Source organism: Microtus oregoni, unplaced genomic scaffold (genome assembly GCF_018167655.1).
Source record: "Microtus oregoni isolate MIOR12 unplaced genomic scaffold, Mior012 000006F_ref0000085, whole genome shotgun sequence".
In the NCBI taxonomy this organism is placed as follows: domain Eukaryota; kingdom Metazoa; phylum Chordata; class Mammalia; order Rodentia; family Cricetidae; genus Microtus; species Microtus oregoni.
The window spans coordinates 45,793,556-45,865,644 of NW_024543065.1; the positions used below are offsets into that span (position 1 = coordinate 45,793,556).

Below are 72,089 nucleotides of genomic sequence, written 5' to 3' on the forward strand. Positions count from 1 at the left end.
CCCAACCAAGAAAGAGAATTACAGACCGATCTCACTCATGAACATCGACGCAAAAATTTTCAATAAAATACTGGCAAACCGAATCCAAGAACACATAAGAAAAATTATCCATTATGATCAAGTAGGCTTCATCCCAGAGATGCAGGGCTGGTTCAACATACGCAAATCTATCAATGTAATCCACCATATAAATAAACTGAAAGAAAAAAACCATATGATCATTTCACTAGATGCTGAAAAAGCATTCGACAAAATTCAACACCCCTTTATGATAAAGGTCTTGGAGAGAATAGGGATACAAGGGTCCTACCTAAATATAATAAAAGCTATTTACAGCAAGCCAACAGCTAACATTAAATTAAACGGAGAAAAACTCAAAGCCATCCCACTAAAATCAGGAACACGACAAGGATGTCCACTCTCTCCATACCTCTTCAATATAGTGCTTGAAATTCTAGCAATAGCAATAAGACAACATAAGGAGATCAAGGGGATTCGTATTGGAAAGGAAGAAGTTAAGCTTTCATTATTTGCAGATGATATGATAGTGTACATAAGCGACCCCAAAAATTCTACCAAAGAACTCCTACAGCTGATAAACAGCTTTAGTAATGTGGCAGGATACAAGATCAACTCCAAAAAATCAGTTGCGTTCCTATACACTAAGGATAAGGAAGCAGAGAGGGAAATCAGAGAAGCATCACCTTTCACGATAGCCACAAATAGCATAAAATACCTTGGGGTAACCCTGACCAAGGAAGTGAAAGATCTACTTGACAAAAACTATAAGTCTTTGAAGAAAGAAATTGAAGAAGACACCAGAAAATGGAAAGACCTCCCTTGCTCTTGGATTGGGAGGATCAACATAGTAAAAATGGCAATTCTACCAAAAGCAATCTATAGATTCAATGCAATCCCCATCAAAATCCCATCAAAATTTTTCACAGATCTGGAGAAGACAATAATTAACTTTATATGGAAAAACAAAAAACCCAGGATAGCCAAAACAATCTTATACAATAAAGGATTGTCTGGAGGCATTACCATCCCTGACTTCAAACTCTATTACAGAGCTACAGTATTGAAAACAGCTTGGTATTGGCATAAAAACAGAGAAGTCGACCAATGGAATCGAATAGAAGACCCTGACATTAACCCACAAACCTATGAACACCTGATCTTCGATAAAGGAGCTAAAAGTATACAATGGAAAAAAGAGAGCATCTTCAACAAATGGTGCTGGCAAAACTGGATGTCAATCTGTAGAAGAATGAAAATAGATCCATATCTATCACCATGCACAAAACTCAAATCCAAATGGATTAAAGACCTCAATATCAGTCCGAACACACTGAACCTGATAGAAGAGAAAGTGGGAAGTACTCTACAGCAAATGGGCACAGGAGACCACTTCCTATGTATAACCCCAGCAGCACAGACACTAAGGGCATCATTGAATAAATGGGACTTCCTGAGGCTGAGAAGCTTCTGTAAAGCAAAGGACACTGTCACTAAGACAAAAAGACAACCCACTGACTGGGAGAAGATCTTCACCAACCCTGCAACTGACAAAGGTTTGGTCTCCAAAATATATAGAGAACTCAAGAAACTAGACCGTAAAAGGCTAATCAACCCAATTATAAAATGGGGCACTGAGCTGAACAGAGAATTCTCAACAGAAGAAGTTCAAATGGCCAAAAGATACTTAAGGTCATGCTCAACTTCCTTAGCGATCAGGGAAATGCAAATCAAGACAACTTTAAGATACCACCTTACACCTGTCAGAATGGCTAAAATAAAAAACACCAATGATAGCCTTTGCTGGAGAGGTTGTGGAGAAAGGGGTACAATCACCCATTGCTGGTGGGAATGCAAACTTGTGCAACCACTCTGGAAAGCAGTGTTTCGGTTTCTCAGGAAATTCGGGATCAACCTACCCCTGGACCCAGCAATACCACTCTTGGGAATATACCCAAGAGAGGCCCTATCATACAACAAAAGTATATGCTCAACTATGTTCATGGCAGCATTGTTTGTAATAGCCAGAACCTGGAAGCAACCTAGATGCCCTTCAACGGAAGAATGGATGAAGAAAGTATGGAATATATACATATTAGAGTATTACTCAGCAGTAAAAAACAAGGACTTCTTGAATTTTGCATACAAATGGATGGAAATAGAAAACACTATCCTGAGTGAGGTAAGCCAGACCCAAAAAGAGGAACATGGGATGTACTCACTCATATTTGGTTTCTAGCCATAAATAAAGGACATTGAGCTTATAATTCATGTTCCTAGAGAAGCTAAATAAGGCGAATCCAAAGACAAACACATAGGCATCGTCAGGAATATTAACCTTCATCAGGCGATGAAAGGAGACTGAGACAGAGACCCACACGGGAGCACCGGACAGAAATCTCAAGGTCCAAATCAGGAGCAGAAGGAGACGGAGCACGAGCAAGGAACTCAGGACCACAAGGGGTGCACCCACACACTAAGACAATGGGGATGTTCTATTGGGATCTCACCAAGGCCAGCTGGCCTAGGTCTGAAAAAGCATGGGATAAATCCGGACTAGCTGAACATAAGCGGACAATGAGGAATACTGAGAATTCAAGAACAATTGCAGTGGGTTTTTGATCCTACTGCACGTACTGGCTTTGTGGGAGCCTAGGCAGTTTGAATGCTCACCGTACAAGACCTGGATAGAGGTGGGCAGTCCTTGGGCTTCCCACAGGTCAGGGAACCCTGATTGCTCTTCGAGCAGATGAGGGAGGGGGACTTGATCAGGGGGAGGGGGAGGGAAATGGGAAGCGGTTGTGGGGACGAGGCAGAAATCCTTAATAAATAAATAAATTAAAAAAAAAAAAAAGAAAAATCAGAGGTTATCTGAACAAGTGGATACTATGATAGGCAAAATTGACTCTTTATCCAAGGGTAATAGGAAGTTACCTGAAAGTGTTCATACTGTTTTTTTTTTTAAGTCAATACACCTTTATGATATATTGGTCTATCTTAGTAGCCTGTACAATAAAATGTTTCTCTGTACTAAGCTCTTTCACATTCAAAAAATTCAAAGAAAACACAATTATATATATATAGACCAGACTATCTGTGTATGTTCCATCTTTAGTGACTTATTTTTCTTTATTTCTTTAATCTGATGTTTCTACTCTGTCTTATTAAACTCTTAGTTTTATTTTTTAATTATTTACTTCTTTTATAACTGTCTGCATGCTTTTTTAAATTTATTTATTTATTTATTAAGGATTTCTGCCTCTTCCCCGCTGCCGCCTCCCATTTCCCTCCCCTTCCCCCATCAAGTCCCCCTCCCTCATCAGCTCGAAGAGCAATCAGGGTTCCCTGACGTGTGGGAAGTCCAAGGACCACCCACCTCCATCCAGATCTAGTAAGGTGAGCATCCAAACTGCCTAGGCTCAAGGGTTCATACTGTTGAATTTGACGTTCAGAAGTTATCACAAAATTTTGATAAGGTTACAGAATGTACCTCCAGGATGACGATCTACATGATATCCGAGAAAAGTTCAAGGAGGAAATGTTTTCTTTGAAGGGAAACATTAAAACCTAGGAATCACAGGTGTAGAATGGGGCCCAAAAAATTGATACCTTTGTGAAATCACTAGAAATATATGCAGGTCTGGAGATTCTGGCTTTATGAGAGACAATGACAAAAGATTTGAAATGATTGAAAAATGCAGGTAAGCAACAGATAGACAAGGCAACCCGATACGATTGAGAAACCCCTTGAGGGGCCTCTAGCAGGCCCCCAAGCCAAAAGTGGCCCAGTCATTCCCAGTTACAGTGGAGAACATGTCTCACAAAGAAAATTAAAAACTCTAATGCCTGCTGTAAAAAACAATACTGGTCTAAATGATGGGTTAAATGTGGAGGATGAGTAAAAAAAAAAATCCAGTAGGAAGAGTAAATGTATATTCTGGAAGACTTCTATTAATGATCAAAGACCAAAGCTTAGAGTTTGTATAAATGGCATTCTTATTGAAGGCTTAATAGACACGGGTACAGATGTAAGTATCATTACTCCAGAATCTTGGCATCTGAATTGGCCTCTTCAAGAGGTAGATGTTCAGTTCCTGGGAACTGGAACACTATCTCATGTAAAACAAAGCACGAGATGGGTTAAATGCATAGGGTCTGAAGGGCAAATATATAGCCAATATTTCAATAAATTTATGGGGCCATGACCTGCTACAGCAATGGGATACCCAGATTAACATTCCTGCAGTTCCAGGAACTCATAATTAAGGGAAGGATATAATGAGGTATTATGGGAAAAGGTCACCAGACATTCAGGCTGTACAAGAACATGCAACAAATAGCAAACCTTTGGAGGTACCAGCAGCCCTATCTTTAAAATGGCTAACTGAGAAGCCAATATGGATCAAGCAGTGGCTGCTAGCTGAAGATAAATTGCAGGCTTTGAAAGAGCTGGTATGAAAGCAACTAGATGCTCACCATATTGAAGAATCAACCAGCTCTTGGAATTCTCCTATTTTTGTTTTTTTTTTTTTTAAAGAAAGAAATCTGGTAAATGGAGAATGGTGACATATCTAAGAGCTGTCTACAAGGAAATTTAACCTATGGGTCCTCTACAATCTGGAATTCCATTGCCTTATCTATTGCCAAAAGGATGGCCTCTTATAGTTATTGATTTGAAAGATTGTTTTTCACTATACCTTTACAAGAAAAAGAGAAAAAAATTGCCTTCACAGTGCCTACTTATAATAATTCTCAATTACCAAGAGATATCAATGGACTATCCTCCCACATGGGATGCTCAACAGTCCCACATGGTGCCAATATTTTATAAGTCACCCATTGGAAATAATTCATAAGCAGTTTCCAAAGTCTATAATTTACCATTACATGGATGACACTTTGTTAACTGATTCAAATAGAGATACTTTAGAAAGGATGTTTGAAAAAGTAAAGAAACTCTTGCCTAAATGGAGATTACAAATTGCTCCTGAAAAGATCCAAAGAGGAGATTCTGTTAATTACCTAGGTTAGAGAATAGATTTACAGAAAATTAGGACATAAAAGGCACAACTTAGGAGAGACTGGTTACGGACTCTTAATGACTTTCAAAGATTGTTAGGAGACATTTCCAATCTATGACCAGCTGTTGGGCTAACACCTGATCTAATAGTTCATTTAAACTAACCTTAGATGGTGACAAAGACTTGAATAGTCCCAGAGAATTAACAGCTAAAGCAGAAAATGAACTGACAATAGCTGAGGAAAAATTACAGGAGGCAAATGTGGATAAGGTAAACCCAAATATTAGTTGTATCCTAGTCATATTGCCTTCCAGAATTTCTCCTACAAGAATTTTAATGCAGAGGGAAGATATTATTTTAGAATGGATATTTATTCCACATAAACCAAGTAAAAGGGGCTGGAGAGATGGCTCAGCGGTTAAGAGCATTGCCTGCTCTTCCAAAGGTCCTGAGTTCAATTCCCAGCAACCACTTGGTGGCTCACAACCATCTGTAATGAGGTCTGGTGCCCTCGTCTGGCCTTCAGGCATACACGCCAACAGAATATTGTATACATAATAAATAAATATTTTAAAAAAACAGGTAAAAAATTAAAAACTATGTAGAAAAAGTCTCTGAATTAATTATAAAAGGTAAACTGAGACTTGGTCAACTAGCAGGTATAGATCCAGCAGAAATTATAGTGCCTTTTACTTCTGATGAAATAAAAAAGTTATGGGAAGACAGTGAAGCATGGCAAAGAGCTCGTGCTAATTTTTTGGGAGAAATTAATAGCAACTCTCCTAAAAGTGATAGACTTAACCTCATAATGAGAACTTCTTGGATTCTTCCTCGAATTGTACATGATGTACCAATAACTGGAGTTCATACATTTTATACTGATACAAATAAATCAGGGAAAGTAGGTTACAAATCAGAAGAATTGAATAAGGTGGAACAAAGCCCTTATAATTCTGTCCAGAAAGGAGAATTATATGCCGTTCTTATAGTGCTAAGGGATTAAAAAAAAACTCTTAATATAGTTATGGATTCACAATATGCAGAAAGAGTTATCTTGCATATTGAAACTGCTGAGTTTATACCACATGATACAGAATTAACTTCATTGTTTATCCAGGTGCTAGATGTGATCAGGAGTAGGCATTGTCCCATGTACATAACACACATCCGATCCCATACGAGTCTACCTGATCCTCTAGCATAAGGTAATGCTGAAATTAATCAATTATTGATTGAAAGCACGTTGCAGGCCTCAGAATATGATTAAAAAAACATCATGTCAATAGTAAAGGTTTAAAGGAAGAGTTTTCTATTAAATGGCAACAAGCTAAGGAGATTATAGAGAGGTGTCATACTTGCTTTTTCTATAATCAAACACCGTTGCCTGCAGGGAGTAACCCAAAGGGTACTAAGAGAAATGAAATCTGGCAGATGGATGTGTTCCACTTTATGGAATTTGGTAAATTAAAATATGTACACCACACCATAGACATGTATTCAGGTTTTCAATGAGCAATTGCCCTGAGCTCAGAAAGGCTGATTCAGTAATCACACATTTTTTGGAAGTTATGGCCATAATGGGTATACCTACAAAAATAATGACAGACAATGGTCAAGCATATGTGCCTAAGAAAATGAAATGCCTATGCAAAGTTATTTTTGTCAGATTGTATATATGCATGTTTCTACCTCGGTCTAGGACATTTTGTATATTGATACAACTTTTAGGATATATTTTAATATTGCATTATATATTACTCCTACCTCTGATCATAATACCTATAGATTGTTTACATTTTGAGGTCACTGTCCTCATTTGTTGCACATTTATTTTCAGATTATTTAATATTCTAAGATGAAGTTTTAGTCTTTAAGTTGTACAGGTATTAATTATTATAAGTCAATAGTTGTTCATGTTTGTTGTACATACAGTCAGACCAATTAGGTTTTTTAGATGTATAGAGATTGCATTCTGTCATGTAAGGAGTCTTCAACCACTTCAAGGATCTGTAAAACATGGCATTTAAACAACTTAGCATTCTGTTGACATGAGACACAACTGCTCCTGACAGCACCAATCTATTCTCAAGAGAATGTTGAGCACCGAAGGCACTCCACTTGGAGCGTGTTTCCTTCTTGGCAAAACTGGCCTTTGGGCAAGGAACTGACAATGCCTCAACCACTGACAAGTTACATGATATCCAGAAATGGGTAAGCAGAACTGTCAAATCTTGCCAAGACAGGATAAGACAGTTTTGAAAAATTTCCTGCCTCTGAAAATGGTCTGTCAATTATGCTAGGCCATAGCCAAAGTTGTTGCTTCAACATTGCAAAATGAGATTTTGGGTGATTGCTCAGGTAGTTAATTGTCTCTGGCATATATTGCTTGCTTTGGAAGCTACTTGATTGTACTTCCTGATTGTTCAAGTAATATTATCTCCCTTCTCAGGCCTTTAATAGGGTTGAAGATTAGGTAGTCATAGTTACTGTCCTCTTATGGTCTAGCCAAGCATTCTCCAATACAAGACTTAGACTCTTTAGGATAGAATGTTTATTAAAACATTTAGCATAGGTTCCTTGATTAATATTGTTTATGCTAAATGTAATTCTAATCTTACACTAGATATCTGTTCCTAGTGTATATTGTTTTATATTGGGTTTGGAACTCTCTTACTTATACAAAAGAGGGAGGTGCTGCAGGAGCTACTTCTAATCCATCAGCCAATAGCCTTTAAGATACCAGCCCACTTGGGCATGGTCTCTTTTATTTTAAAAAGCAGTGGTAGCCATGTGCTCACTCTCTTGCTTCTAGCTTCTGGTTGTTAGACTTTGTTTCTGATCACGCAGAGGGCTGTTGTCTGGGATGGTGATCTGTAAGATTTTTCCCTTTAAATAAAGAACCATTTCATTAATCATAATTCCAAACTGGTGTGGATTGTTTTGTGACTTACACCATCACTGTAGTACACAATACATGAAACTCATTTGCAGATCCAGTGACTGATTCTTCTCCATCCATGGTACTTCCTGACAGGAGAGCACAAAAGATTTTACTGCTGACAGAAAGAAGTGGGGTATATTTCTTTATGGTCTGCATGAAGTCCTTAGACTCACAGCACCACAGATTTATCATATTAGTCAGTGTTTTTCTTTCAACACTGGGGTATTTCTGGACTATGCATAGTCTAGAGTGTTGGGCCTCATGAGACCCAGGAATGAGGCCCAGTGTAACTTTGTAAGCCTAAAGTGAGTTTGCTAAGGTCTAGTATAACTTCATGAGCCTAACTCAAGTTTGCATGAGGCCTAGTGTAACTTCCTGAGCCTAGCTCAAGTTTGGAGATCTTTCTCTGGCTATAGCTTCCACACAGGAGGTGGCTCAGCACAAACACACCTAGGCCCACCTCTCCACAGCCACTGCTAACATGGTAGAATATTATTGGCTCTGTTCCTTGCTCCACCTCAGCTCATCCCAGGCTTCCAACCCCATCTCAGCCTATTTAAGTACCTGCCAGATACAATTAAATGAGATTCTTCTTTGACTGACTCCTGACTCAGTATGTTGTTTCTCCCCTGTGACCAGGGTGGAGGTCTGAGTAGTCTACACTCACCATTCTGCTCAGCCCAGGGAAAGTGCAGATCAAACTCTGCCCCCATCCTTTCTGCCAGAGAACCATTTACTAGGGTACTGTAGTGCCCATGTTGAGACCAATTTCTCCTTTGCACAGAATAAGAAATTATCTTAGAAAAAGTTATTATATAAAGTTTGTTAGTAACACAATTCCTATGAGAAAGGAAGAGCAGAGATATATATTCTTGAAGAAATGAATAAACACAAAGAATATAATTGTACATGAGCTTAAGTATTTTGATTAAACTTCTAGAAAGTTGATATCAAAAAAACATGACATGTACAAGCTGGATCTATGGAGAAAGTAAGATGAGTGAATGAAGAAATGGGTCATAGGGCTGTGGAGATTGGTTTTAGTTACTTTTTTATTTCAAAGTATATATCAATAGTACATAGTAAGTTATTGTATTATGATAAATTCATTCAAGTATATTACATGTTACTATATTATTGATGCCTTATTTTCTCATCTGTTTCCCCTCTTCTGCTTTCTTGCACTTTTCCTTAATTATGTAGTTCATGATTTACTCTGGTTGCATTTGCTTCGTTATTTCATTTGAAAGAACTGTTAATATTTGCCTTTGTGAGACTGACTAATTTCTCTATGTGACCTGTGTTGGCAGTCACATTTCTACATTTTCAGATCAATGATTTCACTTGAAGAATTGCAGTGTCTACATAAGAGAAGCAACAAACAAGAGGTTGGAGCAGAAAACACCGATTGCTCCATGACATACCATGGAATTTGATCACATAATTGATACTTCATGTCTCTGGGAATCAATGTTTTCTCACAGAACGTAGGATTAAGAACTGCTTCTGCATCTCAGACCATAAAAGCAGCACAGTTTTTCTGAGATGGTACATGTTTCAAAGAAGTTCTCATGTGATATGCCCACAAGAAAATTTACATGAGATTCCCTTTAAATGACCCTATCCTATAGCCATAATGATGAATATCTTGCATATCACCTTAGAACCTTCATCTGGCGATGGATCGAGATAGAGACAGAGACCCTAATTGGAGTACCGGACTGAGCTCTTGAGATCCAAATGAGGAGTAGAAGGAGGGAGAACATGAGCAAGTAAGTCAGGATCACGAGGGGTGCACCCACCCACTGTGACAGTAGAACTGATCTATTGGGAGCTCACCAAGGCCAGCGGGACTGGGACTGAATAAGCATGGGATGAAACCGGACTTTCTGAACATGGCGACAATGAAGGCTGATGAGAAGCCAAGGACAATGGCACTAGGTTTCGATCCTAATACATGAACTGGCTTTGTGGGAGCTTAGCCTGTTTGGATGCTCATCTTCCTGGACCTGGATAGAAGTGGGAGGACCTTGGACTTCCTGCAGGGCAGGGAATCTGGACTGCTCTTACTTATGGAGAGGGAGGGGGAATGGAGGGGGGGGAGGGGGAGAGGGGTAGGGGAGTGCGGGGAGGGGACGATGTGTAGGAGGAGGGGAAGGGAAATGGGAAATGGGGAGGAGGCCAAATTTTTTTTTCTTTTTCAACAACTAAAAAAAAATTAAACAAAAAAATAATAATATATAATGATAGGATAATGTTCCTAATTATTAAGCTGGTGCATGCCAAATATTCCTTGTTAGTCAAACCCAAATTAGACCAGGTTAGGAAATATCTGTAAAATCAGACCTAGTGTGAAGAGACAAGTTCCCATTTTAAGAAGGTCCATGGGCACTATCCATTGTGTCTGTGATAAGGAAAAGCTTTGCAGTTGAGGATCACCGTGGGCTTCACACTTTTCTCTGAGAGATTATCAACAGTCTAGTCCACTGTGACAAACAGCTGTGCTAGTACCGATAGGCTTATGCAGATGGCTTAAGCTTTACACGCGGGAAGCACTGGAAGGCATCACTCACCTCGCTCAAGTGGTTGACTTTTAGTTGAAGTAGTTTTCATCTTGAGTGCCTCCCTAACAGACATGTCACAGCAGGAGCCTTTGTTAGTGTCTTGGTCACTGTCAGCCTGATCACTGTCCCCGTGCCCACTCTCTCTCAGGCTGGCTCTTTCTGGGCCCTTAAACGTGGAGCTACTGAAATACATATAAAGAAAAAGAGAATAGAGTGTTGTCTCAACCAGTTTAAACCTGCAGTGTAGTCTCTTGCAAAGCAATTTTGACACAAATGCAAATGGAGAAGCCGAGAAAGTTATTTAATAGGCCTTACCTTTGAACAAACTGCTGCCTGCTGCCCATGTAATTGGACTCTGCGGGAAAATTGTCTGTCTGTGAACGAGAAGGAAAAAAAAAATACGTATAGTTGTACACTGGACAAATCTCCTGCAGAGCAACAAGATTTCCTAGTGGAAAAATGATTAATAATTCAAAAATTCCCTTATCTTCAGATTCGTACATTTTAATTAAATTGGAAATTGCTGACATGTAATTATGTACTCAGAACAATTAAATGATTCCGGCCCACAAATTACCTGTTAAAGTAAACAATGAACCTGTCATAACTGGCAATATCCATTAGCACCAGGATGGATAACACTATCTATGTTATTTCATTACACAGATATTAAGATTGAATATTTGTGGGAGAAGTGGGAAAATGACCTAATTTCTCCATATTAAAAGTGGGCATTATTTAATAACACTCATTTTTATACATAATTGCATCATCTGCTGGGATTCTATGCCCTTCCTGGTACAATATCATATAAAGTCATCTGCTCCATTAAAAGATAGATGGCCTTTCCTCAAAATTTTACTCAAAACAGATACAGCATGTCATGAATGTCTGAACTCATTTTTAATTCATTCTTAAACCACATTCCAACTACAAAACTTAGATGCAAACAATCCATTGGGGATGACTAGCACTTTCTCGGTCTTTAAGACAGGATGAAATAAAAAATGTTTAAAGTTACTTAAGTGTTAAGAGTAAAGATATTGAAAAGCTGAAAAAAAATTTATGTGGAAGATTCAATTATTTTTTTATATCTTGGCTAATCTTTCTTCAGGATTTGAATTTTTCAGTGTTATATTATTTGTTTTTGAATAAATAAATCTCATCTGAGGAACCAAGGCTAATCTAAAACGAATAGAGGTAAGGTAATGGTGACACACACCTTTAATCCCAGGATCTGAGAGAGAGGCAGATTGATCTCTGTGAGTTCAATCCCATCCTGATCTACAGAAGATCAATGTAGAAACAAATCCTGGTGTTGGTCGCCTAAATCTTTAATCCCAATACTATGGAGTCATATGCCTTTAATACCAGCCCTAGACAAAAGAAAAAAATGGGAGGAGAAAATGCTTCGGTATGCTTAGTATATGGTAGCCCAGTCTTGGTAAATGTAAGACATCTTAGTGCCTTGACTGCTTTGTTTTTCTGGTGTTCAGTTTGAATCCATAGTTTTTTCCCTGACTTTTTTTACCCATGCTATAAAAATTCTTTCCCTATTATTTGAAATTTTTTATTATCCCACGTAATGACTGTGTTTAGGAGTACCTCAGATTTCAGAAATTTTAGTCCCTGTGCTTCCAGCTTCTTTGGGATGATGGCATTTACGGTACTGTGTTTAGTGTTGGAAATGAGCACACTTTGATAACAGAGCACAGTCTCTGTCAGTAAGTTCTCAACATGTGATTTTCAGGGGACACAATTGAGCCGAAAAATCACCATGCTTGAAGATTGACATTTACAAAGGCACAGGCCTTTAATCCCGTTCCTTTAATCCCCAGAGTCAGTGTTTGAGAGTTTGAGATCCAACTGGTCTACGCAGTAGTTCCAGTGCATAAAAGTTAGGGCTTGGCAAATTATTAGCATTGTACTTCGGAACCATCTGCTTCAACCTCTTGAATTCTCTACCTTCATAATGCTACGACTATTTACTATAAGACTTCATGTTGTGGTGACCCTGACCCAACTATAAAATTATTTTTATTGCTTCTTCAGAATTGTAACTTTTCTACTTTTATGCACAGGGACATACATAACTGATATGCAAGATATCTCATACGCCTACACTTATTAAAGAGTCATCCAAACCCTAAAAGTGTTGAAAAACACAGATTTAACATGTTCAGTAAACAAAATATATTGTATCTATTTTCTTCTGTAGTGTCTTCAATGCCTAAGATTCTCTCTTCCATTTCTTGTTTTCAGTTGGCAATGCTTGCATCTGTGGTTCCTCTTTGCTTACCTATAATTTCCATTTCCTGAATTCTCTTAGTTTGTATTATTTTTATTACTTCTCTTTCTTGAACAGTCTTATTGGTCTCCTTCAAACATTTGTTTCTTCTTGGATTTATTAACGTTCTTTAAATGATTTGTTGATCTCCCCTGATTTTTTTATTGTCAATTCCTGGTGAGGAAGGACACAGTTCAGTCTGATTTGTGGCAATTCAACTGTCCTATCAAATCCTACAGACCCAAGAAGACCAAGTTAGGAAAGACACTTTTATGAATGATTGAATCACATAAGCATTTCTAATCTCTAATGCAATTCTTGATGTTTCCCTGGAATAGAATACATCATATTCAAGCATTCTAAGTCACTGTGATGATAGTTACAGTGATGACACATTAAAAGGGATATGAAGACAGGCATTTTTGTCCTATGTCTCTTGATCCTGTGTTCTTACATATGGCTCTTCCAATCAGTTAAAATTACCTGATTTCCAGAAACTTTTGATTCTCAAATGCTGCTATCAGGAAACAATCTCACACCAAGGGCAGAGGAATGAGACAGAGGATAGGAGGCACCCAGGAGCTGTCTGGTACACAACTCACAAAACACCGAGATTTAAGCAGACTCATCTCTCCAAGCAGAGAGAGTCGCATGTATTTTATTTTGGAATAAACCATCATGCTTGATACACACGATGTGAATTCTGTAGTGTATGGAGGAATTATAAAATGTGTCTCTAGAATAAGGCAGTCTTTATTCTCTCTTTTTCTTTCCTTTTCTATCTTGTTTCGGCAAATGGGTAACTTGTAGGTTAGTCTGCTAACATACAAATACATTATGATCGCATTGCATGTCGATTCTGGTTTCTTTTTTTTAACTATATTGTTTTTATATTTGGTTTGTTTCTTTTCTTTTAGATTTTGTTTGTGTGCGTGGGTGCAGGCATGCCAGTGTGTGTGTTTGTGTGTGTGTTTTGGTTGGTTGGTTGCTAAGAGGGTTGTTGGTTTGGTTTCTTGTTCTTTTTCTTTTTTCTTTCCTTTTTTTTTTTTTTTTTTTTTTTTTTTGTCTGAGAAATTGTCTCCCTATGCTCCTCAGGCTCTACTGAAACTCCTATGTAGATCAGGTTTACCTGAAAATCAAAGAAACTTGCTCTGACTCCTCAGTCCTGAGATTAAAGGCATGTTCCTTAAATTAAGAGGACAAAATTCAGCCTAACAAATAAAATGCTAGAGGAAGGCTAATGGACTTTAATCCCAGCATATGTATTTAATGCCAATGACTGTCTTTAATCCCAGGACAGATCTGACCATTGAAAATGGATCTCTGTAAATCTGGTTCCAGCTTCGATTACATAGCAAGTTCCATCACAGCCAGGACATAATAGAGAAATATTCTCAAAGATAATAAAAAACAAAAAAAAACAGATGTTTAAAATAGCGAGGCAGGCCTAGAACCCCAGCAATGGGTAAAAAGAAGCCAAAGGTCATTCTCAGCTATTTATTTTGTTGTGCACCAGGCTAAAAGACTCCCTTTTCAAAATCCATCAAGCATCAACATTAAAAAAGAGACGACAAAATCTCCTTATATTTGTCGAAACCATTTTACATTAACCAGATGAAAATCGACATATCATGATGTCAAACATGACTGTCATGTTTTCCTAAGATAAGATACAAGCTTCTCTCCCTCACAACACAGATGATCTTGGTTCAGACTAGTTTTTTCTGTGCTGTGCTTCAAACACCTCTACCCTCTGTCTAATTGCCCAACCAAGGGTGAGACTTTGTTCACTGCAGGCCTTAGTATTCAATTCTCTCTAGAAAACAGGATTTTTCAACAATTTTAGGACTAGCCATATATGTGAAAACAGAGTTAGAATTTATGAAGGTAGGTACATGCCAGTTCCAAACCGCTGTGCTACAATACTCCATGCACGGATCTAATTTGCAGAGCCACTGGCTGGTCCTTCTCCTTCCATGGTACTTACTGCTAACAGAAAGAAGTGAGGTATATTTCTTCATGGTCTGAGTGAAGTCCTTAGACTCACAGCATAACAGATTCATCATATTAGTCAGTGTTTTCTTCCAACACTGGAGTATATATAACTGGGCTATGCATAGTTAGGGTGTGGGCTTCATGAAGGCTGGCCATAAAACTTTCTAAACCTAATGTGAGTTTGGTGAGGCCCAGTGTAACTTCCTGAGCCTAACTCTAGTTTGGAGATCTGTCTGTGGCTAAAACTTCCACACAGGAAGTGACAGAGCACAACCCAGTCTAAGCTTGCCTCTGCCCACCCACTGCCAACATGAAAAATATTATTGGCCCTTGCTCCACCTCGGCACATCCCAGGCATCCCTACCGCTATATAAGTTCCAGCCTAATACAAATAAAAGAGATCCTGCTTCAGCAGACTCCGGATTCAGTGTGTTGTTTCTCCCCAGGGGCCAATGGGGAGGTCTGAGTTGACACTCACCATCTCCCTAAGCCATAGGAAAAGTCTAGCATATCAGGCCCTGCCTCTGCTCTTTCTGCCAGAGCACTCTACACTAGGGTACTGGAGTGCCCAATTTGAGACCATTTCTCCCTTGCCCAAAATGAGAAATTATCTTAGAAAATGTTATTATAAAAGTATGTCAGTAACACAATTCCTTTGGAGAAAGGCAGAGGTCAGAGGTATATTTTCTTGAAGAAATGAATATATACAAAATATAATAGCACATGATCTAAAGTATTTTGATGAAACTTCTAGAAAGTTGATATCAAAAAAACATGGCATGCACAAGCTGGATCTATGGAGAAAGTAAGATGAGTAAATGAAGAAATGGGCCACAGGGCTGTGGAGATTGGTTTAGTTACTTTTTATTTCAAAGTATATATCACTAGTACATAGCAAGCTATTGCATTGTGATTCTTTCATCCAAGTGTATTACGTGCTCTTTTATTATTGATCCCTTATTTTGTCATCTGTTTCATCAAATAAGTTGGAGCAGAAAATACCGATTGCTCCATGACATATCATGGAATTTGATCACATATTTGATACTTCATGTCTCTGGGAATCAATATTTTCTTACAGAATGTAGGACCAAGAACTGCTTCTGCATTTCAGACTGTGAAAGCAGCACAGTTTTTCTGAGATGGTACATGTTTCAAAGAAGTTCTCATGTGATATGCCCTCAAGAAAATTTACGTGTGAGTCCTTTTAAATGTTCTTGTGATTACATGCACTTGTGGACGATAACTATGGTTAGATTAACACAGGTTTGGCTTCTGACTCCTGAAGAAAGAGCCGTTTCTGACTGAGGCACATGCTCACCACCTGTATTTCTTTACTTTTCTCTCTCTCTCTTTTTTTTTTTTTATTTTCGAGACAGGGTTTCTTCGTAGCTTTTTGGTTCCTGTCCTGGAACTAGCTCTGTAGACCAGGCTGGTCTCGAACTCACAGAGATCCGCCTGCCTCTGCCTCCCAAGTGTGGGATTAAAGGCGTGTGCCACTACCGCCTGGCCCACCTGTATTTCTTTACAAACAAAGCTGGTTGTTTGATTACATAGGGTTAGGACATGGCTCATTAGTAGCAATGTACTTTGGAACCCTCTCCTCCAAACTCTTGAGTAGTGATTCGCAACCTTCAGAATGCTGTGGACACTTACTGTGGTCTTTCATGTTATAGTGACCTAACTGTAATATTATTTACTGCCTCTTCAGAATTTTCATTTTTCTACTTTTAAAAATAGCAAAATAAATACCTGATGCATTATATCTGATACACCGACACTTATTGAGGAGTCCTTCAAAAAGCCCAAAAGGAACTGAGAAACACAGATGTAACATTTTTTGTAAACAAAATATGTAGGATTGTCTTCTATTTCTTGCTTTCTGCTGGCAATGCTTTACTCTGTAGATGCAGTTTCCCTAACGATAATTTCTACTTCCTGATATTCCTTAGTTTGATCTTATTTTTATTGCATCTAATCTTGAACAGTCTTACTTGTTTCCTTCAAACATTTGATTTTTTCTTAGAAATCTTGACATCCTTTAACCGATTTCTTAATTGCCTCTGATGTTTTATGATCTCTCACTGGTAAGAAAGGATAAAGATCAGTCTGATTTGTGGCAATTCCTCTGATGACGGTGGTATGTGGACGATTGGCGGAAACTATGCTGACACTTGGAGCAAGTGTAGGGCTTCTCTCCTGTATGTATCCTCTTATGAGCATTCAGATTGGTTTTATGGCTGAATGGCCTTCCACATATAGGACATACAAAAGGCTTCTCTTCCTTGTGTATGATCTCATGGACTCTCAGGTCTGAGACAGTATAGAAGCCTTTATGACATGTTGTACATACAAATGACCTCTTCTTCTTTTGTACTTTCTTATGAACAGAAAGATTAGAGTTTGTGTCTCTGTGGAGTCTCTTGTGGTGATAGTCACATGTGCAGTTTGCTGCATGATTCTGGATCTCTTCAGTCTGCCCTGGTCTGGAGGAAATTCCTGGTTGTACCTCCACCATGGGGACATCTCCAGAAGAAGATGCACTCTGAGTTTCTTCCTGGTACCTGGATGTGTCCTGAACTGTTCTGAGATCCAGAGGGATTTCATCAGAAACACCTCCTGGTTGTACCTGCACCATGGGGACATCTCCAGAAAAAGCTGCACTCTGAGATTCTTCCTGGTACCTGGATGTGTCCTGAAGTGTTCTGAGATCTAGAGGGATTTCAAAAGAAACAGCTCCTGGTTGTACCTGCACCATGGGGACATCTCCAGAAGAAGCTGCACTCTGAGAATCTTCCTGGTTCCTGGCAGTGTCCTGACGTGTTCTGAAATCCGTAAGGATTTCATCAGAAACAGCTCCCTCATTGCCATCATGAAAATTATCTGTTTGGATAATAAAAAGAGAATCCATCTCATTTACAGGACTAGTAACACAGCCATTTTCTTCACTAGAGTTCCAGGAATAATCTTGGCCATCTTTACTGTCTTCATGTCCTTTAAAAATAAGACAGTCTGTCGAATGCTTTTTCAGCATCTAATGTAATGATTATATGGGTTTTTTTTCTTTCAGTTTATTTATATGGTGGATTACACTGATAGATTTGCATATGTTGAACCAGCCCTGCATCTCTGGGATGAAGCCTACTTGATAAAAATGGATAATTTTTCTAATGTGTTCTTGGATTACGTTTGCCAGTATTTTATTGAGAATATTTGTGTCGATATTCATGAGTGAGATAGGCCTGTAATTCTCTTTCTTGGTTGGGTCTTTGTGTGGTTTTGGTATCAGGCTAACTGTAGCTTCATAAAGACTGAGACCCACATTGGAGCACCAGACTGAAATCTCAAGGTCAAATCAGGAGCAGAAGGAGAGAGAGCACGAGCAAGGAACTCAGGACCACGAGGGGTGCACCCACACACTGAGACAATGGGGATGTTCTATCGAGAACTAACCAAGGCCAGCTGGCCTGGGTCTGAAAAAGCATGGGATAAAACCAGACATGCTGGACATAGTAGACAATGAGGACTACTGAGAACTTAAGAACAATGGCAATGGGTTTTTGATCCTACTGCACGTACTGGCTTTGGGGGAGCCTAGGCAGTTAGGATGCTCACCTTAGTAGACCTGGATGGAGGTGGGTGGTCCTTGGACTTCCCACAGGTCAGGGAACCCTGATTGCTCTTAGGACTGATTAGGGAGGGGAGCTTGATTGGTGAGGGGGAGGGAAATGGGATGCGGTGGCAGGGAGGAGGCAGAAATCTTTAATAATAAATAAATAAATAAAATAAAAATAAGACTCTGGGAAACTGTGCCTAAGATGTGATCCCCACACAACAGCCCTTTTTTTCTATACCTCCCTGACACTCACCTGTTGCCAATAATCGGTCCTGGGATATGGGCAAGTGTGTCCTTTCATTCTCTAGAGTTGACGCTGTTACCAATTGCTGTTCTTTAAAACGCTCGATGACTTCTTTTAATGTCATGTTCTCAGTAAAGAGTGCTTCCTGCCCATGCATGGAGACATGAACCTGTGAAAAAACGAGATGACCACTGCCAATGAATCTGGATGATAAAACACTTGCTCTCCAACTGATTGCACCGCATCACTGGACTATAGGTTAGCTCATTTCTCTAACTTTCATGTGTAATGTTCTTTTTCTGGCTTTCAAAGTATTGTACCTTCAAGTCCCTATTTACTCTGTATTTGTAAGTGTTGCATCACTGTTGCCAGGGAAAAGGTAAGGTTAGCTTTCTGTAATGTCTTCCCACAACATTGTCTTCAGCTGCCCAATGCATTGAATGAGGAAATATGAGGATGGTTTAAATTGAAAACTAGTGACTTTCCCCAGGCTTCTCATTGTTCCAAGAATTGTCCCTCATCCCACCAAAGCTATGGAAACTATAACAAAATTGCTGCTTTAATGAAAAGCCCCAAGGTTGGCTATGACTAATCAGGAAAAGATTTATTGAATCACCTCTAGAAAAGCATGTATGGGGTGTTTAAAGAATTTCAACACCTTGGTCATTTCTGTCAATGATTAAGAATCATGTAAACCCAGAATTTTTAAAAATCCAATAAAATTACATCTAGCTTAAGTTTTTTGATTTTCAAAACTGGCATTTCCACACCATTATTCATTAAGTCATTACTCATGTGTGTCCCTGTTGAATATGCTTTAGAGAGCACAGGGTACTATCCTGCCATTCTGTTTACAAACAGGATATAAATGACTCCAACTAGACAATTTAAAAAACCATTAAAGAAATTATGTCCTTGATTCTGCTCCCCTGTCCATGGATCACAGGCTAGCTCAGAAATTCAGAGTGTTAAATGCCTTCCAAATTTCTGAAATGAAATGTTTTAGGTAATGCTCATAATTGAGAGATCCTAACTTCCTTTATTTTACAAATGGACCTAATTTCAGTTTATTAAAAACAAATGGAAAATTGTCAACAACATTCCTACACCAATAACAATGGGAGAACATATCAGATGTCTGCACAAGACCACAAAAGATCTCAATGCAATGACCAAAAAAGGACAGTTCTGTAACCCTACCTGAATTTGCCCAACATATCCCTAAGGTGTTAATGGAGGGGTAGAATGAGAAGCTCAGCAAATCAAATATGTTCCTATGCTGATTTTTATTACAGAAAAAAATACCTTTTGTTTTACATGCTACTTGAATGTGAGGTCTTCTTCACCAATTCTTAGGTGCTTATAATAAGTACAATATAAGCACCTTGCTAAATGAGCCATCTCTAAAAAACAGATATCTCTTATAAACTCTTAAAGGTTTTGCTCTAACATGATCCCCAATTCTCTTAACACTTTTAAATAGAATAAATATAAATATCACCATTGTACAGGTGAATTTAAAGCAAGAAGGAAGTCTGTGGTAAATACGTTGACAGAGGGCATTACAAACTGCCCTATAAACAACTATAAAGTCTTCCTACTTCCACTAAATGTAGAAGACTGTCTTTATTCCTGAGTTAATCAAGTCTCAGTTACGCTACTCACCATGACAGGAGGCTTCAAGCACTCGTCAGTCAGTCCCCGCATGAGTTTCCCCAGGTTTCGTCCACATGACTCCCACAACTCTTTCACAGCAATGTCCTTGGAGCACCCGGTTTTGAGAAACTGTTCCAACACCAGCTGAGAAATTATCTGCTCCTTGGTTTGTTCTTCTGGCTTCAACCATGAGGTAAACATCTCCCAGAGTGTTTGCAATTCCTGCTTTGCACAGGAGCCATTGTCATTTGGGGAAAAGTTGAGGCAAACACGAGCAGAGTTAGAGATGTCTTCTTCCCACTGCACAGGAGAAACCCGGCTTTGAATAAACTTCATGTTTTCTAACTCACCACCATTTTCTGGTGACAGGGGCTTAAAGGAGTCTTTGAGATGTGAAGCCATTCTGCTGAGAATCCTCAGAAAGAGTCAAATATGGCACCTCAGTATCTTTCTTGTGATCTAGAAGATCTGTTTAAGAAATTTGTGGATGGTGCCGGGCGGTGGTGGCACACGCCTTTAATCCCAGCACTCGGGAGGCAGAGGCAGGAAGACCTCTGTGAGTTCGAGGCCAGCCTGGTCTACAAGAGCTAGTTCCAGGACAGGAACCAAAAGCTATGGAGAAACCCTGTCTCGAAAAAAAAAAAAAAAAAAGAAAGAAAAAAAAAAGAAATTTGTGGATGGGTTAAAGCAATGAATGAAAAAGTAAGACACTTGTTAATGTCACAGTCTACTAAGAAACTTTTAAGTAAATACTTCTGAATTCTAAACAAATTATTTTATTTTTGGTTTATCGAGATAGGGATTCTCTGTAGCTTTGGAGCCTGTCGTGGAGCTAGCTCTTGTCTTTGAACTTAAAAAGATCTGCCTGCCTTTGCCTCCAGAGTGTTGGAATTAAAGGCTTGGGCTACAAATGCCCAGCCACAAATCCTTCTAAAGATGAAAGCAAATCAAATATATATATATATATATATATATATATATATATATATATATATATATTACTTTACCAAACAGAAAGAAAAATCCTGATTTGAAAATGGGAAGATTTTAAATGAGAAAACAGCAACCTGCATGGTAGCAAAGGGTTATCTGCTCACCCCTTTGGAAAAGGTAAAAGTTATTGTTGCAGAGTCTCAAATTTTATGTTCCACTTGTGTCTTGCCTTTCAAGTACCACAGAGCAACACTTTTGTGTGAGCAGAAAGGTTTTCCAAAAGACCACACAACTTAGAGACCTCCCCACGATTGATTGTAAAGCAGCAACTCCCAGACCCACAAAAATTAACAAACCTACACATACCCACTCCACAAAGAAGGGAAATGTTTCTGTTTACCGAAGTGGTCTCTTTCTAGGGCAGATCAGGGCTGATTCCAGCAAGCACTAGGTGCTGATGTGTCTCCAGGCCTGTGCTCTGCTTCAACTGAGCTTCTGCTCAAGTATGTCTTTTTATAGTGCCTGACTTCAATGATTCAATCTGTTATGCTAATTAGTTAGACACTGCCTTGGATCACAACTCCTGTATCTGGGCGTGGCAGCCATGACCTGGTACCTAATAATCACTGTGATAAGCATTAGGGACTCAAGTTCAAGCACAGTCTTGTAGCCTAAGAAAACCAAGTTCAGCCTAGCCTAGGTGAACAGCATTCAAATAGCAGGAAAAAAAAAACACATACACTAACATATCAGGGAAGACATTTTAACCTTTGGTTGAGTTACAAATGGACTCTTCCTTCAGCCCTAGCTCAGAATCTCTATGCAAATCTCGGTGATCCCATGGTATGAGAACCCAACCAAAGTATTGATAGTCAGTAACTTCTGTGAAATGGGACATCTCCATACTGAAAGGAATATAAATCTGTCATTTATCTATGACTTCCAATCAACATGCTTTAATTAATTAAAGTCTAGAAAAAATAACAGTCATGATTATCAATGAACATAAAACAATATTTTTATATGGATGATTCAATATTTTTGTACAATTTGGCTAAACCTTTTTCAGCAATTGAATTTGTCATGTGTATATTATTTGTTTTTGGATAAATAAATCTCATCTGAGGACCCAACGCTAATATAAAGAGGTAGGGCAAGGTGACACACACCTTTAATCCCAGGATCTGGGAGAGAAGCAGATTAATCTCCTTGAGTTCCAGGCCATTCTGGGCTACAGAAGATCAATGTAGAAACAAATCCTAGTGTTGGTGGCGTAAATGTTTAATCCCAGTACTAGGGAGTCATATGTCTTTAATCCCAGCCCTAGACAAAAGAAAAAATTGGAGAAAAAAAAATGTTTCAGTATGATTAGTTTATGGTAGCCCAGCCTTTGTAGAGGTAAGACGTCTTTTTAACTTAGTTGTTTCATTTTTCTGGTGTTAAAGTTGAATCCAAATTACTTTCCCTGACTTTTTTTTTAACCCATGCTATAGGAATTCCTTTACTATTATTAGAAATTTTTTATTATCCTAGGGAACGGATATGTTTTAGAGTACCTCAGATTTCAGAAACTTTAGCCCCTGTGCTTCTAGTTTCTTTGGGATGATGGCATTTACGGTTCTGTGTTTAGTGTTGGAAATAAGCACACTTTGATAACAGAGCACAGTCTCTGTCGATAAATCCTCAAAATGTGATTTTCGGGGACACAATTGAACCAAACAATCACCATGCTTGGAGGTTGTCATTCACAAAGGCACAGGCCTTTAATCCCGTCCCTTTAATCCCCAGAGTCAGTGTTTGAGAGTTTGAGATCCACCGTTCTACCCAGTGGTTCGTGTGCAGACAGAGATTCATAGCGAGACAATGTCTTATAAAAAACAGAACACCAAAATCAGCAAAAAAGTAAAAAAGAGAGAGAAGCATATTTGAAGTAATGAAACAGCTCTGCTGTTCTCCAATCAATGGTATTGTAGATTAAGGTCATTCTAAACCAACTAAAGAATTTATATTAGATTAGGCCATAAGGCACTCATTTGCAAAAACAAGTTAATTCCAAAAAAAGCAAAGAAAAAGAGAGTAAAAACCTCATTTTGGATGTAAACTTTAATTCCTCATGCTATAATTCTCAGATCATGTCTATCTTACAACATGTACTTCCAAAAGTAAAACATCTATACTTTGCGAATACTGGTGATTCCGGGCAAGCCTGTCTTTTCTGTGTTGTGCATCAGAGTTGTCTTCAGCACTACTTGCTCTGTCTCATTCCAATACCAAGATTTTACCTTGTACACTGCAGTATTTGCATTCCAGACTCTGTGGATATCGGGAATTTTTAGCCAGTGTGGAGTGAGGTAAACAACAGAAGTCATGGTAGATGAATGACAGCCTTGGTATTCCTTTCAGTGTGGAAATGTCCCCTTTCACTGTAGTGACTGATCATACATGCATTGGACGTGTTCTCCTTCCATAACATCATATGAATCCATAGGGATTATGACCTGGGGCTGAAGGAGGATTCCATTTGTAACTTATTAAAGGGTAAAGAGTCTTTCCTCTGATATCTTAGTGTATTTGATGAGTGCTTGAACCCTCCTATCATAGTGAGTACCTAGATGGAGCATTGATTACCTCAGGAATAAAGAAAGTCCTCTACATTTAATGAAACGTGGAAAGGTGTTATACTTTGGTTTTGTTTTTTTCAGTAGGTAGTGCCCTCCACCAATGTTTACTTTGGAGAATACCTACTGCTCGAAATTCACATGAGGAAACCAGAAAAGACTCTGTGGATTGTGTGGATTGTAGATGTACATAATTATATTGAATTTATTTACAAATGGCAGAAGACTGAGAGAAGATTGGGATGGGAACTTGGTCTGTATTCTATCAATTATATTTTAGATAAATGCTGATTGGCCAGTAGCAGGCAGGAATTATAGGCAGGAAAACCAGAGAGAATGTAAAGGAAGATCAATGAGAACATGAGAATATACCTTTTCATGAACAGAAATCAGTAAGAAGTAACTCAATTTCATGCTGTTTGAGGAGTATGTTTGGACATAACATTTTGTTAATTTTCAAGCAGGTAGTTGAAATCAATTTAAAATATTGCCTCAATCAAGAGTCAATATATTCCGATCAGACAATAACGTTCTGCTATGGCTAGTGCAAGATATGCTACTGTAGTAAATATGTTATAGTATTTCTGTCCTTATATCAAAAGACAATTCCCTAAACATAGTGAAATATAATGAAAACCATTTCTGAGGAATGCATGTCTATGTGCACTTGGATTCACATAAAGCAAAGGTCACAGCAGCCTGCTTCATAATATCGCAAACTAAAAGGGCCTTACCAAGAACTGTCAAGATAAATTGTCCTAATGACATACAATGCAGTTTTCTACAGAATGGAAATTAACAAAGAGTTTCACACACAACATGGATAAATCATTTTCTAATATTTTTCTGAAAGATGTTATACATATGACCTATGACCTATTATCCCTTGCAAATTCATACTTGGAGTTTTAAAATAAAATGTGGGAAAAACTGCTGCTCATAGTATCATTGAGGACAAAGTTTTTTCCTGCATGTATTGTGGAAAGAATGGTCAGAGGCATCTGGAAGAGTTCATATCACAGAGTCAATATTATCTACTAGACATTTCTGGGCAAGAAGAGGAGAGAAAGGAATCATGAGATAAAAACATTAGAGAAGAGAATATGTCAAGGAAACTAAAAGAAGAACCAAGATCCCAAGAGAGTATGGCAAAAATACGCAAGGTTTTATATGAAAGAGAACCTGGGAGAAGGAACGTGAAGCTCTTGGGGTAATCAGGTTTAGGGTAGGGGGCCAGGATGAGAATTTCTGAGTGGAAGCAGGAACTCTGTCACAGGAACTTGTAATGCTGTGAGATTATGGCAGCCATCATCCACGTTGATCTATGATTAGGCACATCAGTGAGCTGATTCCCCTAAATTCCTTTGGTACCACACAATTTTGAGATGTGGGAACTGTCTAGGATGCTAGGTGATAGGGAAAGTCCCCCTAGGGCCAAAAGAATACCACTTACATATACTTTCATAGCATGAATGACTGTTCCCTCTGCATGACTCTCTGCCGTATCCTCTGTACTCCAGTGACTGACAGAAAAGTTTCCATCCCGATTCCTAATTTCTTTCTTTGGCTTTCTTGTGTAATTTGTACTACATTTGTTTTCTTGGTTGGAACTCAGGTCCAAGGCAATTGAATGTTGCTTCAGACCCTAGTGGAGACACTGTCATGAGTCTAGCTGTGCGTTGAAAATATCAAATTTTCTTAGAAAGAACACTGGGAGATCATGAATATTTACATGAGGTTGAATGTCTCATCACAGTTGTAAAGTGTTTCATTTTTCGTGGCCACACACTCCCTCATGCTGCCATCTAGCACTGAGGTGAGTGACCGGAACTAAAGACATGAGAAAGCACTCCTTGGAGTGGCCATGTTGGTGCTCTCAGGGCATCTTGTTTTGTTCACAAGTGCCCCTCTCTATCTTAGTTGTTCTTAAAATCTATATCAAGAAATTCTTTCAACAGCTCTACTGAAAGGAATGCAGTTAGAAGGGGAGGAAAGTATTAGGAAAGAGAAAGTAAAATAGAAAGATAGATAGCTAGGTTAATGAAAAGAAAGAATGAAGAAAGGAAAGAAAGAAAGATGATGGCAATTTTCCCTTCTCCCAGACTTCAGTGGAAATGCTTATGAATTATGCAAACTATTTTATTATGTCATTTAATATTACTGGAAAGCATTTAATACCCAAACACCTAATCATTGAGACACGAATTTTGCCAACACCTTGTCTCTCATCACAGAAGTCATTCCACAGCAAACAGCATGTTTTGTGTTTAAGGAGTTCCTGGATGACACTGAATGTAAAATGGTAATATATATTTATGGAGAAAAGATCATGCTGTCTCTGTATGGTATGGGCCTATTGAGTAGCTTCCAAGTAATTGTAATCAGCCTGAGTAACTCCAGGTGGATCAAGTTTAAATACGTTCATCTTTCCCTCTTGCTCACTCAGTTGGCTTGGACACATGCTTTTAAATATCTTGACTCAAGCAAGAATGTTAGACCCCATTTCTGAAAAATATGACAAGCTGGTTGAGCTATGGATGCTCCTCATGGTTTGTGTCCAATAATGTGAGAATCTCTGTGTATATGTCCTTACTGTGCTTCACTGATGGCCTGTGACTGTGTCTCTTGGAATGCTCAAGTGTCTCCATGGTGAGTGTCCTCTACATACTGAAGAGACAAGTCAAGCACATCCACAGTGCTCAATGCTTTCTGAAAGTTTCGCCTGAGGACAAAGCCACCCAAACTATCATCATCCTTGTCTGCTCATTTGTCATTGCCTATTCCGTCATTTCCATTTGTGTTTCCTATAGGATCTCCTCCAAAATTTCTGTACTGTTGGGAAGATAGTGTATTTCTATCTCTAGAAACATGGTTTCCCATATTTTTCCCGTTTGTCTTATCAGTAATAGCAAGTCTATTACTACCTTTTTTTCCTGCTGTCATAAGTGATAGTTCTGAGTTGGATACAAATTTTAATTGAGTTTGTTTTATTATATATTGACATATTCTTTTATCTATTATATAATGGAAAGATTGTGTTTTAGATCAAGTAACCTATAGCTGACTCCGGGTTTATATGGATGGATCACTAGATATTTTATTACAACATTTCTGTATAGAATTTCTATGCAATAACAAGCCTTTTTTCAAATGGTATGAACCACCATTTCATACAAATTATTATGTGGTAAAGGGCAAAGTACAGGTGAGCATGAGAGAATATATCCAGGAAACAATTCCTTATCTGATGAATCAAGATAAGATTTCAAAATCTTGTTTGTTGTTTCATGTTATTTGTGTGTGCATTTTTCCCACATATGTACCACATGCAATCTGCAGAGCTAAAGAGAGGGTGCTCACCTCTAAGGACTGGAGTTACAGATGGATTTGGGGCACCACTGAGGCTGGAAATAAAGCCTGAATCATCTGATGAGCAAACAGTGCTTTAAACCACCAAGACTTGTTCAGCCCAACAATGTTTGAAACATCCCACACATTTGTATATGTATGTGTTTCTGTGGAGTTTCTCATGGTGACCCTCACAGGTAGACTTTGATGCATGATTCTGGAAGTATTCAGACTACACTGGTCTGGAGGAAATCCTCGGCTGTACCTCCACCATTGGAACATCTCCTGAAGAAGTTGAATTTAGAGATTCTTCCTGGTACTTGGCAGTGTCCTGACCTATTCTGAGAACCTGAGGGATTCCATCTGAAATAGCTCTGTCACTGGCTTCAGAAAACGTATCTTTATGGATAATGAAAAGAGAAACCATCTGATTTTCAGGACTACTAGTGTTCCAGGGATAGTTTTGGCCATCTTTACTGTCTTCATGTCCTTTTAAAATAAGACAGTCTGTGAGACTGTGTCCAAGAAGGGATCCCCACACAACAGCCCTGCTTTCTGGACCTTCCTGAAACCCACCTGTTGCCAATAACATTTCTTCGGAGACTAGCAAGGGTGTCCTTTCATATTCTAGAGTTGACTCTGTTGATGATTATTGTTCTCTCAAATACTTGATGACTTCTTTTAATGTCATTTTCTAGAAAGGAGGGCTTCCTGCACATGTATGGAGACATGAACCTGAAAATAAAGCCAGATGACCATTCCCAATATCTTTAGATAGACAAAGTATTAAATGAGGAAAAAAGAGATGGGTATAAATTGAAAATTAGAGACATTCCCCTTCAAGAAAGGCTTCTGAGAAGTCATTGTTTTTTACCGCAGCATAGTACTCTAATGTGTAGATATTCCACACTTTCTTCATCCATTCTTCCATTGAAGGGCATCTAGGTTGTTTCCAGGTTCTGGCTATTACAAATAATACTGCTATGAACATAGTTGAACAGATGCTCTTGTCATATGATAGAGCATCTCTTGGGTATATTCCCAGGAGTGGTGTTGCTGGGTCCAGGGGTAGGTGATCCTGAATTTCCTGAGAAACCGAAACACTGATTTCCACAGTGGTTGCACAAGATTGCATTCCCAACAGCAATGGATGAGTGTACCCCCTTATTAGGTACAAGGTCATGGCTGCCAGGCCCAGACACAGGAGCTGTAATCCAAGGGAGTATCTAACTAATTAGCATATCAGATTGAATCATTGAAGTCAGATACTATAAAAAAACATACTTGAGCAGAAGCTCAGTTGAAGCAGAGCACAGGCCTGGAGACACATCAGCACCCAGTGCTTGCTGGAATCAGCCCTGATCTGCCCTAGAAAGAGACCACTTCGGTAAACAGAAACATTTCCCTTCTTTGTGGCGTGGGTATGTGTAGGTTTGTTAATTTTTGTGGGTCTGGGAGATGCTGCTTTACAATCATGGGAAGGTCTCTAAGTTGTTGTGAGGACTTTTGGAAAACCATTCGGCTCAAGCATTTGCCCTTTAAAATTTTGAAGGTGAGGTATGTGGTCTCTTGTTCTATGGACATGTCCTTGCTACTGTGCAAACTGATGGTTGCAGGTCCTTCACTTTTAATGTTTTTCTTACAAAAGTGTTGCTCTATGGCACTTGTAAGGGGAGATACAGGTGCTACATAAAATTTGAGACTCTGCAAAAATAATTGACCTTTTACAAAGGGGTGAGCAGATAACCCTTGGCTACCATGCAGCTTGCTGTTTTCTCATTTCAGGTCTTCCCATTTTCAAACCAGGTTTTGTCTTTCTGTCGGGTAAAGTAATATTATACTTTCATTTTTTTCTTTGTTCTGGTCTCTAGAAGAATTTGTGGCTGGGCAGTGGTGGCCCAAGCCTTTAATCCCAGCACTCGGGAGGCTAAGGCAGGCAGATCTTTGTGAGTTCGAAGACAGCTTGCTCTACAAGAGCTAGCTAGTTCCAGGACAGGCTCCAAAGCTACAGAGAAAACCTATCTCAATAAAACAAAATAAAATTTAAAAATTAAAGAATTTGTGTAGAATTCCTAAGAAGTATTTACTTTGAAACATCTATTAGTAGATCTGTGATATTAATACTGTTACTCTTTAATTCATTGTTTTGACACATTCCACTGATTTCTTTAAACAGATCTTCAGGTCACAAGAAAAATACTGGTTGCTATATTTGAATAATTCAGAGGATTCTCAGCAGAATGGCTTCAAATCTCAAAGACTCCTTTCAGCCTCTGTCACCAGAAAATGGTGGTGAGGTAGAAAACATAGAGTTTATTACAAGCCGGGTTTCTCCTGTGCAGTGGGAAGAAGTCAACTCTAACACTGCTAGTGTTTGCCTCAACTTTTCCCCAAATGACAATGGCTCCTGTGTAAAGCGGGAGTTGCAAACACTCTGGGAGATGTTTAACTCATGGCTGAAGCCAGAAGAACAGACCAAGGAGCAAATGATTTCCCAGCTGGTCTTGGAGCAATTTCTCAAAATCGGGCATTCCAAAGACGAGTTGGCTGTAAAAGAGTTGTGGGAATCAAGTGGACAAAACCTGGGGAATCTCATGCGGGGACTGACTGACGAGTGCTTGAAGCCTCCTGTCATGGTGAGTAGCATGATTGCTCATTTAGCAAGATGCTTATATTGTACTTATTATACGCACCTGAGAATGGGTGAAGAAGACATCACATTTTAGTAATAAATAAAAACAAAAGATTTTTTTTCTCTGTAGTAAAAATCAGGAACATATTTGATTTGCTAAGCTTCTCATTCCCCTCCTCCATTAACAGATCATCATAATGTTGGGTGAATTGAGATAGGGTTACAGAACTGTCCTTTTTTGGTCATTGCATTGAGATATTTTGTGGTCTTGTGCAGACATCTGATGTGATCTCCCCTTGTTTTTGCTGTCAGAGATGTTGTTGAAGATTTTCCATTTGTTTTTAATAAACTGAAATTAGGTCCAGTGGTAAAATGGAGGAAGTTAGAGTCTCTCAATTATGAGCATTACCTAAAACATTTCATTTCAGACATTTGGAAGGCATTTAACACTCTGAATCCCTGAGGTAGCCTGTGATTCATGGACCTGTGGAGCAGAATAGGGGACATAATTGCTTTAATGGTTTCCTAAATCATCTAGTTTGTGTAATTTTGTCCTGTTTCTAAACACAAGAGGCAGGAGAGTACCGTGTGCTCTCAAAAGCATATCCAACACAGACACACATGAGAAATGACTTGATGAATAATGGTTCAGCAATGCCAATTTTTATAATCAAAAATCTTAAGCTAGACATAATTTTATTTGATTTTTTAAAATTTCTGGGATTACATAATACTCAGTATTTGACAGAAATGACCAAGGTGGTGAAATTCTTCAAATACCCCATACACACTATTCTAGAGGTGATTCTCTAAATCTCTTCTGATTAATCATAACGAACCTTGGGGTTTTTATTAAAGCAGCAATTTTGTTATAGTTCCATTGCTTTGGTGGAATGAGGGACAATTCTTGGAACATTGTGAGGCCTTTCTTCATGGGGAAAGTTCCTAGTTTTCAATTTAAACCATCCTCATCTTTCCTCATTCAATGCATTGGCCAGCTTAAGATAATGTTGTGGGCAGACATTATAGAAAGCTAACATTACCTTTTCCTGGTAACAGTGACACAACACTTACAAACAGAGCAATAGGGACTTGAGGGTACACAACTTTTGAAAGCCAGGAAAAGAACATTACACATGAAATTTAGACATTTGAGCTAACCTATACTCCAGTAATGCAGTGCAATCAGTTGGAGGGCAGGTGTTCTATCATCCAGATTCATTGGCAGTGCTCATCTGGCTTGTTTACAGGTTCATGTCTCCATGCATGGGCAGGAAGCACTATTTACTGAGAACATGACATTAAAAGAAGTCATCGAGCGTTTTAAGGAACAGCAATTGGTAACAGCATCAACTCTAGAGAATGAAAGGACACATTTGCCGATATCCCAAGACATGTTATTAGCAACAGGTGAGTGTCAGGGAGGTATAGAGAAAGGGCTGTTGTGTGGGGATCATATCTTAGGCACAGTTTCCCAGACTGTCCTATTTTTAAAAAAACATGAAGACAGTAAAGATTGCCAAGATTATTCCTGGAACTCTAGTGAAGAAAAGGTTGTGATACTAGTTGAAAATGACATGGATTCTCTTTTCATTATCCAAACAGATAATTTTCATGATCACAACGAGGGAGCTGTTTCTGATGAAATCCGTATGGATCAGAGAACACGGCACGATGCTGCCAGGTACCAGGAAGAATCTCAGAGTGCAGCTTCTTCTGGAGATGTCCCCATGGTGCAGGTACAACCAGGAGCTATTTCTTATGAAATCCCTCCGAATATCAGAACACCTCAGGACACTGCCAGGTACCAGGAAGATTCTCAGAGTGCCGCTTCTTCTGGAGATGTCCCCAGGATGAAGGTACAACCAGGAGCTATTTCTGATGAAATCCCTCTGGATCTCAGAACACATCAGGACACTGCCAGGTACCAGGTAGAATCTCAGAGTGAAGCTTCTTCTCGAGATGTTCCCATGGTGGAGGTACAACCAAGAATTTCCTCAGGACCAGCACAGACTGAAGACTTCCCGAGTCATGCAGCAAACTGCACTTGTGACTATCACCACAAGAGACTCCACAGAGACACAAACTCTAATCTTTCTGATCATAAGAAAGGTCAAAAGAATGAGAGGTCATTTGTATGTAAAACATGTCACAAAGGCTTCTGTACTGTCTCAGACCTGAGAGTCCATGAGATCATACACAAGGAAGAGAAGGTTTTCATATGTCCTATATGTGGAAGGCCATTCAGCCATAAGAACAACCTGAAAGTTCACAAGAGAATACATACAGGAGAGAAGCCCTACACTTGCTCCAAGTGTCAGCATAGTTTCCGCCAATCGTCCTCATACCACCGTCATCAGAGGAATTGCCACAAATCAGACTGATCTTTGTCCTTTCTTACCAGTGAGAGACTATAAAACATCAGAGACAATCAATAAATCGGTTAAAGGATGTCAAGATTTCTAAGAAAAAATCAAATGTTTGAAGGAAACAAGTAAGACTGTTCAAGAATTCGATGCAATAAAAATAAGACCAAACTAAGGGAATTGAGGAAGTGGAAATTGAAGGTAGGGAAACCGCAACTACACAGTAAAGCATTGCCAGCAGAAAGCAAGAAATAGAAGACAATCTTATGCATTGTAAATAATAGATACTACATATTTTGTTTACAAAAAAATGTTACATCTGTTTTTCTCAGTTCCTTTTGGGTTAGTTTGGATGACTCCTCAGTAAGTGTCAGTGTATCAGATATAGTGCATCAGGTATTCATTTTGCTAGTTTTAAAAGTAGAAAAATGACAATTCTGAAGAAGCAATAAAAATAATATTACAGTTAGATCACTATAACATGAAAGACCACAGTAAGTGTCCATAGCATTCTGAAGGTTGAGAATCACTACTCAACAGGTTGAAGCGGAGGATTCCAAAATACCATGCTACTAATGAGCCATGCCCTAACCATTTGTAACCAAACCACCAGCTTTGTTTGTAAAGAAATACAGGTGGTGAGCATGTGCTTCATTCAGAAACATCTCTTTCTTCAGGAGTCAGAAGACAAACCTGTGTAAATCTGACCATAGTTATCTTCCACAAGTGCATGTAATCACAAGAACATTTAAAAGGACTCACACGTAAATTTTCTTGAGGGCATATCACATGAGAACTTCTTTGAAACATGTACCATCTCAGAAAAACTTTTCTGCTTTCATAATCTGAGATGCAGAAATAGTTCTTAGTTCTACATTATGCAAAAAATGTTGATTCCCAGAGACATGAAATATCAAATATGTGATCAAATTCCATGATATGTGATGGAGCAATCGGTGTTTTCTGCTCCAACTTATTTGTTGAAACAGATGAGAAAATAAGGGATCAATAATACAAGAGCATGTAATATACTTGGATGAAAGTATCAAAATGCAATAACTTGACATGTACTATTGATATATACTTTGAAATAAAAAGTAACTAAACCAATCTCCATAGCCCTGTGGCCCGTTTCTTCATTTACTCATCTTACTTTCTCCATAGATCCAGCTTGTGCATGCCATGTTCTTTGATATCAACTTTGTAGAAGTTTCATCAAAATACATTTGCTCATTGCCACATACACAGCTGTCTCGCCTGTGTGACAAAATGCCTCTCAAGTGGTTGTAGTCTCAAAATGAGGGGCTTGTGCTTCCTGAAACTTGGTCCCCAGCGGCTCCCTGGCAGTCTGCTCGAGTTGAGTTTCCTGATCAGCCTCAATGCCCTCGTTCACTTTGTTCCTGGTGATGGTTTCTTGCATTGGCTCTGTATCTTCTTCTTCTGTTCTACTTTTCTTTTGTTAAAAACTTAATCTGTTCAAGGAACCAGGAAACATTCGCAAGGGCTCCTTGAATATGGAGGAACTGATGTGTCAGTTCCCTCCCTTGATTCAGGCCATTAATGTTATGATTAAGACTCAGGCTCGCTCTCTGGGGGAATTCATGGATACCCTAGAAGAGAAAGAGCTCCTGATAGTAGAAGATAGGTAAATTATGAAGGAAAATGTATGGAGTCTCATGAGTTACCTTTATGGAGAGGCTAGCCAGAATGAGAAACCCCTGGTGCATTTTAGATAGGAAAGAAAGGCACACTATTCTTTTTTTGTTGTTGTTTTGTTTTGTTTTGTTTTTGTTTTTTCGAGACAGGGTTTCTCTGTAGCTTTGGTGCCCGTCCCAGAACTAGCTCTTGTAGACCAGGCTGGCCTCAAACTCCCAGATATCTGCCTGCCTCTGCCTCTCCAGTGCTGGGATTAAAGGCCTTGCCACCACCGCCCGGCAAGGCAGGCTATTCTTGACAATATGAAGCCACCCATTCAATATTGGAGCAAACCCTGGGGGTGGAATCCAAAAGAATGGTATTTGGGTTACCTTGAGGGCAGATATGATTTAGGGCCATGAGAAAGCGCAGCTGGTTAATGGTGTGAGAAGAATTTCAATGAAAAGCTCTGCCCACCTGGCCCTGACCGCAAGACATGCTGAGAATAATCAATTGCCTGTAATCATTTTTTATTAATGTAAGCTTTTGTGTCTGCCAACTTCCTTCTGTAATATCATAAAAGTGATGCTTGAATTTTAGTAAAATTGCAGCAGATTCAAACCTCATTAGAATTGTGTCTATCTGTCATTCGCCAAATCCCGGGTTCTCCTTAGCCTTCACCCCTGTTCTCCCTCAGTCTTCGACCTTCAAGAGAGCTGGTGCACGGCAGATCATGTGCAATTATATTCTTTGTGTTTATTCATTTATTCAAGAAAATATACCTCTGGCCTGTTTTTCTCTCTGAAGGAATTGTGTTACTAACATACTTTTATAATAACATTTTCTAAGATAATATATCATTTTGTGCAAAAGAGAAATTAATCTCAACTTGGGCACTCCAGTACCCTATTGCAGGGTTCTCTGGCAGAAAGGGAAAAGGCACGGCCTGACATGCTGGACTTTCCCTATGGCTTAGGGAGATGGTGAGTGTCAACTCAGACCTCCCCATTGGACACTGGGGAGAAACAACACACTGAATCTGCAGTCCCAGGACTGAGGATCAGAGCAAGTGTTTTTCACTTTCAGGTCAACCTGATTGATCTTCATAGGAGTTTCATTAGAGCCTGGGGAACATATGAGACAGTTCCTCAGAGAAAATTAAAAAAAAAAAGGAAGGAAAAAAAAAGAAACCAAACCAACAATCCACCTAGAAACCAACCAACAAACCAACCAACCAAAACACACACACACATGCGGCACGCATGCACACATGCATGCACACAAACAAACAAAATCTAAAAGAACAGAAACAAACCAAATATAAAACCAATAGTTTAAAAAAACAGCATTGACATTCAATGTGATTCTCAAGTATTTGTGAGTATGTGAGCAGACTAACCTACAAGTTATTCATTTGCCAAATCAAGATAGATAATGGAGCCGGGCGGTGGTGGCGCACGCCTTTAATCCCAGCACTTAGGAGGTAGAGGTAGGCAGATCTCTGTGAGTTCGAGACCAGCCTGGTCTACAAGAGCTAGTTCTAGGACAGGCTCCAAAACCACAGAGAAACCCTGTCTCGAAAACCAAAAAAAAAAAAAAAGATAGATAGATAGATAGATAGATAGATAATGAAAGAAAAAGAGAGAATAAAGACTGACTTATATAAGAGACACATTTTATAATTCCTCCATAGACTAAGTATTCACAGAATGTATCAAACATGATGGGGTTTTAAAATAAAATACATGCCACTCTCTCTGCTTGGAGAAATGAGTCTGCTTAAACCTCGGTGTTTTGTGAGTTGTGTACCAGACAGCTCCTGGGTGCCTCCTACCCTCTGTCTCATTCCTCTGCCCTTGGTGTGAGATTGTTTCTTGATTGCAGCATTTCAGATTCAAAATTTTCTGAAAATCAGGGAATTTTAACTGGTTTGGAAGAGCCATATGTAAGAACACAGGATCCATAGTCATGGGACAAAAATGCCTGTCTTCATATCCCTTTCAATGTGTCATCACTGTAACTATCTTCACAGTGACATAGAATGCTTGAATAGAATGTATTCTCCTTCCAGGGAAACATCAAGCATTGCATTAGACTGATGGAGGAAGGTCATTGGTTAAATAAACTGCCTTGGCCCTGATAGGTTAAAACATAGGTGGGAGCAGTAAACAGAACAGAATGCTGGGAAGAAGAGGAAGTGAGGTCAGAGATGCCATGCTCCCCTCCCTCGGACAGACTCGACAGCTCTGCTCTCTGGAGCAGATGCCATGCTCCCCTCTCCCTGGCACACGTGATGAAGCTCCGACCCAGGATGGACATAGACTAGAATCTCTCTGGTAAGCCATCTCATGGGCTACACAGATTATTAGAAATGGGCTAGTCCAGGTGCAAGAGTTAGCCGAGAAGAGGCTAGATATAATGGGCCAAGCAGTGTTTAAAAGAATACAATTTGTGTGTTGTTATTTCAGGGCATAAGCTAGCCAAGCAGGAGGCCGGGGTGCAGGGGACGCAGCCCTGCCACTCATATTACAATATTAGACATTAGAAATTAGAAGTAGGTCTATGGCCATACCACCCTGAAAGCGCCCGATCTCGTCTGATCTCAGAAGCTAAGTAGGATCGGGCCTGGTTAGTACTTGGAAGGGAGAAATTAGAAGTAGACAAGAGGGCGAGCGAAAGTTGGGACAATGGGGGTTGAGCTGGTGGGAAGGGGAGAGAAGAAGAGAGAAGGGAGAAAGGGAGGATTGGGGAGAGCTTGGGTAAATGGGATGGTTGAGATGGAAGAAGGGACAATATGGGAGCAGGGAAGACGATATCTTAACTAAGGGAGCCATTTTAGGGTTGGCAAGAGGCTTGGCTATAGAGGGGTTCCCAGGTGTCCAAGGGAGTGTACCCAGCTAGGTCTATGGGCAGCAGAGGAGAGGGTGCCTGAACTGCCCTGTCCCATAGTCACACTGATCATTATCTTGAATATCATCATAGAATCTTCATCTTGTGAAGGATGGACATAGAGATAGAGACCCACATTGGAGCACTAGACTGAGATCCCAAGGTCCAGATGAAGAGCAGAAGGAGGGAGAACATGAGCAAGAAGGCCGGACCACGATGGGTGCATCCACCCACTAAGATGGTGTGACAGATCTAATGGGAGATCACCAAAGCCAGCTGGACTGGGACTGAATGAGCCTGTGATCAAACCGGCTCTCTGAATGTGACTGAAAATGGGGCTAACTGAGAAGCCAATGATAATGGCACTGGCATTTGATTCTATTGCATGTACTGGCTTTTTGGGAGCCTAGTCTGTTTGGGTGCACACCTTCCTACACCTGGATGGAGGGGCAAGGGCCTTGGACTTCCCACAGGGCACGGTACCTTGACTTCTCTTAGGACTGGAGAGGGAGGAGGAAGGAAAAGGGAGAAGGGGTGGAGTTGGAAATTTTTTATAAATAAAATAAAATAAAATAAAATTATCTTGTAAATTATATGTATCTATTGGTGTCCCTTCAATGAAAATATAATTTGCTATGCTTTTAAAAAAAGAAATGCTTATGTGATTTAATCATCCATAAAAGTGTCTTTCATACTTTGGCATTCTTGGGTCTGTAGGCTTTGATAGGACAGTTGAATTGCCACAAATCAGACTGAACTGTGTCTTTCCTCACCAGGAAATGGCAATAAAAAATCAGAGGAGATAAACAAATCAGTTAAGGAACATCAATAAATCCAAGAAGAAACAAATGTTTGAAGGAAAACAATAAGACTGTTCAAGAAGAAGAAGTAATAAAAATAATACAAACTAAGGGAATTCAGGAAATGGAAATTATAGGTAAGCAAAGAGGAACCACAGATGCAAGCATTGCCAACTGAAAACAAGAAACAGAAGAGAGAATTTTAGGCATTGAAGACACTACAGAACAAATAGATACAACATATTTTGTTTACAGAACATGTTAAATCTGTGATTTTCAACAGCTTTAGAGTGTGGATGACTCTTTAATAAGTGTAGGCAGATGAGATATCCTGCATATCAGTTATGTATGTCCCTGTGCATAAAAGTAGAAAACTTACAATTCTGAAGAAGCAATAAAAATAATTTTATATTTGGGTCAGTTTCACGACAACATGACGGCTTATAGTAAATAGTCATAGCATGATGAAGGTTGAGAATTCAAGAGGTTAAAGCAGATGGTTCCAAAGTACAATGCTAATAATGAGCCAAGTCCTAACACTGTCTAAACAAAGCACCAGCTATGCTTGTAAAGAAATACCAATAGCAACCTCAAAAGGATTTTAAATACACTGGGAAATTTCCTCTAGGTAACATTATTATTTAATTAATTAACCTATCTTAAGACTTGAGAATGTTTCTATTTAGGCTTTGAAGCATAAAAAAACAGAATAGGATTTTACAACCTAAACTATGTGGACTCTAAAGAGAATCTCTGAGTTTGCAAGAGTATAGTATAGTATTTGCAAAGAGTATAGAGAATGGGGGCTCTCCACTGCACAGGGAACCACCTTCACATAGAAGGAAGTGGCTCCTTTTACACAGGAACATATTTTTAATGACATACTTCAAAAACTAGACAGAGAAATACTGTGACACACCCCATCTATTTCTTCACTCTGTGTTTCCAGTGTGTTAGTATAAAAGGAAAAATATTCAACTGGTGTGAAGTGTAACACAATTGTGCGTCCTGTGCAGAATGGCTCTGACTATCCTCTGATTGTGATCAGACTCTGAGCATCCAACTTTTTCCGACGTCTTTCCTAATAGACCAATTATTTTCATAGCAAATGTGTGTCCTTAATACCATCTACTTGAAAGGCTAAGATTTACTTTCAAATTATTTTCCCTTAATTGTAGTAATACGAGCGGTGGGGCTGCGTCCCCAGCACCCCTGCCGCCTGGCTAGCTTATGCCCTGAAATAACAACACACAAACTGTGTTCATTTAAACACTGCTTGGCCCATTTCTATCTAGCCTCTTCTAGGCTAATTCTCACATATTAATTTAGCCCATTTCTCATCATCTGTGTAGCACCGGTCTTACGGAGAAGATTCTAGCCTACGTCCATCCTGGGTCGGAGCTTCATCGCATGTGTCTGCCCAGGAGAGGGGAGCATGGCGTCTCTGAGCTCACTTCCTCTTCCTCCCAGCATTCTGTTCTGTATACTCCACCCACCTATGTTTTAACCTATGAGGGCCAAGCAGTTTCTTTAGTGCTTAACTAATGAAATCAACAGATTGATATATGACACTCCCACATCACTTCCCCTTTTTCTGTTTAAACAAAAAAAGGAACTTTAACTTTAACATAGCAAAATTACATATAACAAAACAGTTATCAAGCAAGAACTACAATTATAATATTTATATCTATTTTATCTTTTATCATAACAAAGGAAAACTATAGCTATCTATTCTTCAACTCCATCAAAGACTCCAGAAGAATACAATATTACCTAAGCAAACAAAAAGTAAGCAACTTTTAAAACTCTAGAAATGACAGAGACATCTCGCAGCCTGTACAATTACCCAAAGTTCCTCTGTACCGTTGGGGAATCCATCTTCGGCCTACCGGCCCATAGTTTCCAGCAGACATTTCCACAAAGCAGGAAATTTCAAAGGCAGTCACTATCTGTTTGTCCCGAAGAATGTCTTGCAGACTTTTTCATGAATCAGAAACCCCGAAAGACCATCTCACCTTTAGGCAAGTTTAGCAGTCCTCTCTCTGTGGGTTTTCTATGTCCAGTTTATGCAATAGTCCAGGCAAGAACAGTTTCTTGCCCAAATGGCTATCAAACTCCATAAGGATACTCTGCGATGCCCATCTTCTTCTTGAAGTAGATTGGTGCTGCCAGGAGCAGAGTGTCTCATTGTCATGAAAAGTCCTAAGTTATTAAAACATAAAAAGCCATATTCTACAGTCTTTGAAAGATATGAAGAATGTCTACCTAACTGAAATGTATCTCTATATATCTAGAAGATCTAACTAACATGACTACAAGCTTGACTATTACTGATGATTATCCATTAACCTATATTTCTTAATTATACATTACATATTTTAATGAACTACACAATCACAATACCTTAATAAAGATCAGAAATACATATACATATAACAAAATTGACCCTAAATCTTTATCAATAAAGCAAAATCTATACTAGTGCAAATTATTCATATCTATATCATATCCCCCTTTAAATGTAAGAGAACATTTATAAACCATATTTGGGAACATGGGCACAGTTTTTTCTCTCCAAACTGCTTCCCTGCTGAATGGGGGCATCGTTAATTAGGTCTTTCATGGTATAACCTGTGTGCTAGTTTCATCTCAGTTGGCAGTTGAGCGAAGCAATTTTCTGAAGATGTTCACAGCAACCCTTCAGGAATGCGTGGTCCATCATACCATATCGGAATAGAAGAAATGAACAGGGTCTCATCCTCTGTGAAAACAAAATAAGAAACTCCTTTCCAAAGCATTATGTCCTTAGATCCAAATTTCAAAGTCAAGGCATTTTCAAAATATCTATGTTCAGCAGCATTTATAAACAAATATCTTTTAGCAGCTATTGCTCTTTTCTCAGTATTCAAACAATTCAAACAGAGCATAATAGCATATAGTATCAAAATTCTCTGTGTATTTTCCATCTCTGTGCGTTTTAGTTTAACTCTATTTCGTTTATTTTTACTTTCTGCTTTTTGAGACAGGTTCTCTGCATCTTTGACCTGGAATAACTCTGTAGACCAGGCTGTCCTTGAACTCTCAGAGATCTGCCTGTCTCTGCCTCCCAGGCATTCGGGATTAAAGGTGTAAACTACAACACCTTGAACTCACAGAGACTTGTTTGTCTCTGCCTTCTAGGCACTGGGATTAAAGGCGTGTGCTACCACACCTTGAAGTCACAGAGGTCAATCTCCCTATGCATCCCAAGTGTTGGGATTAAAAGTGTGTACTACCACACCCAACCACTCTCTTTCTTTCATTTTTTACTTTTAAGAACTTTAACTTTTAGTTTGCATATATTTTTAAAACACAGTAAAGCATTTAGAAATTTTCTTTGTATTTGAATCTCTCTTTACTGTATGTCTCTCTTTTTCTGACCACATGAGTCTTTAATGTACCAAGCAATATCAGTAGGACTAAAGCCGTGGCTTTGCCGGCTAGATGTAGCCCAGTCCTTAGCTTTCTGCCATTCCAACCTTGTGGCTGAGGTACCGGCCAGAGCTACATTTAGTGCCACATGTCTACAGTGTTTCAATGTCCCTGCCAGCAAGCGAGCTTCAGCAGCCTGTGCTTGCAAACCGCACAAACCACCTGCATAAAAGAGTCAGAGTTTGCCTTGGCAAGACAGCCCAGAGAGCTGGTATTTTGAAATGGTGCAGCTTTTTTCCTGCTACTGCTGAAAACCGAAAAGCATGTGTTCAACTTTTCGTCAACACCATTTAAGTGTTTTGTGGCAGGACCTCTTAAAAGAGCTGCAAGCTATGAAGCTAAAGATGGGTCAGGAAGCCTCTCTTAGGTGAGAGCACTTACTTGCCTCTAACAAGCAGACTAGACCTGAGAAATTGTTGCTACCATCTCGGGCGCCATTTTGTAGTAATACGAGTGGCGGGGCTGCGTCCCCAGCACCCCTGCCGCCTGGCTAGCTTATGCCCCGAAATAACAACACACAAACTGTATTCATTTAAACACTGCTTGGCCCATTTCTATCTAGCCTCTTCTAGGCTAATTCTCACATATTAATTTAGCCCATTTCTCATCATCTGTGTAGCACCGGTCTTACCGGGAAGATTCTAGCCTAAGTGCATCCTGGGTCGGAGCTTCATCGCATGTGTCTGCCCAGGAGAGGGGAGCATGGCGTCTCTTAGCTCACTTCCTCTTCCTCCCAGCATTCTGTTCTGTTTACTCCACCGAGCTATGTTTTACCTTAATATTATTTTGGAGTAAAAATAAGAACAATTACACAAACAAATTTACAAAAGCATTTAGGAAAAGTGGAGAGGAGTCTTCTCCATGAGTCCTTGGAGGGCTCAGTGTATTCCAGGAAGAAGTTGGTTGACACCCAGCTTCAATCCTAAGCAATGCCCTAGTCAGTGTTGGAGAACGTATGAACATAAAACACTGTTTTGCCCATGGTGGTCTAGTGAGTCAATCCAAATTACAAATACATTAAGAACTACATATTCACGGGCAGGCAAACATTCATATTGTGAAAGAAAAGTCAAACACTGCCAACAGTTTCCAAAAAAAAAAAAAAAATAATCCTCTTTGTCAAGATGCCTTGATGGCGATAGTCAAGAATAATCAGCTTCTCCTGGCATCAAGAACTGCACACAGCATAGATTCCATAAATAGTAATTTTAAAGATGCAGGAAGGGCATAAGGCAGATATCAGGATATCTCCAATCCCAACGTTTAAGCATTTCTACGTGGACACCTCCTTACTTGTTTAGTACCAGTTTACTGTAGTAGGGAACTAACAGTGACTCCGAGTCCACGGGTCTATGCCCATTACCTCCATCTTCACAGAATTCATTTTCTCTCACCTCCTTTGCATGATTCTGCAAGCTAGCTTCCTTCCCTTCTTACCATCATTGTGGAATCGTTTAATGGTAAACATTTGCCATTTTGGTATCTATCTGTGGATAATACTACAGTACACAGCTTCCATCTCTAGTCATTTCCACCTTCTCTTTATTTACTTGCTAGAATTTGGAGCACATTTAAAAAATCTTAAAGGGGTCAGAGAAAAGATTCATCTCATGACACCCTTGACCCTCAGTGTGAGGATGTGAGTTACATCTGAGAGATCCTCAAAGGGGAAAACCAAAAATCAATTTCCAATCAGTGAACTAGGGGAGAAAAACCTCCGTGAGCTTCTGGTCTTTATTTCTTCCAAGAGAAACACATTGTCCTCTTGCATGTGCTACATTCATTATTTCAATAAAGATTCAATAGATGGGAAGATACTTCAGTGGACAAAGGTGCTTAATACAGAAATCCAATGTCATGAGTTTGGAACTAAAGAACAGAGTTAAAACTCAGATCCAAAGGTTAGACTGATGGCTCAGAGGTTAAGACCCTTCATTATTTTTGCAGATGACCCAGGATCAGCTGCAAGCACCTACACAACAGCTCACAACTGTTGTCAGTCCAGATCCAGGGAATCTGATGCCCCCTCTGACATATGAGGGCTCCATCACATATGTGGTGTACGTACTTACATTCAGGCACACACATAAAAAAAATTTCACAGGGAAGATCCAGTAGCAGGGACATCTGTATCAGCTTGCAATGACTTTCAGAGAATGAAGACAAGAGGATCTCTATGAGATTCAGGGCCACTTCACCTGTGATTTATGTTTTTGAAACATAGAGACTCTATCTCAAGGTGAAAAGTAAGAAGCAAAAGCCCTACACAGAGGCAACAACATAGGGGACACATACACACATGAAACATAAGACACAAGAGAAACATAGAAACATTTATGTTACGGAGGTCCTCCCACTCCTCCAGCCTATGAGATACCAGTTCGTTGGGGCGTGGTCTCTCTCCCTTTAAAAAGCGGCCACTTCTCTCTCCTCTCTCTCTTCACTTCCTGCTCCTCCGGCCACTAGACTCCCTTCCTGGTTGCGCAGAGGGCTGACAGTGATCTGTAAGATTTTCCCCTTTAAATAAATACCACCCTATTAATCATAATTCCCAACTGGTGTGACATTGTTTATGACTTACGTCTTCACATTTATTCACCAGTTCACTAACAACATTTATTCTCTAATAGGATACAAGATATTAGTCAACATTTAGGTGTTTGGAAAAATAGTGGACAAACTGACAAACTACTCATCTTCTTTGCCCTCAAATGAAAGTGGGCTAGAGACAGAGACTTTACTGGGTGATATAACCCAGACCCAAAAAGATAAATATGGTATATACTCACTCATAAGTGGATTCTAGCCATAAACAAAGGACATTGAGCCTATAGTTCTTGATCCTAGAGAAGCTAAATAAGAAGGAGAACCCAAAGAAAAACATATATTTATCCTCCTGGATATTGGAACAAGACAAGATCTCCAGGCAACAGGTGGGAGCAGAGGGGTGGGGTGGGTTGTGGGGAAGGGGAGATGGGGAGAGAGAAGGGAGAAGAGGAGGATTGCGGAGAGCTTCGGGAAATGAGGTGGTTGAGATTGAGGAAGGGTGGATATGGGAGCAGGGAACAATTTATCTCAAGTAAGGGAGCCATTTTAGGGTTGGCAAGAGACTTGGCTTGAGAGGGGTTCCCAGGTGACAAAGGGGATTCCCCAGCTAGGTCCTTGGGCAGCAGAGGAGAGGGTGCCTGAACTGGACTTATCCAATAGCCACACTGAATAATATCTTGCACATCACTATAGAACCTTCATCCAGCGATGGATGGAGATAAACACAGAGACCCACATTGGAGCACTGGAGTGAGCTCTCAAGGTCCATATGAAGAGCAAAAGGAGGGAGAACATGAGCAAGGAAGTCAGGACCGCTAGGGGTGTGTCCACCAATGGAGACTGTGGGGCTGATCTAATGGGAGCTCACCAAGGTCAGCTGACTGGGACTGAACGAGCATGATCAATCCAGACTCTCTGAATGTGGCTGACAATGAGGGCAGACTGAGAAGCCAATATAAAACCTGCTTTTTATTCTACTGCATGTACTCACTTTTTGGGGGCCTAATTTGTTTGGATGCACACCTTCCTAGACCTGGATGAAGAGGGAGTGCCTTGGACTTCCCACAGGGCAGGGAAACCTGACTTTTCTTAGGACTGGAGAGGGAGGGAAGGGGGGAGTGGGAAGAAAATGGGAGGATGGGAGGAGGTGGAAATTTTAAATGAGAAACTCCACAGATACACAAACATATACAAATGTGTGGGATGTTTCTTTTACATTATGGTGCTGAACAAGTCTTGGTGGTTTAAAGCATGTTTGCTCATTAGAGGATTCAGGCATTATTTCCAGCCTCAGTGGTGACACAAATCCATCTGTAATTCCAGCCCTTAGACATGAAAACCATCTTTTCAGCTCTGCAGAAAGAATGTGGTACACATGGGAAAAATGCACATACACATAACATGAAACAACCAACATGATGTAGAAATTTTATCTTGATCTTCAGATAGAACTTGTCTTCTGGATATATTTTCTCATGGTCACCTGTACTTTAACCTTTACCACATAATAATTTATATAAAATGGTGAATCTTCACATTTGAAAAATGTTCATTACTGCATAGAAATTTCTATAAAGAAATGTTGTAATAAAATATCTAGTGTTCCATCCGTATAAACCCAGAGACAGCTATAGGTTACTTGATCTAAAATACAATCTTTCCATTATACAATGGATAAAAGAATATGTCAATATATAAGAAAACATACACAATCAGGATTCTTATCAAACTCAGATAGCTATCACATATCACAACAAGAAAAAAGTTATTAATAGACTTGATATTACTGATGAGTTCAAAGGGGAAAACTGTGGGAAAGCATGTTTCTAGAGACAGAAATCCACTATCGTCCCAATAGTATAGAACCTTTGTAGGAGATCCTAAAGGAAAGACAAATGGAAGGGACAGAATAGGTGATGACAAATGAGCAGACAAGGATGATGATGACAGTTTGGGTGGCTTTGTCCTCAGGCGAGACTTTCAGAAAGTGTTGAGCACTGTAGATATGCTTGACTTGTCTCTTCAGTATTTAGAGGACACTCACCATGGAGAGACTTGAGCAGGCCAAGAGACACAGTCACAGGCTATCAGTGAAGCACAGTAAGGACATATACACAGAGATTGTCACATTACTGGAAAAAAAAAACCCTGAGGACTATCCATAGCTCAACCAGCTAGTCTCATTTTGTCAGAAATGGGGTCTAACATTCTTGCTGGAGTCAAGATATATAAGCATGTGTCCAAGCCAACTGAGTGAGCAGGAGAGACAGATTGTTGTCTCTGGGTTTCATTAATCCACCTGGAATTACTCAGGCTGATTGTGATTGCTTAGAAGCTACTCAATAGGCACATGGCATACAGGGACAGCCTGCTAATTTCTCAAAAAATATATATTACCATTTTATATCCAATGTCATCCAGGAACTCCTTTAACACAAAACATGCCGTTTGCTGTGGAATGACTTCTGTGATGAGAGACAAGGAGTTGCCAAAATTCAAGTCTCCATGACTAGATGTTTGGGTATTAAATGCTTTCCAGTAATATCAAATGGCATAATAAAATAGTATTCTAGAATTCATAAGCATTTCCTCTGAAGTTTGAGAAAATAAAAAATTGCTCCCATCAAGTTGTCAGAAAAAATTTTCATTCTTATTAAAAGTAAATAAATTTGCCCGGGCAGTGGTGATGCATGCCTTTAATCCCAGCACTTGGGAGGCAGAGGCAGGCCCATTTCTTTGAGTTTGAGGTCAACCTGTTCTACAAGAGATAGTTCCAGGACAGGCTCCAATGCTACAGAGAAACCCTGTCCTCAACAACCAAAAATATACTAAGTAAATAAATTTATTAGGTTTAATAGATCATGGGAAAACATTATGAATGTATATCATTTCATAAAGTAAGCGTAATTAAAATATTCATCACTCTATTGTATTTACATTGCTAAATTACTGAAAAAAAGGTTTTAAAGTAATTTTACTGTATTTTGGAGATCAGATTTCTCTGTGTAGCTTTAGAACTTGTCTTGGAACTTACCCTGGAGAACAGGATAACCTATAACTCACAGAGGTGCTCGTGCATCTGCCACTTAAATGCTGGGATAAATAAATTTGCCACCATCTTCAGTCTTAAAATAAGTTTTTTTTAATAAAAGTATATAATCTCTGCTCTCTCATTAGAAAACAATGAATATGTTTCTGAAAGTTTAATATTTCCCTGGATATGGAAGTAGAACCTTTAGTTTTAGGACTCAAGAGACAGGGACAGAAAATCTATGAATTTGCAGCAAATCTGTTCTACATAGAGTTCGACAGAGTCAGGGATACACACAGACAAACCCATCATAAGGAAGAAAAATGAAAGAATGAAAGATTAAAAGAGTACCATGATATATGTCTTCAATGATTTGACTAAACACATTAATTTTGGGTAGGTTTTCAAGATAAGCATTTTAAGAACATAGCATTACTTATGAAGTTCATATCAAACTGACTTCAAAATTCATTAAGAGAAATAGGAGAAAATATTTGAAAATCACATTTAAAGTGAGTAATGAAATATTCAGGCTATTTCATAATATATTATTTTAAGATTCTTCTTGTGTTTCTTTGAGTGTGAATTAAGAGCTTGCTTGTGAATGGGAGGGCCAACAGAGACCAGAGTTGTAGTAGTAGAAGCGGCGGGGCTGCTTCCCCAGCTCCTGGTCTCCTGGCTAGCTTATGCCCCGAAATAACAACACACAAATTGTATTCTTTTAAACACTGCTTGGCCCATTATATCTAGCCTCTTCTCGGCTAACTCTTGCACCTGGACTAGCCCATTTCTAATAAAGTGTGTAGCACCAATGTGTGCTTACTGGGAAGATTAGGTCCATCCTGGGCCGGAGCTTGATCTTGTCTGCCTCAGAGAGCAGAGCTATCACATCTGCCCGGGAGAAGGGAGCATGGCGTCTCTGAGCTCACTTCCTCTTCCTCCCAGCATTCTGTTCTGTTTACTCCACCCACCTATGTTCTAACCAATAAAATGGGCCAAGGCAGTTTCTTTATTTTTTAACCAATGACCTTCCTCCGTCACAGAGTATTGGCACTTCCTAAGCCTGCATTGGGAGACAATTGTGAGGCACTAGTAGGAACTAGGAATGAATCACAAATCCAAAGAAGTGGGCAGTCTTACTAAACATTCCTCATTCAGCTCTCAAATGAATATTTAAAACTAAACTACTAAAACCTAAACTATAAAACAAATCAGAGATGTTAAAATTCCTAAATCAATTCAGAAATATCCAAAATATATCCAAACTGAGTCTCAATGTCACCAGTAATTAAGGAAATACAATGAGAGAATGCAATTAAAGTTTCAGTGAGAGATCATCACATACTGTACAAACAGGTAGTAATTGAAATAAATTAACCAGCATAAAAGCAGGAGTTAAAGCTACTAAACACATGGAGGAAAAGAACCCTTGTGCAGAATTTGCAGGAAAGTAAAATAGCAAAGTTTACAAATTAGAATTTTCATTCTTCAACACAATTGAAAAAAATTTCCACAAACCTCAAGGGTACTGTCACTGATTCTTCCACATGTTGGATCATCAACTCTTGTTATTCACTACGGCAAATGCAGTACAAGGATCAGAGGATATTTGAAGAAACAATCCCACATGGGGAATGAACAGTGTTCAGTAAGAAGGTTAAAAGGAGACTGACATTCCCTGCCATTGACCGGCTGAGCCTCAGCAGTTCTTCTGTAGAAACTCAGGAGACCCAGTCACTTCTTTAATGATGTTTGGGTGACAAGGTGAACAGACAGAATGACGATGTATGACATTGTTCAAAATGGATATTCACATGAGAGCATGTGTTTATGTCTATATACACTCACTTTAACAAAAATAGATGTTGAATTACTATAGAGTTGAAATGCTAAAACTCTCTGAGGAAAATGTTAGTAATATAAGTTGTATTGAGGGGCAACAAGACTAAGAGCAGAAAAAATACATTGAGATTTAAAGCATGGCATTACATGAAAAATCTCTTATATTAACAGAAACTACTAGCAAAATGAAGATATTACCTAGAAAATGGTAGAAAAATATTAACTTCTGTACTTCACTCAGGAGCTCAAACACTAGATTTTATAAAGGAAAAGGCTAAAAATCTCTTTCACATATCTTCCAGTCAATAAAATGGTTAATGAAATGGAAACCCACTTCTTTAAAGAAAAACCACATGGCCAGTAATGATTTATTTTTATTTTTTGATTAAAGTTTTTATTAAAAATTTCTGCCTCCTCCCCGCCTCTTTTTCCCTCCCCACACCCCTCCCCACACCCCTCCTTCTCCCTCTCCAGTCCAAAGAGCAGTCAGGGTTCCCTGTCCTGTGGGCAGGCCAGGGTCCTCCCCCCTCTATCCAGGTCTAAGAAGGTGAGCATCCAAACTGGCTAGGCTCCCACAAAGCCAGTATATGCAATAGGGTCAAAACTCAGTGCCATTGTCCTTGGCTTCTCAGCATCTCTCATTGTTTACCATATTCAGAGAGTCCGGTTTTATCCCATGCATTTTCAGTCCCAGTCCAGCTGGCCTTGGTGATCTCCCAAAAGATCAACAGCACCGGCTCAGTGGCGGGTGCCCCCCTCGAGGTCTTGGCTTCCTTGCTCATGTTCTCCCTCCTTCTGTTCCTCATTTGGACCTTGGGAGCTCAGTCCAGTGCTCCAATGTGGGTCTCTGTCTCTATCTCAATCCATCGCCAGATGAAGATTCTATAGTGATATGCAAGATATTCATTATTATGGTTATAGGATCTGTCCATTTCAGGCTCTCTCTCCTCAGCTGCCCAAGGACCTAGTTCGGTACATCACTCTGGAACCCTGGAACTCCTCTAGAGTCTTGCCAACTAGAAAATGGCTCCCTTGATTAAGATATATACTTCCCTGCTCCCATATCATCCTTCCATTATGCCAACCATTCCCATTTCCCCAAGTTCTCCCTATCCTCCCCTTCTCACTTGTCTCTCCCCATCTCCCCTTAACCCTATCCCACCCCACCCCCCAGTTCACAATTTTTGCCCAGCAATCTTTTCTACTTCCAATATCCAGGAGGATAACTGTATTTTTTTTCTTTGCGTTCACCTTTGTATTTAGCTTCTCTAGGATCACGAACTAAAGGCTCAATGTCCTATATTTATGGCTAATAACTAATTATGAGTGAGTATATCCCATGTAAATATTTTTGCATCTGGGTTACCTCACTAAGGATAGTGTTTTCTATTTCCATCCATTTGCATGCATAATTCAAGAAGTCATTGTTTTTTACTGCTAAATAGTACTCTAATATGTATATATTCCACACTTTCTTCATCCATTCTTCCGTGAAATGATGCTGAATGAAATTGTTCAAAATGGATATTCACCTGAGAGCATGGGTTTATGTCTATATACACTCACTTTAACAAAAATAGATGTTGAATTACTATAGAGCTGAAATGCTAAAACTCTCTGAGGAAAGTGTTAGTAATATAAGTTGTATAGAGGGTCAACAAGACTAAGGCAGAAAAAATACACTGAGATTTAAAATGTGGCATTACATGAAAAATCCCTGAACATTAACAGAAACTACTAGCAGAATGAAGATATAACCTAGAGAATGAGAGAAAAATCATTAACTTCTGTATTCATTCAGACAATAGATTTTATAGAGGAAAAGGCTAAAAATCTCTTTCCACATATCTTAGAGTCAATAAAACAGTTAATGAAATGGACACACACTTCTTTAAAGAAAAACCACACACGGCCAGTAATGATTTTTAAAAGTGTTCAACGTATTTAGCTTTCAGAGAAATGCAGATGACAAATACTTTGAGACTCTTCTTGTCCTCAGAATGATTAACATTAAGAGTATAGACAACAAATAATATTGATGAAGATGTACATAAATTGATCCTCATTCTATACTTGTAGTAGAGTAAAGTACTGTGTTCACTATAGAAATAAATACAAATATTTCTCAATAAAATTATAGTAGAATTACAATATACCACACCCCTGTAATTTCTGGGCATACAACCAAAAATTTATGTCCTATCACAGAAATGCTTGCACATCCATGTAATCTGTTGCATTCTTCACAATACCAGAGAAATGATGTACATCCTAGATGTTCATCCGCAGAAAAAAGAACCATGGTTTCAATATACAAAGGAGGTTTTCATGTGAAAAGGAAAATGAAGTTTTCAGGAATTACACCATCTTTCAAAATTAGCAAGGTGACATCGACTCAGGGGGAAAATACTGCATATTCTTTCTCAAACAGATATTGATCACAATGTGCAAATGTATTGCAGGTGTCAAGATAAGGTGGTTATGGGCTATGAAACCAGAGAGGAGATCCACAGATGAGGGTAAAATAGGTATCTAAAAGATAGAGAATGTCTCTACATAGTATTTAAATCCGAGAGTCTTTACATGAACATGATGTGTTGTGGGACAATGGTCTTTCATCCTGTTACTTGTATTATTTTCCATAAAACACTGATTAGCTAGTGGCAGAGAGGAAGTGTAGGCGAAGTGACCAGGCAGAAAGTAGAGGCAGGGCACAGAGAACTCTGAGAAGAGGATTTTGCAGTCTACAGTTGTGACCAAGATGAAAAAGACACAAGAAGTGAGTTGTAGGAATTAGTAAATAAGAAGCCTGAGCTAATGTTTATAACTAATGAAGATCTCTGTGTGATTCTTTGAGATTTAATGGCTGCAGGACCCGGCAAGACAGAAAACCTCATTCAATAGAATGATGCCCAACATGTGGCAACTGCATCCATATAAAGCTTAAGAGAGCTTAAAATAATTCTAGACATAAAATAAGAGAGTTAAGCCCAGCTTATTGATAGCAGCTATTTCGTGAATGGGCTCTGTTTGCTTCAGACAAGTGCTCTCATTTAAGAGAGGCTTCCTGACTCAGCTTCAGCTGCAAAACCTTACAGCTCTTTTAAGAGGGACTGCCACAAAACACTTAAATGGTGTTGATAAGAATCTAACTACATGCTTTTTGGTGGTGGCAGGAACTTTAAAAGGCCATAGAGTTGTGGCAATAGACATGGCTCTGGCCAGTGCCTCCACCATAAAGCTAGATTCTCAAAAGCTAAAAAGTCTGGTGGATCTAGCTGTCAAAGTCGTGGCTTTAATCCTACCCATACTGCTCAGCAAATTACAGACTCATGTGTCAAAAAAATATATGCAGTAAAAATAGATTCAGAATAAAAAATACATCTAAATGGTTTACAATGTGTTTGAAAATATAGTAGGCTTTAAAAAAGGATAAAGTCCTTAAAATATAAAAGGGTAGTTGATTATAGTGACACACCCTTAATCCCAGTACTTGGGAGCCAGAGGCAAAATATCTCTTGTCAGTTCAAATTGTGGTGGCACATACTTTTAATCTCAGCTCTTGAAAGGCTGAAACAGACTAATCTCTGTAAGTTCAAGGACAGCCTCCTTTACAGAGTGAATTCCAGGAAAACTAAAAATATACACACAAAAACAGTAAACCCTGTCTCAGAAAGCCAAAAATTAAAAATAAAAAATAGATGTTAATATAAAGCCATGTAAAGATAAAAATACACAAAAAGTCTAGATACTGTATGTTATTATGTTCTCTATAAATTGCTTAACTGCTAAAACAGGAAGAGAAATTGCTAAAAGATAATTGATTTATAAATGCTACTAAATTAATCCAAGATAGGAATTTTAACAATATGTTGATTTCAAAATTGAAGTCAAGAGGTATATTACTTTGGAAGAGAGGTTTTAAATTTGTTTCCACAGAAATGGAGAGGCTGGGGATTCATCTGGGGTAAAAATCAAATCAGGTTTGATCAAGAAAGATTCCCTAAAATATGTCAAATAGGAGCAGGTGGTCCAGAAGTCTGAGTTCCACATCCAAAACTGAAGTTTTTGGGCTGCCTGAGATGATCAAGCCTCACAAAATTTTCCAGTCAGGTCTTGGCCATAATTCTAAATTTCCTTAGTTCCCTGTAAGATTGACAACACCCAAAGTCAGCAAAAAAGTAGCCTAAAAAACTATGCCTATGTTCCCCCAAAATAGATTATGCATACTGTCTTTTGTTTAAATGTTGGTTGCATGTTGTGAAAAAGAATGGTGAAAAATAACTAAACCAAAAATATTAAATTCTGAGTTCTTGTTTTAAAAAAATAGAAAAGGGAAAATACTGTGGGATAATGGTCTTTTATTCTGTCACTTGTATGATTTTTAATAAAATGTTTATTGGCCAATAGCCAGACAGGAAATGTAGATGGGGCAAGGAGGTACAAGGTAGAGATGGGGCAATGAGAACTCTGGGAAGAGGATGCTACAGTCTACAATCATTACTCAGATGCAGAGGTCTCAAGATGTGACTGCCTCGCCAGAAAAGGTACCAAGCCGCATGGCTCATGCAGACAAAAGTTATGGGCTAGTATAAGTTATAGGAATTACTAAATAAGAAGCCTGAGCTAATGGGCAAATCAGTTTATAACTAATGAAGACCTCTGTGTGATTCTTTGGGACGTAACGGCTGCAGGGCCTGGCAGAACAGAAACCTCAGTTAACAAACATGGTGGGTAAGAAGAATCAAAAAAGGATAGTACAGTTTGGAAAATGTGAACTCTAAAGGGGAATCTCTGCATATGTAAAAGTTCATATTTGCAAAGTGTATAGAGGATGGCGGCTCTCCACCTACCAGTAAGCAGCCTGCACATAGCAGGAAGTGGCACCTACTAAACATGAAGATCTTTAAAGTCATACTCCAAACTCTAGAAAAAGAACCAATGTACTCTACCCCATCTATTTTTTCACTCTGTTGTTACAGTGTCTCGTTATGAAAGGAAAATTACTCAGCTGAGGTGGACTGTGAAAACAGAGTTTTGTGTCCAGTACTGTGTGGCTCAATCTAAGCTCTGACTGTGATCACAGTCTGAGTAAGCAACTTATAAATTTATTACTCCCTGATCTCTTTCATAAGGTGAAATTGTGCTGTTCATAACAACTGTGTTTCTCTAACTCCATCTACCTGAATGATTGAGAATAACTTTGAGTCACTTTGGTTTGTTAGAGATGGAAATAAGAACAACTTGCACAAACATATTCAAAATAGCAATTAAGAAGGCTATGAAGGAGCCTTTCTCCATGAGTTTTTGGAGTACTCAGTGCATTCAAAGAAGAAGCATGGTTGACAAACAGCTTTAATGCTAATAAATGCCATAGAGGGTAATGGAGAATTCAAACCAGTGCATGAACATTCAAAACTTTGTTGTCAATAGTGGGGTAGTGAGGAAATACAAACCACAAACACATTAACAACATACATACATGCAGGCAGGCAAAACATTCAGACCCTGCAGAGAGAAACAAAACTGTGAAAATGGTTTCCAAAAGAAAATAAAACCTGTGTACTTTGGCAAGATGCATTTATAAAAAAGGGAAAATACGAAGCATAAGGTCATAACATAGATTATATAACATCTACTGTCATCAATGCCTCTTGTCACATAGCTCCATTAATAGTAGATTTAATATCGCAGGGAGTAATTAGGCAGATAAGAGGATATCCTCACTACCATAATTTAAGCCTTCCTATATGATGTATCCTTGCCTGCTTAGTACCATTCTTATTTGGGGTTTCTGTTGCTGTACTGATATATAAGGACAAAAAGCAATTTGGAGAGGAAGGGGCTTACTTTGGTTACAGTTCAACACTGCTGCTCAGCAATAAAGGAAGGCAGGACAAAGCAGGAACCCAGAGGCAGGAACTCAAGCAGAAACCATAGAGAATTTCTGCTTAATACTTTGCTTTCCATGGCTTGCTAAGCCTGATTCCTTATACAACCCAGAACTACCAATGTAGCAATGTGTTGACATTGGTTTCTGTCCTGCCCGGTCCCACAGCTGTTCAAAAGAAACATACAGATGCCTACAATAATTATAAACCAGTTTGTCGATTATCTCAGACTTTTTATTAATTAACTCTTATATCTTCTATTAACCCATAGTTTTTGTAGATGTTAGACATGTGTGGCCTTGGTACATTTCATTAGTGAGGCATTTTTATCTTGGTTTCTAGGTGACAACTGTAGGCTGAATTCTTTCCCTTCCCAGAATTTTCCATTTCTGGTTGTCCTGCCTATACTGGCCAATCAGTATTTAATTAAAGAAAACAAATGACAAATCCTTACAGGGTACAAGACTAATGTTCCATAGTACTTTCTCAAAAAAAAAAAAAAACAAGAGCTCTGTAATTAATCTCCTTCCTTTAGCATTTTATTTACCATTATCTATGACAACTTGTAATTGAAACTGTAAACAAACATCCATAATGTATTTTGTGTGAATGCAGGCAGAGGAGTTTTGTAGGCTATGTATTGCTGATTTGTTGTGCTGATAGTCTAATGGAGCCATAAAGAAACTTTAGGATTATGGTCAAACTATGACTGGAATATTTTATAAGTCTGCATTAGCTGAGTCAGCAGTATTTAGACTGATCTGCTAGCAGAACTCAGAGAAACTTCCAACAGAGGTCCTCTGAAATTTTGGATAGATTGGGCCATTCACTTCCATAGGAGATATAGAAACTTCTCTGATTAAACCTATTTCTTTTTAACCCACAATGAATCCATTGCCCCCTTATTTTTGTGGAAACAAAAGTGAAATCTCTACTCAAAGTGACATATTTTTACTTAAATATTAAAACCAAGGCATTTAGAAATACATGTTGGATTAATCCAGCAGCATGTATACTCAAATATCTTTTAGTATCTGAGGCTCCTTCCACAGCCTCCAAAAATTAAAGAAAAAACACAATAACATACAGTATCCAATTTTTGTGTATTTTTGTCTTTATTTAGCTTTATTTTAAACTCAATATTTTTATTTTTTAATTTTGGTATTTGGAGACAGGATTTTTATGTGTATTTTTGGATGTCCTGGGACTAACTCCACAGACCAGGTTGTCCATGAAGTCACAAAGATCCATCTACTTCTCCCTCCCCGGTTTTGGGATTAAAGGTGTGTGGCCACCACACCCAAGGTTTCTCTTTCTTTTCTTCTAAAGGATTTTATCCTTTTTTTAAAATCTCCCACGTCTACATATATTTTTAAACACACTGTAACTATATAGAATGTTCTTTGTCTGAATATATCTTTAGATTCAGACAAAAGGAAAGAAAATAATAATTTTTTAAACAGATGTAAGAGCAGAGACTTCTGAAATATCATCTGCTGATATAGGAGAATATTATTGACCCTTGTTCCTTGCTCCACCTCGGCCCATTCCAGGCTTCCCACCGCATCTCAGCCTATTTAAGTACCTACCAAATACAATTAAATGAGATCCTGCTTCGACAGACTCCTGACTCAATGTGTTGTTTCTCCCCTGTGGCCAGGGGAGAGGTCTGAGTAGTCCACACTCACCATTCTGCTCCGCACCAGGGAAAGTCTAGCAGGTCAACTATGCCCCCACCCTTTCTGCCAGAGAACCCTGCACTAGGGTACTGGAGTACCAATGTTGATACCAATTTCTCCTTTGCAAAGAATGAGAAATTATCTTAGAAAAAGTTAGTATGTAAAGTTTGTTTGTAACACAATTCCTATGAGAAATGCAGACTAGAGATATATATCCTTTTTTTTTTTTTTTTTTTTTTTTTGGTTTTTCAAGACAGGGTTTCTATGTGGTTTTGGAGCCTGTCCTGGAACTAGCTCTTGTAGACCAGGCTGGTCTTGAACACATAGAGATCCGCCTACCTCTGACTCCCAAGTGCTGGGATTAAAGGCATGTGCCACCACCGCCCCGCTGAGATATATATTCTTGAAGAAATGAATAAACACAAAGAATATAATGGTATATGAGCTAAAGTATTTTGATGAAACTTCTACAATGTTGATATCAAAAACATGGCATGCACAAGCTGAATCTATGTGCTGAAGATAGTAAGATGAGTAAATGAACAAATGGACCACAGACTGTGGAGATTAGTTTTACTTTCTTTTTATTTCAAAGTATATAGCAATAATACATTGCAAGCTATAGCTTTATGATAATTTCATCCAAGTGTAATATATGCTCCTATATTATTGATGCCGTATCTTCTCATCTGTTTTCCTACTTCTGTTCCTTGTTCTTTTCCTAAATTAAGCACCAGTTCATGATTTACTCTGGTAGCACTTGCTCCTTGATTTCACTTGAAAAAACTGTTAATATTTGCCTTTGTGACACTGACTAATTTCTCTTTGTGACCTGTGTTGGCATTCATATTTCTACATTTTCAGATCAATGATGTCATCTGAAGAATTGCAGTGTTTTCCGAAGAGAAGCAACAAACAAGCGGTTGGAACAGAAAACACCGATTGCTCCATGACATACCATATAATTTCATCACATAATTAATACTTCATGTCTCTGGGAATCAACGATTTCTTACAGAATGTAGGGCTAAGATCTGCTTCTGCATCTCAGACTGTGAAAGCAGCACAGTTTTTCTGAGATGGTACATGTTTCAAAGAAGTTCTCATGTGATATGTCCTAAAGAAAATTTACATGATATGAACTTTAAAGGTTTATGATTACATGTACTTCTGGAAGAAAATATGGTCAGATTAACATGAGTTTGGCTTCTGACTACTGAAAAGCCCTTTCTGAGAGAGTCAAATTGTCAATACCTGTATTTCACTACAAACATAGCTGGTGGTTTGGTTATGCAGGGCATGACTCATTATTAGCATGGTAATTTACAGCCACCTTCTTCAAACTCTTAAACACTGATGTTCAATCTTCAAAATGCTACAACCATTTACTATAGATTTTCATGTTGCTGTGACCCAACTGTAAAATTATTTTTATTACTTCTTCAGAATTATAATTTTTCAACATTTATAAATAGCAACATATGTAACTGATATGCAGGACATCTGATATGCCAAAATTTATTAAAGGGTCATTCAAACCCTAAAGGTGTTGAGAAACGCAGATTTAAATTTTTCTCTAATCAAAATATGTAGTATTTATTGTAAGTGATGCATAAGATTTTCTCTTCCATCTTTTGTTTTCTGTTGGCAATGCTTTACTCTGTGGTTGCAGTATGCCAACTTATAATTTCCATTTCCTGAATTCCCCTAGTTTGTATTATTTTCATTGCTTCTATTTCTTGAACAGTCTTATGGTTTCCTTCAAACATCTGTTTTGTCTTTGGTTTCCCAACATCCTCAACTGAGTTATTGACTTCCTCTGAGTGTTTATTGTTTCTTACTTGTGAGGAAGGGTACAGTTCATTCTGATTTGTGGCAATACCTCTGATGGCGGTGGAAAGTGGATGATTGGCGGTAACAACTGTTACACTTGGAGCAAGTGTAGGGCTTCTCTCCTAGATGTATCCTCTCATGAATTAGCAGGTAGGTTTTATGGCTGAACGACCTTCCACAGGTAGGACATTTGAAAGGCTTCTTTTTCTTGTGTATGATCTCATGGACTGTCAGGTCTGAGTGAGTATAGAAGCCTTTATGACATGTTGTACATACAAATGACCTCTCCTTCTTTTGCACTTTCTTGTGAACTGAAAGATTAGAGGGATATTTGAAGGACCTGAAACATTCCTCACATTTGTATTTGTTTGGGTCTCTGTGGAGTCTCTCGTGATGACCCTCACATGTGCAGTTTGCTGCATGATTCTGGAAGTCTTCAGTCTGCAATGGGCTGGAGGAAATCTCTGGTTGTACCTCCACCATAGGAACATCTCCAGAAGAAGCTGAACTTTGAGATTCTTCCTGGTATCTGGCAATGTCCTGACGTGTTGTGAGATCCAGAGGGATTTCATCAGAAACAGCTCCCTCGTTGCGATCATGAAAATATTCTGTTTGGATAATGAAAAGCGAATCCATCTCATTTTTTACAGGACTAGTAACATAACCATTTTCTTCACTAGAGTTCCAGGAATACTTTTGGCCATCTTTACTGTCTTCATGTCCTTCGAAAAATAAGACAGTCTGTGAATCAGTGCATAAGAAGTGAACCCACAAAACATCCCTTCTCTCTATCTCTCCCTGACACTCACCTGTTGCTAATAATCTGTCTTCGGATATTGACAAGATTCTCCTTTCATTCTCTAAAGTTGATGCACTTGCCAATTGTTGTTGTTTAAAACGCTGGATGACTTCTTTTAATGTCATGTTCTCAGAAAAGAGTGCTTCCTGCCCATGCATGGAGACATGAACCTGTAAACAAAGCCAGATGACCACTGCCAATTATTCTGGATGATAGAACACCTGCCCCCTAACTAATTTCATTGCATCACTGGACTATAGGTTACCTCATTTCTCTTACATTCATTTTCAATGGCTTTATTCTGTGTTTACCAAGTTATGTATCCTAAAGCCACTATTTACTGTGTATTTGCAAGTGTTAGGTCTCTGTTCCCAGGGAAATAGTATATGCTAGCTTTCAGTAATGCCTGTCCACCACATTATCTTCAGCTGGCCAATGCATTGAATGAGGAAAGATGAAGTTTGTCTAAATTGAAAATTAGTGACTATCCCCAAAAAGAAAGGATTCTCATTATTCCAGGAAATGTCCCTCATCACACCAAAGCTAGAAAAACTATACCTAAATTGCTACATTAATGAAAAATTCACAAGGTTGTATGTTCAGAAAGAGAATTATAGAGCGAGCATTAGAAAAGTATGTATGGGGTGTTTGAAGAACTTCACCACCTTGGCTATTTCTGTCAGTGAATGGGAATAATGCAAACTCAGACATTATAAAAGATCTACATCTTGCTTAAGATTATTAGTTTTTTAAATTGGCATTGCTGCACCATTATACACCAAGGTATTTCTCATGGGTGTGTCTGTGTTGAATATGTTTTTGAGAGGATATGATACTATCCTGCTGCTTCAGTTTAGCAGCAGGACCTAAATGACATGTACTAGATAATTTAGAAAACCATTAAGACAACTATACCCATGGATTCTGTGCCCCAGGTCTTGGATCACAGGATAGCTCAGAGATTAAAATATTAAATGTGTGCCAAGACTCCTAGATGAAATTATTTAGGTAATACTCATAGTTGAGAGACCATAACTTCCTCCAATTTACAACTCGACCTATGTTTCAATTTCTTAAAAACAGATTGAAAATCATGAACAACATCCCTGACAGCAAAGACAGCGAGAGAGCACATCAGAAGTCTGCACAACACCACAAAACATCTCAGTAAAATGACCAAAAAAAAAAAAAAACCAGTTCTGTAACCCCACCTGAAATTTACCCAACAACACCCAAATGTGTCCATGTGGGTGTGGGGGGAAATGAAATCTCAGTTATTCAAATATGTGCTAATGTTTCTGATATTGATTCACCAATCATTTTCCAGATGACCTAAATATTTCTCTAGTGTTTCTAGCTATTATTAAAAAACTTGCATTCTCCTCCGAAAGTTGTCATTTTTCGGTTGACCCCACAGGCTGATTGTAACTACAGAAAAGTCTACCCTTGAATGTGAGGTCTTCTTCACTTGTTCTTAGACCCTTATAATAATTACAATATGAGAACCTCAGCAAAGAGCCATCTTTAGAGCCCAGACTATCTCTTTTCTAAACCTTCAAAGGATTTTATCTAATATCATCTCCCAGTAGCTTGCCACTTGCAAATAAATTACATACAACTTGTTCCACCATGCAATCCATGGCCTCTTTTCTGTTTTCCTGAAGTGAATTAAAAGCAGTAGGATGTCTCCATTGTAAGTATGTTTATAGAGGGCACTACAGACTGATCAATAAACAACTATAAAGCCTTCCTATTTTCCCCAAATGTAGAGGACTGTTTTTATTCCTCTCAATCACGCTACTCACCATGACAGGTGGCTTCAAGCACTCGTCAGTCAGTCCCCGCATGAGATTCCCCAGGTTTCGTCCACTTGATTCCCACAACTCTTTTACAGCCAAACTGTCTTTGGAATGCCCGATTTTAAGAAACTGTTCCAAGACCAGCTGGGAAATCATCTGCTCCTTGGTCTGTTCTTCTGGCTTCAACCATGAGGTAAACATCTCCCAGAGTGTTTGCAACTCCTGCTTTGCACAGGAGCCATTGTCATTTGGGAAAAAGTTGAGGCAAACACTAGCAGAGTTAGAGATGTCTTCTTCCCACTGCACAGAAGAAACCCGGCTTTGAATAAACTCTATGTTTTCTGCCTCACCACCATTTTCTGGTGACAGGGGCTTAAAGGAGTCTTTGAGGTGTGAAGCCATTCTGCTGAAAATCCTCAGAAATATTCAATTTTGGCAGCTCAGTATCTTTCTTGTGACTTGAAGATCTGTTTAAGAAATTTGTGGAGGGGTTAAAGCAATGAATGAAAAGGTAAGACACTTGTTAATGTCACAGGTCTACTAAGAGTCTTTTCAAAGTAAATACTTCAGAATTCTAAACCAATTATTTTATTATTTTATTGTATTTTTAGTTTATCGAGATAGGGTTTCTCAATAGCTTTGGAGCCTGACCTGGAACTAGCTCTTGTGGACCAGGCTGTCTTCGAACACACAAAGATCGGCCTGCCTTAGCCTCCTGAGTTCTGGGATTAAAGGCGTGGGCCACCACTGCCCGGCCACAAATTCTTCTAAAGATGAGAACAAGAAAAAATACAATATAATATTACTTTACCCGACAGAAAGAAAAATCCTGGTTTGAAAATGGGAGGACCTGAAATGAGAAAACAGCAAGCTGCATGGAAGCCAAGGGTTATCTGCTCAACCCTTTGGAAAAGGTAAAAGTTACTGTTGCAGAGTCTAGAATTTTATGTTCCACCTGTGTCTCCCCTTTCAAGTGCCACAGACCAACACATTTGTGTGAGCAGAAAGGTTTTCCAAAAGACCACACAACTTAGAGACCTCCCCACGATTGATTGTAAAGCAGCAACTCCCAGACCCACAATATTAACAAACCTACACATACCCACTCCACAAAGAAGGGAAATGTTTCTGTTTACCGAAGTGGTCTCTTTCTAGGCGAGATCAGGCCTGATTCCAGCAAGCACTAGGTGCTGATGTGTCTCCAGGCCTGTGCTCTGCTTCAACTGAGCTTCTACTCAAACTCTTTGTCCTTTTATAGTGTCTGACTTCAAGGATCCAATCTGTTATGCTAATTAGTTAGACACTCCCTTGGATCACAGCTCCTGTATCTGGGCGTGGCAGCCATGACCTTATAATCACTGTGGTGAGCATTAGGGACTCAAGTTCAAGCACTGCTTTGTAGTCTAATAAGACCAAGTTCAGCATAGCCGAGGTGAACAGCATTCACATAGCAGGAAAAAAAGACATTCGCTAACATATCAGGGGAAGACATTTTAAACTTTGGTTGAGATACAAATGGACTCCTCCTTCAGCCCTGGCTCAGAATCTCTATGCAAATCTCGGTGAACCCATGGAAGGAGAACCCATCCAAAGTAAGGATAGTCAGTAACTGCAGTGAAAGGGGACATCTCCATACTGAAGGAATATCAAGTCTGTCATTTTTCAATGACTTCTAATAAACATGCTTTAATTGATTAAAGCCCAGAATATAGAAAAACAGTCATGATTATCAATGAACATAAAAAAATTGTTGTATGAAAGATTCAATTATTTTTGTACAATTTTGCTAAACCTTTTTTTTCTTCTTTTTTGCTTCTCTTTTCTTTTTTATTTTCTTTTTATTTTTTTTATTTTTTTTTAAATTTATTTATTTATTAAGTATTTCTGCCTCGTCCCCACAACCGCTTCCCATTTCCCTCCCCCTCCCCCGATCAAGTCCCCCTCCCTCATCTGCTCGAAGAGCAATCAGGGTTCCCTGACCTGTGGGAAGCCCAAGGACTGCCCACCTCTATCCAGGTCTCGTAAGGTGAGCATTCAAACTGCCTAGGCTCCCACAAAGCCAGTACCTGCAGTAGGATCAAAAACCCACTGCAATTGTTCTTGAATTCTCAGTATTCCTCATTGTCTGCTATGTTCAGCTAGTCTGGATTTATCCCATGCTTTTTCAGACCTAGGCCAGCTGGCCTTGGTGAGATCCCAATAGAACATCCCCATTGTCTTAGTGTGTGGGTGCACCCCTCGTGGTCCTGAGTTCCTTGCTCGTGCTCCGTCTCCTTCTGCTCCTGATTTGGACCTTGAGATTTCTGTCCGGTGCTCCCGTGTGGGTCTCTGTCTCTGTCTCCTTTCATCGCCTGATGAAGGTTAATATTCCTGAGGATGCCTATGTGTTTGTCTTTGGATTCACCTTATTTAGCTTCTCTAGGAACATGAATTATAAGCTCAATGTCCTTTATTTATTGCTAGAAACCAAATATAAGTGAGTACATCCCATGTTCCTCTTTTTGGGTCTGGCTTACCTCACTCAGGATAGTTTTCTATTTCCATCCATTTGTATGCAAAATTCAAGAAGTCTTTGTTTTTTACTGCTGAGTAATACTCTAATATGTATATATTCCATACTTTCTTCATCCATTCTTCCGTTGAAGGGCATCTAGGTTGTTTCCAGGTTCTGGCTATTACAAACAATGCTGCTATGAACATAGTTGAGCATATACTTTTGTTGTATGATAGGGCCTCTCTTGGGTATATTCCCAAGAGTGGTATTGCTGGATCCAGGGGTAGGTTGATCCCGAATTTCCTGAGAAACCGAAACACTGCTTTCCAGAGTGGTTGCAAAAGTTTGCATTCCCACCAGCAATGGGTGAGTGTACCCCTTTCTCCACAACCTCTCCAGCAAAGGCTATCATTGGTGTTTTTTATTTTAGCCATTCTGACAGGTGTAAGGTGGTATCTTAAAGTTGTCTTGATTTGCGTTTCCCTGATTGCTAAGGAAGTTGAGCATGACCTTAAGTGTCTTTTGGCCATTTGAAGTTCTTCTGTTGAGAATTCTCTGTTCAGATCAGTGCCCCATTTTATAATTGGGTTGATTAGCCTTTTACGGTCTAGTTTCTTGAGTTATTTATATATTTTGGAGATCAAACCTTTGTCAGTTGCAGGGTTGGTGAAGGTCTTCTCCCAGTCAGTGGGTTGTCTTTTTGTCTTAGTGACAGTGTCCTTTGCTTTACAGAAGCTTCTCAGCCTCAGGAAGTCCCATTTATTCAATGATGCCCTTAGTGTCTGTGCTGCTGGGGTTATACATAGGAAGTGGTCTCCTGTGCCCATGTGCTGTAGAGTACTTCCCACTTTCTCTTCTATCAGGTTCAGTGTGTTCGGACTGATATTGAGGTCTTTAACAGAGAAGTCGACCAATGGAATCGAATAGAAGACCCTGACATTAACCCACAAACCTATGAACACCTGATCTTCGAAAAAGGAGCTAAAAGTATACAATGGAAAAAAGAGAGCATCTTCAACAAATGGTGCTGGCAAAACTGGATGTCAATCTGTAGAAGAATGATAATAGATCCGTATCTATCACCATGCACAAAACTCAAATCCAAATGGATTAAAGACCTCAATATCAGTCCGAACACACTGAACCTGCTAAACCTTTTTCATATTTGAATTTTTCATATTATTTGTTTTTGGATGAATAAACCTCACCAGAGGATCCAATGCTAATCTAAACAAGTAGTGCAAAGTTGACACACACCTTTAATCCCAGGAACTGGCAGAGAAGCAGATTAATCTCCTTGAGTTCCAGGCCATTCTGGGCTACAGAAGATCAATGTAGAAACAAATCCTGGTGTTTTTGGCCTAAATCTTTAATCCCAGTACTAGGGAGTCATATGTCTTTAATCCCAGCCCTAGACAAAAGAAAAGATTAGAGGAAAAAATGCTTCAGTATGATTAGTTTATGTTAGCACAGCCTTTGTAGAGGTAAGATGTCTTATTAACTTAGTTGTTTTATTTTTCTGGTGTTAAAGTTGAATCGAAATTGATTTCCCTGACTTATTTGAACCCATGCTATGGGAATTCCTTCACTATTATTTGAATTTTTTTTATTATCCTAGAGAACGGATGTGTTTTAGAGTATCTCAGATTTAAGAAATTTTAGTCCCTGTACGTTCAGCTTCGTTGGGATCATGGCATTTACAGTACAGTGTTTGTGTTGGAAATAAGCACACTTTGATAACAGAACACAGTCTTTATCAGTAAGTTCTCAACTTGTGATTTTCGGGGGACACAATTGAACCGAACAATCACCATGCTTGGAGGTTGTCATTCACAAAGGCACAGACCTTTAATCCTGTCCCTTTAATCGCCAGGGTCAGTGTTTGTGAGTTTGAGATCCACCTGGTCTACCCAGTGGTTCCAGTGCAGACAGGGATTCATAGCAAGACAATGTCTTATAAAAAACAGAACAAAATCTAGCTTCTCGAGGAACATGAATTATAAGCTCAATGTCCTTTATTTATGGCTAGAAACCAAATATATAAGAAGGTGAATCCAAAGACAAACACATAGGTATCCTCATGAATATTAACCTTCATCAGTCTATGAAAGGAGACAGAGACAGAGACCCCCATGGGAGCACCGGACAGAAATCTCATGGTCCAAATCAGGAGCAGAAGGAGACGGAGCACAAGCAAGGAACTCAGGACCACGACGGGTGCACCCACACACTGAGACAATGGGGATCTTCTATCGGGAACTCACCAAGGCCAGCTGGCCTAGGTCTAAAAAATCATGGGATAAATCCCGACTAGCTGAACATAGTGGACAATGAGGAATACTGAGAACTCAAGAACAACCGCAGTGGGGGTCTTGGTCCTACTGCACGTACTGGCTTTGTGGGAGCCTAGGCAGTTTGGATGCTCACCTTATGAGACCTGGATAGAGGTGGGCAGTCCTTGGGCTTCCCACAGGTCAGGGAACCCTGATTGCTCTTCGAGCAGATGAGGGAGGGGGACTTGATCGGGGGAGGGGGAGGGAAATGGGAAGCGGTTGCGGGGAGGAGGCAGAAATCCTTAATAAATAAATTAATTAAAAAAACAGAACAAAATCAACAAAAAAGTAAAAAAGAGAGAGAAGAATTTTTGAAGTAATGAAACAGCTCTGTTATTCTACAATCAATGGTATTGTAGATCAGGTCATTCTAAACCAACTAAAGAATTTATATTACATTAGGCCATAAGGCACTCATTTGCAAAAAAAAAAGTTAATTCCATAAAAAAGCAAAGAAAAAGAGACGAAAACCCTCATTTTGGATGTACAGTTAATTCCGCATGCTATAATCCTCAGATCATGTCTATCTTACAACATGTACTTCCAAATGTAAAATATCTATACTTTGCGAATAGAGGTGATTCCGGGCAAGCCTGTCTTTTCTGTGTTGTGCATCAGAGTCGTCTTCAGCATTACTTACTCTGTCTCATTCCAATACCAAGATTTTACCTGTACACTGCAGTATTTGCTTGCATTCCAGACTCTGTGGATATCAGAAAATTTAAGCCAGTGTGGAATGAGGTAAACGACAGAAGTCATGGTAGATGAATGACAGCCTTGGTATTCCTTTCATTGTGGAAATGTCCCCTTTTACTGTAGTGACTGATCATACATGCATTGGACGTGTTCTCCTTCCATGACATCATAAGAATCCATAGGGATTATGACCTGGGGCTGAAGGAGATTTAGAAGAAAATGTGGAAAGACTGCTGCTTATAGTATCATTTAGGAGAAAGTTTTTCCTGCATATATTGTGGAAAAATGGTCAGAGGCATCTGGAAGAGTCCATATCACAAAGTCAATATTATCTACTAGACATTTCTGGGCAAGCAGAGGAGAGAAAGGAATCGTGAGATAAAAACATTAGAGAAGAGAATGTGTCAAGGAAACTAAAAGAAGAACCAAGATCCCAAGAGTGCATGGCAAAAGTACCCGAGGTTTTATATGATAGAGAACCTGGGAGGAGGAACGTGAAGCTCTTGGGGTAACCAGGTTTAGGGTAGGGGGCCAGGATGAGAAGTTCTGAGTGGAAGCAGGAACTCTGTCACAGGAACTTGTAATGCTGTGAGATTATGGCAGCCATCATCCACGTTGATCTATGATTAGGCACATCAGTGAGCTGCTTCTCCTGAATTCCTTTAGTACCACATGGTTTTGAGATGTGGGAACTGTCTAGGATGCTAGGTGATAGGGAAAGCCCAATTCCTAATTGCTTTCTTGTGTAATTTGTACTACATTTGTTTTCTTAATCGGAACTCAGGTCCAAGGCAATTAAATGTTTCTTCAGACCCTAGTGGAGACACTGTCATGAGTCCAGCTGTGAGTTGAAAACATCCAATCTGCTTAGAAAGAACACTAGGAGATCAAGAATATTTAAATGGGAGAGAATTTCTCATCACCGCTGTAGCAGTGTTTCAATTCTCATGGCCACACACTCCCTCATGCTGCCATCTAGCACTGAGGTGAGTGACCAGAACTAAAGACATGAGAAAGCACTCCTTGGAGAGGCCATGCTGGTGCTCCCAGGGCATCTTGTTTTGTTCACAAGTGCCCCTCTCTATCTTAGTTGTTCTTAAAATCTATATCAAGAAATTCTTTCAACAGCTCTACTGAAAGGAATGCATTTAGGAGTGGAGGAAAGAAGTAGGAAAGAGAAAGTAAGATAGGAAGATAGATAGCTAGGTAAATAAAAAAAGAATGAAGAAAGGAAGGAAAGAAAGATGATGGCAATTTTCTCTTCTCCCAGACTTCAGTGGAAATGCTTATGAATTATGCAAACTATTTGATTATGTTATTTAATATTACTGGAAAGCATTTAAGACCCAAACACCTAATCATAGAGACTCGAATTTTGACAAATTCTTGTCTCTCATCACAGAAGTCATTCCACAGAAAATGGCACGTTTTGTGTTTAAGGAGGTCCTGGATGACATTGGATATAAAATGGTAATATATATTTACGGAGAAATAAGTAGGCTGTCCCTTAATTCCATGTGCCTATTTTGTAGCTTCCAAGCAAATAAATTAATATCTTGACTCCAGCAATATCAAGTCTATTACTAACTTTTTTTTCCTGCTGTGGTAAGTGGTAGCTCTCTCTGAGTTGGATATAAATTTTGGTTGTGTATGTTTTCTTATATATTAACATATTCTTTTTAACTATTGTATAATGGAAAGATTGTGTTTTAAATCAAGTAACCTATAGCTGACTTCGGGTTTATATGGATGGATCACTAGATATTTTAATTACAACATTTCTTTATAAAAATTTCTATGCAATAACAAGCATTTTTTACTGATAAGTACAAAGGGGACAAATATGGGAAAGCATGTTTTTAGAGATAGAAATACACCATCCTCTACGTAGTGTAGGAAATTTGTAGGAGATCCTAAAGGAAAGACAAATGGAAGGGACAGAATAGGCAATGACAAATGAGCAGACAAGGAAGACAATAGTTTGGGTGGCTTTGTCCTCAGGCGAGACTTTCAGAAAGTGTTGAGCACTGTAGATGTGCTTGACTTGTCTCTTCAGTCTGTAGAGGACACTCACCATGGATATACTCGAACAGGCCAAGAGACACAGTCCCAGGCCATCAGTGAAACAGAGAAAGAACATATACACAGAGATTGTCACATTGCTAGAGACAAACCCTGAAGAGTATCCATAGCTCAGACAGCTAGTCACATTTTTTTTTTGTCAAAAATGGGGTCTAACAATTTTGCTGGAGTCAAGATATTTAAGAGCATATGTACAAGTCAACTTAGTGAGCAAGAGAGACAGACGAACGTGTTGTCCCTGTATTTAAACTTGATCCACCTGGAGTTACTCAAGCTGATTGCGATTGCTTGGAAGCTAAACTAAGATATCAGAGGAAAGACTCTTTGCCCTTTGAATGAGCTACAAATGGAATCCTCCTTCGGCCCCAGGTCAGAATCCCTATATGATGCCTTGGAAGGAGAATAGGTCCAATGCATGTATGATCAGTCACTGCAGTGAAAGGGGACATTTCCACACTGAAAGGAATACCAAGGCTGTCATTCATCTACCATGACTTCTGTCGTTTACCTCATTCCACACTGGCTAAAATTTTCTGATATCCACAGAGTTTGGAATTCAAATACTGCAGTATAACAAAGCAAAATCTTGGAATTGGAATGAGTCAGAACAAGTAGTGCTGAAGACGAATCCGATGCACGACACAGAAAAACAGGCTTTTCAGGGATCACCACTTTTGGCAAAGTGAAGATTTTTTACTTTTCTAAGTACATGTTGTAAGATAGACATGACCTGAGAATTATAGCATGTGGAATAAAATTTACCTCCAGAAAGATGTTTTTCCTCCCTTTTTCTTTGCTTTCTTTGAAATTAACTTGTTTTTGCAAATGAGTGCCTTATGGCCTGATTTGGTCTAAATTCTCTACTTGGTTTAGAATGAACTTGATCTACAATCCCATTACTTGTAGAACAGCAGAGCTGTTTCATTACTTCAGATATTCTTCTCTCTTTTTGTCTTTTACTTTTTGCTGATTTTGTTGTTCTATTTTGATAAGACATTGTCTCACTCTGTATCCTTTTCTGCACTAGAACTACTGGGCAGACCGGTTGGATCTCAAACTCACAAACTCTGACTCTGGGGATTAAAGGGACTGGATTAAAGACCTGTAACTTTGTGAATGACATTCTCATAGCATGGTGATTGTTCGGTTCAATTGTGTTCCCCGAAAATCAACAACAAAGACTGTGGTCTGTTAACAAAGTGTGCTTATTTCCAACACAAACACAATACTGTAAATGCCAACATCCCAAAGAAGCTGGAAGTCCAGAGACTAAAATTTCAGAAATCTGAGATACTCTAAAACATATCCTTTACCTAGGATAATAAAAAATTTCAAATAATAGTGAAGGAATTCCTATAGCATGGGTCAAAATAAAGTAAGGGAATTTAATTTGGATTCAACCTGAAGACCAGAAAAACAAAAAAGCCAAGTAAATAGGACATCTTACCTCTACAAAGGCTGGACTACCATAAACTAATCACACTGAAGTATTTTTTCTTCAAATTTTTTTTCTCTATGGCTGGGATTAAATGCATGTGACTCCCTAGTACTGGGATTAAAGATTTAGGCCAAAAACACCAGGATTTCGTTCTGCATTTATCCAGGATAGCCTGGAACTCACAGAGATCCTTCTGTCTCTCTCCCAGATCCTGAGATTAAAGGTGTGTTTCATCTTTGTCCTACCTGTTTAGATTAGCATTGGATCCTCTGGTGAGATTTAGTCATCCAAAAACAAGTAATATACCCATGAAAAATTCAAATATGGAAAAAGGTTTAGCAAAATTGTACAAAAATAATTGAATCTTCTGTGTAAAAATATTTTTTATCTTTATTGATAATCATGACTGTTCTTTATATTCTAGGCTTTAATCAATAAAAGCATCTTTATTAGAAGTCATACCACTCCTGGGAATATACCCAAGAGATGCTCTATCATATGACAAAAGCATTTGTTCAACTATGTTCATAGCAGTATTATTTGTAATAGCCAGAACCTGGAAACAACCTAGATGCCCTTCAATGGAAGAATGGATGAAGAAAGTATGGAATATATACACGCTAGAGTACTACGCTGCCGTAAAAAACAATGACTTCTCGAATTTTGCAGGCAAATGGATGGAAATAGAAAACACTATCCTGAGTGAGGTGTCCCAGACCCAAAAAGATGAACATGGGATGTACTCGCTCATAATTGGTTTCTAGCCATAAATTAGCGCCACGGAGTCTACAATAGGTGAACCTAAAGAAGCTAAGTAAGAAGGTGAACCCAAGGAAAAACATATAGTTATCCTCTTGGCTAAGGGAAGTAGACCCAATTGCCGGGGAGAAAATTAGGATCTTGGGGGTGGGGTGGGATGGGGGTAAGGGGAGATGGGGAGAGAAAAGGTAGAAGGGAAGGAGGGGGGATTTGGGGAATCAGGAGAATTGGGATAAAGGAAAGGTGGATAGGGGAGCACGGAACCACAATTCTTAGTTAAGGGAACCACTTTAGGGTGAGCAAGAGATTTGACCCTAGAGGGGCTCCCAAGTGCCCAACATGAGGTTCCCAGTTAGTTCCTTGGGTAGCTGAGGATTGGGAACCTGAAATGACCCTATCCGAGAGCAATACTGACGAATATCTTGCATATCATCATAGAACCTTCATCTGGTGATGGATGGAGACAGAGACAGAGACCCACACTGGAGCACTGGACTGAGCTCCCAAGGTCCCAATGAGGAGCAGAAGGAGGGAGAACATGAGCAAAGAAGTCGGGACCACGAGGCGTGCACCCACCCACTGAGACAGTGGAGCTGATCTACTGGGAGCTCACCAAGGCCAGCTGGACTGTGACCGAAAAAGCATGGGATAAAACCGGACTCTCTGAACATGGCGAACAATGAGGGCTGATGAGACGCCAAGGACAATGGCACGGGGTTTTGATCCTACTTAATGTGCTGGCTTTGTGGAAGCCTAGCCAGTTTGGATGTTCACCTTCCTAGATATGGACGGAGGGGGGAGGACCTAGGACTTACCACAGGGCAGGGAACCTGGACTGCTCTGTGGACTGGAGAGGGAGGGGGAGAGGAGTGGGGGGAGGGGTAGAAGGGTGGGAGGAGGGGGAGAAGGGTGGGAGGAGGGGGAGGGAAATGGGAGGCTGGGAGGAGGTGGAAACTTGTTTTTTGTTTATGTTTTTTTTTCTTCTTTTCTTAATAAAAAAAAAAAAAAAAAAAAAAAAAAAGAAAAATGACAGACATGATATTCCTTCAGAATGGAGATGTCCCCTTTCACTGCAGTTACTGACTATCCTTACTTTGGATGGGTTCTCCTTCCATGGGATCACCGAGATTTGCATAGAGATTCTGAGTTAGGGCTGAAGGAGGAGTCCATTTGTAACTCAACCAAAGATTAAAATGTCTTCCCCTGATATGTTAGTGTATGTCTTTTTTTTTTCCTGCTATGTGAATGCTGTTCACCTAGGCTATGCTGAACTTGGTCTTCTTAGGCTACAAGGCTGTGTTTGAACTTGAGTCCCTAATGCTCACCAGAGTGATTATAAGGTACAAGGTCATGGCTGCCACGCCCAGATACAGGAGCTGTGATCCAAGGGAGTGTCTAACTAATTAGCATAACAGATTGAATCCTTGAAGTCAGACACTATAAAAGGACAAAGAGCTTGAGCAGAAGCTCAGTTGAAGCAGAGCACAGGCCTGGAGACACATCAGCACCTAGTGCTTGCTGGAATCAGCCCTGATCTCGCCTAGAAAGAGACCACTTCGATAAACAGAAACATTTCCCTTCTTTGTGGAGTGGGTATGTGTAGGTTTGTTAATTTTTGTGGGTCTGGGAGTTGCTGCTTTATAATCATGGGAAGGTCTCTAAGTTGTTGTGTGGACTTTTAGGAAACCTTTCTGGTCAAGCGTTTGTCCTTTAAAATTCTGAAGGTGAGGTATGTGGTCTCTTGTTCTATGGACAGGTCCTGGCTACTGTGCGGACTGATGGTTGCAGGTCTTTCACTTTTAACGTTTTTCGTATGAAAGTGTTTTTCT

General features: G+C 39.2%; 3 protein-coding genes and 2 pseudogenes across 3 annotated transcripts; 2 read left to right on the top strand and 3 right to left on the bottom strand.

Annotated features, from left to right (window-relative positions):
* Positions 1 to 16,930: 16,930 nt before the first annotated feature.
* On the bottom strand, positions 16,931 to 20,744 carry LOC121449881 (zinc finger and SCAN domain containing protein 4D-like). The gene is made up of 3 exons (XM_041654545.1): positions 20,352 to 20,744; positions 18,696 to 18,855; positions 16,931 to 17,820 (listed from the first exon to the last, which is right to left on the bottom strand). Exons 1-3 carry the CDS (start codon positions 20,742 to 20,744, stop codon positions 16,931 to 16,933), a joined length of 1,443 nt encoding a protein of 480 aa, XP_041510479.1.
* Positions 20,745 to 26,037: 5,293 nt separating this feature from the next.
* Positions 26,038 to 26,873, top strand: LOC121449882 (annotated as a pseudogene).
* A 2,608-nt stretch (positions 26,874 to 29,481) lies between these two features.
* LOC121449883 (zinc finger and SCAN domain containing protein 4D-like) lies at positions 29,482 to 32,257 on the top strand. The gene is made up of 3 exons (XM_041654547.1): positions 29,482 to 29,877; positions 31,124 to 31,298; positions 31,380 to 32,257. Exons 1-3 carry the CDS (start codon positions 29,482 to 29,484, stop codon positions 32,255 to 32,257), a joined length of 1,449 nt encoding a protein of 482 aa, XP_041510481.1.
* A 25,630-nt stretch (positions 32,258 to 57,887) lies between these two features.
* Positions 57,888 to 60,860, bottom strand: Zscan4 (zinc finger and SCAN domain containing 4). The gene is made up of 3 exons (XM_041654548.1): positions 60,465 to 60,860; positions 58,670 to 58,829; positions 57,888 to 58,582 (listed from the first exon to the last, which is right to left on the bottom strand). The coding sequence occupies exons 1-3, from the start codon at positions 60,858 to 60,860 to the stop codon at positions 57,888 to 57,890; spliced, it is 1,251 nt and encodes a 416-aa protein (XP_041510482.1).
* A 6,891-nt stretch (positions 60,861 to 67,751) lies between these two features.
* LOC121449885 overlaps positions 67,752 to 72,089 on the bottom strand; it is a 4,443-nt pseudogene continuing 105 nt past the window's right edge.

What these genes read in the sequence shown, in the direction of transcription:
- LOC121449881 (XM_041654545.1), bottom strand. Translation starts at nt 20,744, where the DNA reads ATGGCTTCACATCTCAAAGACTCCTTTAAGCCCCTGTCACCAGAAAAT. An exon ending in GCTTGAAGCCTCCTGTCATG is followed by an intron (nt 18,856 to 20,351) that starts GTGAGTAGCGTA and finishes GTTTTTTCACAG; the next exon opens with GTTCATGTCTCCATGCATGG. An exon ending in GGACCGATTATTGGCAACAG is followed by an intron (nt 17,821 to 18,695) that starts GTGAGTGTCAGG and finishes TTATTTTTAAAG; the next exon opens with GACATGAAGACAGTAAAGAT.
- LOC121449883 (XM_041654547.1), top strand. Translation starts at nt 29,482, where the DNA reads ATGGCTTCAAATCTCAAAGACTCCTTTCAGCCTCTGTCACCAGAAAAT. An exon ending in GCTTGAAGCCTCCTGTCATG is followed by an intron (nt 29,878 to 31,123) that starts GTGAGTAGCATG and finishes GCTTGTTTACAG; the next exon opens with GTTCATGTCTCCATGCATGG. An exon ending in AACAGGTGAGTGTCAGGGAG is followed by an intron (nt 31,299 to 31,379) that starts GTATAGAGAAAG and finishes AAAAACATGAAG; the next exon opens with ACAGTAAAGATTGCCAAGAT.
- Zscan4 (XM_041654548.1), bottom strand. Translation starts at nt 60,860, where the DNA reads ATGGCTTCACACCTCAAAGACTCCTTTAAGCCCCTGTCACCAGAAAAT. An exon ending in GCTTGAAGCCACCTGTCATG is followed by an intron (nt 58,830 to 60,464) that starts GTGAGTAGCGTG and finishes CTTTGTTTACAG; the next exon opens with GTTCATGTCTCCATGCATGG. An exon ending in AGACAGATTATTAGCAACAG is followed by an intron (nt 58,583 to 58,669) that starts GTGAGTGTCAGG and finishes TATTTTTCGAAG; the next exon opens with GACATGAAGACAGTAAAGAT.